The 61,382-nt window shown below is 38.8% G+C and overlaps 2 protein-coding genes across 3 annotated transcripts in view; both read left to right on the forward strand.

Annotated features, from left to right (window-relative positions):
* The first annotated feature begins 13,433 nt into the window (after positions 1 to 13,433).
* USP10 (ubiquitin specific peptidase 10) lies at positions 13,434 to 53,286 on the forward strand. Of its 2 annotated transcripts, XM_035902584.1 has the most exons (15): positions 13,434 to 13,482; positions 20,449 to 20,517; positions 23,240 to 23,373; positions 23,612 to 23,657; positions 28,438 to 29,463; positions 35,839 to 35,930; positions 37,420 to 37,529; positions 37,998 to 38,053; positions 39,592 to 39,695; positions 40,468 to 40,567; positions 41,872 to 42,052; positions 45,690 to 45,855; positions 49,297 to 49,441; positions 50,670 to 50,735; positions 52,840 to 53,286. In XM_035902584.1, the coding sequence occupies exons 3-15, from the start codon at positions 23,371 to 23,373 to the stop codon at positions 53,025 to 53,027; spliced, it is 2,283 nt and encodes a 760-aa protein (XP_035758477.1). In that variant the 5' UTR covers positions 13,434 to 13,482; positions 20,449 to 20,517; positions 23,240 to 23,370; the 3' UTR covers positions 53,028 to 53,286. The 2 variants fall into 2 exon arrangements, with proteins under 2 accessions (XP_035758477.1, XP_035758475.1); XM_035902582.1 differs by lacking the exons at positions 13,434 to 13,482; positions 23,240 to 23,373 and adding an exon at positions 16,047 to 16,091.
* Positions 53,287 to 61,138: 7,852 nt separating this feature from the next.
* Positions 61,139 to 61,382, forward strand: part of CRISPLD2 (cysteine rich secretory protein LCCL domain containing 2) — a 31,827-nt gene continuing 31,583 nt past the window's right edge. The window contains exon 1 of the mRNA XM_009647188.2: positions 61,139 to 61,205. The gene's annotated coding sequence lies outside the window, so the exon portion shown is untranslated. The remainder of the gene's footprint in view (positions 61,206 to 61,382) is intronic.

The following is a 61,382-nucleotide window of genomic DNA, read 5'->3' on the forward strand; positions in this document are numbered from 1 at the left end:
GGTGTTTTTTTTTTTTTTTTTTTTTTTTTTTTTTTTTTTTTTGGAGACGGGGAGAGACAGAAGCGATTCTATAACGAGAAGGGAATAAGGAGATTTGTAAACTAATCCTCCCCCGCCCAAACGCTCAATAAACCTCGGTGTATTGGGGTGCGAAGGGCTGAGTGTTGCGAGATTCCCATGCACTGGGATGCGTGTGCGGTTTCCCCGTCTCTCGCTAACTAAACCAGCCGGAAAATTTGTGCGTGGAGTGAAAAAAAAAAAAAAAAAAAAAACCCACCCAAAAACTGCAGTCGTGGTAGTTTTTCACTGGAAGTTAAAAGCTCGATTCCTGGTCTAATCTAGTGCGTGCTTAGAGCAAATGATTGAATGAATTAACTTCACTGTTTTCTTTCCTGCAAGGTTTTTCTCCCAAAAACCTTTAAAGCGAGAATGTCAGGCAACGTGTGCAGTGCACCGAGGTGTTTATTTGCAAGACTTCATAAAGCTTTGTCTTTAGCGAATAAAGTTCAGAAAACTTTGGTCGTGTTAAAGATAATTTTGTTAAGAAATCACATCTTGTGTGGTGGAAAATACCTTTTATAAAATTTAAGTACTTTAAACAAGGTGATGCTTTATTCTGAATTCTGTTTGGTTGGGTTTTTTTCTGAAGGGCAGTTAAGGTACACATGTAATAAAGTTGTGCTGTAGTGGCACTGACAGTGATTTTTTTTTCCATAAAGAAAAGTTTGTAATCGGTGAAAACTATAATGATGTTTCTTGTCCAGCTGGATTTATTTATGTTTGAGAGAAAGAGGGACATGATTTTGTTAACGTGGGTGTTCTGAGGGCAGTTGCAGTTTCTGGAGTTTGTTTAAAATTTAAAATTGTTTTAAAATTTTGTATCCTTCAACTTTTCTTTCAAAGTGGAGGAAACTCGCTTAGTTTTGCACATTTTTTTTGCTGCCCTAATGAATGAATGGCACGTAAATCAAAAGGATTCAGTGTCCAACTCAGAAGCTGTTTTACCTGCTGCTTTCCCCTTCCCTCAGTACTAGATAGCAGTGCTTCTGGTCAGTTTTTTATAAGACTGGGTTTTACATTGCAGCTTTTTTCTTGATTTAGAATTAAGGACATTTTTTCGTCTGTACTTAAGTTGCTGTACCTTGAAACAAACAAAAAAACCCAAGAGTTCAGCTGATGATTTAGTTCATTGTGAAGCACTATGTAGCTGTAATTACACCTAGACTGTGAATGCATCTTTAGTAGTAACTTGTACATAGACTATTTTAAATCAACCCCCTCTATAGGTAAAGGCAGATATTTAGGTCTTGTGAGGATTGCTGCTTAAATTTATATACAATTCAGAAGCAAATCTGTAAGGTATTTTTCAGTTAATGCTTTGTTCATGTCATTAAACACATCCTGGTTTTGTGTTTTGTTATTTTTTTTCCTAAATGTAAACAGTTTGTTTAAATGCTGCCTGGGATTTATGTGAACACGTGTTCTAGAGCAATGCAGTGCTATAATGCTGAAGTAAGGTACCAATGTTTTGGACTTTTTTGGATGGAGAACACAAAAATAAGTTCAGGGGTACAGTTTTACATGTAGGTATTTTAGGATGGTAGTGTTGCAGATCAGTAGGAAAAGTAGAGAGCTCTGATAAAAATTGTCTGTTCTGAGCACAAGACTAAATAACATTATTTAGTCATTATGTTTGTGTCATAATGTAGAGTCCTAGGCACAAGTGCTTAGTTTTTCCATGTGACTGTAATTTGAGTGTACCATAATTGAGACATTTTTGTGTGACATGGGCGGAAAAAAAAAGCCTTCAAGAAAATCATGCTCTTCTAATAGCTAAAACGCGTAGTCAGATTTCTGCCAATTAATGGATTCATGTAATAGTGGGCAGAAATATTTCATCAGTCAGTTTGCACATTCTAATAAATGAATCATGAAATATGACCATATTGTGTATTTTCAAAGGGGCCTTCATTTTGGATGGCCAGCTAGTCAGCAAGCACATGAGCATATGGTAATGCAGTTTAGATACTGCTGGTCGTTTGTACCTCTGTATTCCATGTCATTATTTCATAATCATTTAATGAGACATTTAAGTGTTGCTGTCGGTTTCCTGGGTGTGTTCTGAATATGTTCAAAATCTGTAAGGTTTTGTTTTTTTTTTTTATTGAGGTGAGCTAGAAGTAAACCTGTTGTATCGCTACAGGTTTTGTATGACACTACAGATGTTGAGCTGATTTAGCACTGGATATAGTTGAAACCATTTGTCATCAAGGTCGTCTAAAAATCATCTTTAGAAAAAAAGACGTTTTAAAAACTATTTCCTTGTTTGGAAAGAGTAATACTCTGTAGGAACTGTATAAACAGTTGTTTTAACCACTTTTCCTATTGTTTTTCATAGACAGAATTAATACAAACACATCATCTATAAATCTTGTGAAAACAAGTTAAGCAGAAGAAAGGATACCATAGCAGAATGAATCATTTATGCTTGTTTTGTTCTTTCACCATTACTGTGGTGTCAAATTAACTCAGTGCCGTTTTAAATGTACTGTATCCCCAAAAGCCAGCTGAAGTAACAACCAGTAGAGTTTGAGTTCAGAAAAAGCTGAACAAGCTCGTAAGCTGCTCATCCTCACCCAAGCCTGTGTCCGGCCTGGCAACCAGAATAACTGGAACTCGGAACATGGCATGCAATCTGACTCCCTGAAATAGTGCACTGCAAACTACCTCTTTTATGGCTGGCGTGGAGTGTTGCTCCCTGGCAGGGTGTAGTTTGATGTTCCCTTAAGCCAGCGCTGTTTCTGGAAGAAAAAAAAAAAAAAAAGCAAAGCAGTGGTCTGTAGGCATTTGTTCTGTGCTCTGTTTGCAGTGTATTGCCTGACGTTTGTGGGTGACCTTGATTAGGAAACCTGTCTGTCTCAAAAATAATCTAAAAAAATGGTTGTTATGCAGCTGGATGAGTTTCTTACGCTAGCTAGCTTGCATCCATGCAGATGTGTCTGATGTTACAGTGTCCTTACAGGCAGAAAGAAGTGTTTGGAGAGAGGGCAATGTGGATTCTGTCTGTCAGGTTCTTGAAATACCCTGAAAACTATGAGGGGCACCCTGGACACGAAATGAAAGGTGGCTCTGGGCAAGGGCTGCCAGCGGGTGGATTTGGAAAGAGGTGTTTGAGTGCATCATCATGCTGTAGCTGCTGCTTCTCCCCTGTCCTGCTCAGTTGCTCTTCTGTGTTTTAAAGGGGTGAAGAAACTGGATTTGTCTTCCCCCCCCCCCCCCTTTTTTTTTTTTCTTCAAGTCCCACTTTCATTGCTCAGAAGGGCTGGGTTGGCGCTTTTGCTGATGGAATGAGTAGTTTTTCTAGGCTTCCGTGGTCTCGGGAATTCGGGCTGCAGCTGAAGCTGTGAGTTTAGGTAGCCAGAAGATATCATTTGTCTTTCTAAAATGTGAATGGTGAATCCATGCAGAGTGCGGTGGGTGAATGTGGGTTGGTTAACTTAAAAAAAGGAAGTCTGGGAAAACTGACATAGAACTTAAATTTGGAACTATACGGCAGCATGCAAAAAATGGTGTAAACCCCACAGTTTTTGTGAATCACTGCTATTTATTCTGTGCATTCTAGTGTATAGCATTGATTCAGAGACTTTTTAGAATGGATCCAGCCATTTACCTATTAAGAAATCCAGTTTTTGCAGGCAACTGCTTAGACACACTGCTTTTTCCATTCATGTGGCTGTTAAAATACTTGTGAAGTTAAGTGGGGTTTTGTTTGTAGGTAAACTAAGCAGTCTGATTTCTGTTTAGCGATATACATGCAACATGCTGTGTCGTACAAAACAGCCAAATCTGTTGTAATAGAAGTTGCTGGCCTTGGGCCATTGGATTATAGTCATTTGTCACTCTAATGCCACTTCAGCAATGTAGATGTTCATTTCCAAAGAATTAAACATGCTAGAACTGCGGTTTTTCTTTTTGATGGAAGTGTTTTATGTGTGATCATTAAACATACAACAGGGGATTATTGAACAAAGGGTTATGCTTCATGGTGGAAAAAAGTGTGTGTGTGTATATATATACACATACGAACACTCCATAATGGAGTAGTCTGATGGGATTCTAAACCCTATTTTTACTTTATGAAATTGTAATATATGCGTTTAAGACTGCGTGTTTTAAGTATTCCCAATAATGGTGCTGTGTTGATTATTTTTAAAACACTTTAAAGGATTTTGTTAGATTAGTGCTCATGTTAATATATTCATTAACACTCTAATAGAATAAGGCTTTGAAGTACATTAGTCTTTCATTTTGTATTTGACTCTCTAATACCTAATTTAATTGCTGCTGTTCTTGATATTTTAAATACGGTATTTTTTCTCCTTGTTTGATAGCATAAGATTTATTGATCTTTGCGTGCTACAAGGTCTGTTTTTCTTCATCTGTAGTTAGGCAGCAGGTAGCTTAAATCACAGTAGCCCTAACAAAGTGTTTGTGTAAGGCTTATTTAAATCATACACTTACGGAAAAGCATGTGTTTAACAAAAAACTAAGGAAGGCCTTCTTGAGATCCTGTGATAGTCGCAAACGTTGGTGCCGTACAAACTGAAAGAAATGTGCAAGAGTGCTTTTGGGAATTTGGCTGCTTATGGTATTGTGTGTGAAATCGTACATACCATGTATGAAAGTTTTAAAAGTGGCATTGTATGTTATTTGTGTTGAAATTATAGTAGGAAAGAAAGGGCTATACATCAGCGTCCACTGAATGTAATGTTAACACAAACTGGAAAAATCACTTAAGGGTTCTGTAACTTTTTTTACTTTGTTAAAAAAGTAATCCCCCCCATTAGGGTTCAGTTTTGAGGTGGAAGAGAAAAATCCTTTATCTGCAAGAAACTGTAAAGAAGAACATATCTCTAAAGGTTGTGTGAAAAGACACATTTAAAAAAAAAAACATATAAGCAAGCAGGTTTTCTTGAAAAAATTCTGTGTATGAAAGACTTTTTTTCTCTTGCTGTTTTCTTTGAACCAAACGGAACATAATAGCAGAAATAGCAGTGCCGTATTCCCTCAGTGCAGTGGGGATGTTTTTTCATACAACATTTAGAGCCTGCTGTAGTGATTCACAGGTTTCCTGCCTCATTTTTCCCCATGAATGCTGCAGTCCAGCAATGGGTTTACCAGTGTAACTTAAAATACAGAAGTTGTATATCATTCATGCAGAGAAGTCAAGGGTTTTGTCCTGAAAATGTTTTGTCTTGTTGGAGTGGGATTCCTTTGTAGGTAGTGTAGCAACCTGTTACCCGTAGTGATTCTTACAGTGTCATGGTAATGTTTTTATTTTCATGACTGCTTAACAGCTTCACCATATGCACATACCTATCTCAGCGGGAACTTGTATATAATTTGCTCTTCAGCCTGTATTGCAGAAATACACATGCGTGTTTTAACTTGGTTGGAGGTGACCTGTTGTTAGCATAGAAAACTCCTAGAGCGTGGCTTGGGTTACCAGGTATCGGTTGACAAGAGTGACTTTAGATGTGCTGACTTCCCTTGTGTGAACGTATCGAGACTTCAAATGCTGTACGTGGCATCAAACCGCAGATATTCTCGCTCCTGGTTGTCTGGTGGAGTGGAGTTCCTGTTGCACATGGCTCTCGGGTGAACAGGCTGAGTGTAAGTTTTAAAGAGGGAAATGAAGGTGACCACCTTTGCAAAGCAGGAGCTAAAGAAATGATTCGAAAAAAGGGGAGATAGAGGCAAGATATTCATAATCTCTTTGATTCTTGCTGCAAGCGTTGGGATGGATGGAGAGGGAAATGGGAAAAGTTCAGTTGCTTACTTTAATGGTAGCAACAAGCAATTAGATGAATCGTATTCAAATAGTGGGTTTGGACCATGCTACTTAGGAGGGTATTTGGTTAAAAATGATGCTATACCGGTACGTAATATGGGATGGTCTTGTCATTTTAAATATGAATAGGTACGATAAAAGGAAAGGGAAATAAAGCAGAGAGAAAAAGTCATTGTCAGCACAGGTTACAGCTGAATTGCAAGAAGAATCAAGTTCTCTTGAGTTCCAGTCTACTCAGTCTGTCCATTAAATCATATGGTCTCTAATAATAGCTAGCTGTTACCAAAGAAGGCAAGAACATTACAGCACTATTTCTTAAAACATGGAAAACCTCACTTTCTGTTCCCCTGCCGCCTTTGGGATACAAAACCAAAGCTGCCACTGTTCAAAAATTTTGGTGGAGCACTGTAGTTAATTGATACAAAGTTGGAAAACAGTCAAAGACAACTTATTTGGGCAGTTCCCAATAGTTACTTTCTTCTTCTCAGGTAGAGGCTGTGACCATAGGCTATTGCCCCTTAACAAGAAGTTATGAGAGATATGAAGTTGTCATCCTGGCATTGCAAGCGACAGAAAATGTAGGTGCAGCAGAATCATAGAAGTGTGAAAGAGGAGTAGTCAGCTTTTAGAGCAGAAGAAATAAAGCCTTTGAGGTTGCTCATGTCAACAGGTTTGCGTCTTTTGAACTTTACCTTTGTTCAAGCACAACGCTGAATTGTGATGGTCACTCTTGTTGCTGCGAGTTACAACAACTGTAAGTACCAGATGCTGCTGGCATGTGGTGTTTCAGATGTTGCCAAAGCCTCGGTTTCCTGAACTGGGGAGGATAAAGGCAGTGGAACTGTATTACACTTAGTACTAATGATTGCCACATAAAGGCCATTATGATTTTCTGCTTTGGTGTAATTGCATCCTTAAAATAGAGCTTTCCTTGACTTCTCATCCGTGTTCACCCCTTGAACAATGCATTTGAGCAGTTGTGCACATTTTTTTTTCCTTTGGTTTGTGCTGCTGCTAGTTATGGTGGGTACCACGATCAGAAGGTGCAGTGGACTACAGGGATCCGTCATGCCTAGAAGCAGTGCTGAATTGTGTGCTGAGCTACATCCACGTCCAATATTTTCATGGTCGTATGACTTTATAGTTAGACTGAATTCTTCACAGTTTTTTCTAGCCAAAAAATCTTAGGCCTTAGCTAAACGCTATGGTACTTTATAGCCATTTGGTTTATATACCAAATTTTGTATAAGTGTTTGTGCTTCAAACTTGTTTATTTTATGACAGCTTAAAAAAAAAGTGCTCCTAATTAGTGAACAACTGCTTAGTTTATTGTGTTGGACGTTTGTACTTAGAGCTGACCTTCAAAGACATCGGGTGTGTTTATTGAGTAGCCAGAGGTCGATGTATTTGGTAATGTCAGATATCGCTAATTTGAAACTTAGTTCAGTTTGTATTTTCTGTCTTATTTGCAAAACAGCCATTTTGAACAATAGTGTGAGTGACTGTGTTTACCAAATGTTTTTACGATTTGCAAGATTTTTTTCTATTGGATTTGGGACCAAAGGAGGCGATGTACAGCCCCATGAGAAGCATGTTCTTTCAAAAGCTGCCTAAATTGGTGTTGTGGAAAGTATTATAAATTTACAATATGCAGGCTGAGATATGAGGGTGTGGTTTTATCGCTGTTGCTTAACCATGTCAACATTGCGGATTAGGTGGCAATTTGCTAGTATTTACGTGGGGTCCCCTAAAACGCTCTGGTTGCTTTGTACTGTAGGTGGATGAGGGTGAGGATGGGAGGTGCTGGTGCTGCTGGAGGTGAGGGGTGTGAGCAGGGACCTTGCGTTGTGTTTGTCTCCTCTGCCGTGTATCAGTATTCCCGTTTGTGGATGGCTGGATGTGCAGGCCAAGGAGACGGTGGCTCCAGCTCTGGCCTGGATGGAGCGCGGTACGTGAGCTATCGGTCGTGTACTCCGCTCTCGGAGTGTTGTGGGCTTTGTCAGTACTAGCGTGTCAGAGTATACTCTGGTTTAGTCCCTTCTCCCCCTCAGAAAGCAAGAGAATGTCAATATCTTCAATATTTTAAATGTGTTCGGAAATAGCTCGAGTGCTCTGGTTTGCATTCTGTGCATTCATATGTGCAAAAGAGATCTGAATGCTAACAGAAAATCTTGTCTAAGGAAAGACATGGAGTATCATCACTACCAGTGTTACTCTTTTGAAATGAGCTACCTAAAAAGTCTTAAAATTGACAGTGTTGTCATCATACACTGAACCTACTGCCATATTCATACCCAGTTTTTAATGCTGCCATTTAATAATATGGGTGTTTATTATGCTTACTCTGTGTTTTAGTTGCAGCAGTGTATTAATCTCTGCATTCTTTTTAATAGCTATTATCTTGCATGTACATAAAATTGTGTTGCAGATACTTAAGCTCTAAAACTATCTCAGGAGGAGGTGGCATGTATGGTGTCCCAGTTTTCATTTTCACTTGCATACTGCTTCAAAATACAAAGTTGCTGTCATGGACAGTGCCAGATCCTCTGTGGTTTCCACCTGCCACTTACCCCACATCGGGCTGGTTAGAGGAGCTGGACAGCTGCGTACAGACTGAGAATCAAAGCAATGGTGTCCTGCATTTCTGTCTGCTGGGGGCCGTACTGCATACACACATGTCGTGTGGTGAAGCAGTGGAAGGGGCTTGAGTTCCTGCAGAGAGAAAATAGAGTAAGAACCTCTGTAGAATTACTCTCAAACTTCAGCGGTTACAGAGCTTAAGATATAGGAGACTTCATTCTGTGGTGGTAGTTGTGTTTCGTTTCTGTGATCCCCTTGAGTCATTTACCAACCGTTGTATTTTTTGCAAGTTCTCTGGTTTATTTTTGGCTGTTTCTCTCTGAGATGATAACCCATTTTTGGCAGGTCACAACTTGCAAAGGGGAAAGTCTCATTTTTGCTCCTGGTCGCTTGCATCTTTTGCTTTACGCTGGTTCCTCACCTCCTCTTAACCCTCCTTTTCCCAGTGCAAAAAAAAAAAAAATAAATAAAATGACCCGGATGATTTTCTCTCTTGCTGATCAGCTCAGTGTGTGCCAGCACTGGCACAGGAGAAGAGGTGGGATTGTGAATCCAGCAAGAGGAAAAGGTGAGTAAAAACTGTGTGGCCTTGGTGAATGGAGGAGGTGGTGCTTGTTTTTAATGATCCACCAGTGTTTTCTCTTACTGTCACATGCATGGTGCCTTGTCGGGGTGGTTGCCCCTGTACAAGCTCTGGGTATCGTCAGCTTTTGCATAGTCTTTTAATTCTTGGTGGCCGATGTGGTTTTGATAGGACTGAGCACCACATTTAGATTAATACTAAACTTTTTAGGTTAAATCTCATTCAGCTGTCTTTCTAAGCATTCAGCACTTCCAAAATTTAGGGTTGAGATGGGAAGTTAGGCCTTCAGAAGAGGGGTTATCAGTCCTGGGTAGCTGCACTCAACTGCCCTCTGAAGGTGCTAATCTGTATTCCTTGTCAGGATGGAGTCCAGATAGCTAATTTTCACCTCACCTAATTTTAGCCATCTTAAATCCTGCCCTAAGTAACTGCTTGTGGAAAGCACTGTGTGCGTGACTTGCCCAGCCACGGTGCTGTTAGGGGTAGATTTTAGTTTTCCACAGCATTTAGCAGAGTTATTCAGAGGCTATGCATTCTTTTCCTACTTCATCTTCCAGTGTATTTTTCAGCTTGCTCGACAAAGTGGAACAGCAGTCTCCTTACTTCCCAGGATAGAATTTTCCCCTGCGATGGGTCTGTATTGATCCTGTGAAGATGTGAGTTGTGGAAATAAGCAAAGAACTTATTGAATGTACATAAGCTAGTGAGAATCAAATGAAGATACAAGCAGTCTTAATTTTTGTGCAGCTTTGCTTTTGATTACTTGATTTTAGAAGCATAATTTTTAGTGGAATTTCCTCATCTTAAATATTAGGGCACCATCCTGAATCTCACATGCTGTATCTGCAAGCTTAGCACCTTATGTACCTGGAAAGGGCGTCTGCTATTCAAGCAGAGAGGGAGTATTATTAAATGAGCTGAGATACGTACTACTGTAAATGAATTAAAGAGCCTTCTGACTACCAGTAGAAGGATTATGCGATTCCAGAATTTTGGTTGATAATTCAGTTTTTGGGGAGGAGAGTGGTCTGGCAGGCCCAGACCAGTTCTTTCCGTTTCTTTTTTTTTCCCTGTGCTGTCTCTGCCAATAACTTCAGATCCTCTGTCGTTTCTTCATCTAACTCCTGTTCCTCATCTTTGGCCTCATCAAGCCAATTGTAACCTTCTTGAACCACTTAAAAATGTGCTTATAGTCAAACTTGTTTAATTTCTTAAAACTCAGGGTCTTACTGCACTTTTTCTTCCCAAAGCTCTACCTCTCTCTCTTTTTTTTTTTTTTTTTTTTTTTTTTAATTCTTAGTGACCTCATACAAGTCTAGATGTATTGGTTTTCCTTTTTAAAATCATGGAGTTGGTGGATAAAAGTTGCCTATGAGGTAAATGCAGGTATAGTATGCACAGAAGAAGGAAGGCTTTCCTCTGCCAGGGCACTGCCAAGCACCTCTGAAGCTTGCTAGCTGGAAGCCATTACAGGGAAAGTCTGTCTTTGTTCTGGTAGCCCAGAGCATCCTGCCTTGCCGGGGTAGGAATGTACTGGCTCCTCGATACTACAGACTATGTGGATGGTAGAAAAGGTAGTGCATGTGCTGGTTTTCCACCTGGAGGAATTGAGAGAAGCTTGTTGAAAACAATCCTTCAAAATCTTAGTTGCTAAAATACATGCTAAATACAGGTATTTGTATACCTCGGAAAAATGCTGATTTAGACAGCATGTCTGGAATTTGCTATTTAATACAGCCAAAGCACTGTTTTCCAGATGCAAAACTGATTTGACTACTGTGTTCTTAGAAGTTTGTTCTGCTGTAGGTATCTAGCACAAAAGGTTGCAGCCCTAATGATTTTAGTCTGGCAGAGAAAAAAAAATGGATAACACCAAGGTTTTTCTGCTGGGAAGTATTAGATAAAATTAGTAAGAGATTGTTTTGCCTGCCCCGCCTGTAATAAAATAGTAGTTAAACTGGCTGTGTTCTTGAGTAACTTCATGTTCCAACTCTCTCTCCTCAGCGCTTATCATGCCGTAGTAAATCAGAATGATTCAGGTCTTAATTATTTTTGTTCTTCATTATAGGAAAAGTTTACAATTAGCGCATTAGACTTAATAAGTAGTGCAGTGCAAGCAGAGCTTGCAGTAAATGTGTTTGCTCAATTATGAGCAACCAGCTTGAAGCTGGTGTTCTCAAACGCTTCAGGGGTGCGAAGATAGAGGCTTAGCAATGAGTGTTTTACCAACCACTGTTCTTGAATTCAAAACTGATGAAGGACTTATCTACCCATTTTGGAAATATTTATTTTTCTTTTAATATTTGCAAGGACTGCCTGCTTGGAGAATTTAATAGGAAAGTATTTTTGTTTGGCTTTTATTTTGATTTAACATCGCAAGAAAATAGATTGGAAAATGTTACTTCTCTGGCTCACTGGTAGATGTTCTGTGGGCTTGTAGTGGTGGAGCTGCTGGTATAAAAGGTGTCAGAAATTCCATCGTTTGCTCTCCAAAGAGCTAAGATTTGATGCAATGAGCTCTGACAGTTCATTTGTTATCTCCCCTCTTGCTTGCTGTCCAGAGTGCACTTTCCAGGTATTCCTGCCATAGTCCCAAAGGGACTGCTTTTCACTGCAGCTCTTGTTTGTATACTGTGTGAACGTGTGTGAGTTCCAGTGGAAGGTAGAAGGAAGATACTTTCTCAGCAAGAATACCTGATGCGCTCTCATAGGATGCAAATTAAAAGGTATATAAAATCTAGATACAGCCCTCCTGTCACTGGACCGTTGCTTCATGATCACGATAAGTGATAGACCTGCATTGCCCTCTTTATACTGTTATTATTTACAAAATAAAATTGTGGCTGGTTTGGGGCGTGCTTTTTTGTTTTGTTTTGTGGAACAGAAGAAAAATATCAACTGGGGAAAGCTTTAAATGTGAAACAGCAGGTGTTTGTTGCTGAGGCAGTCCTGCTTTGGAGACCAGGAGGTAAGAGAGTCTTTCCTTAGTTGGGGAAGGTACACCTCACTCGTGAATGCAGTGGTGTCTGTGTAAGACGGTGGGTTGGTTTTTATTCTTCCATTCCGTTTTCTCCCCCCTACTGACTACAGTTAGCACTTTATAGACAGATTCCTTGGGCTGGTTGCACTTTGTGGCAGCTGCTGTTTGTTTGAAATGGAAGCACGCCAACAAGCACCTCATTTTTGGTAATAGAATGAAGGGAGTACATAAACAGAATTTGTTTGGGTGTAAGAAATTGGCTGGTGTTTTGGCAGTTTTTTGTATGGTGGTTGTTTGGTGTGTTGCTCTTATTTGAAATGTGTTATGTAATTGATGAAAACTAAATAATAACGAAAGAGCACAACCTGCTCAGCTTTTGTGAATATTTGAATTACAGTCTTCAGGATAAACTGTTCTGATCCATGTTGTGCCCCTGTGATAGTGTCAGGCTGTAGGGGCCATGCGTTCATTAAACCTGTCCTTTCAATTAACGCTGTGGCTGCAGCTGAGATTTCACCGACTTGTGCTTTCATACTAGCCAGTGATGTGGTTTTTCCTCTGATCAAAAAAATGAGCTTTTAAGAATGATCATTCTTTTTTTTTTCCATAGTGGAATAAATTCCCCTCGGATTAATTCATGTAAAATGTGTGGAAAATGCCTGATTTCTTCAGCTGTAAGAATACTGTAATAACATTCAAGAAACCCTGAATTGGGGGGAAAAAAAAAGGAAGGTACAGTCATGCACTATATTTTTGATCCTTTCATTGCTTAAATAGTAGGCAGGCAGAGTTGCACTGACTCTTGGGCTTAGTTGACCTACATTTACCTAGCTCTGATCTTTCTCCAGGCACTATGTAGATTTGTTAATGTTCTAGTTTTAAGCTGCAGGCTAGTGATAAAGGACTGTAAGCTGTACTAAGAGTTGGCTCATGATTTGTTGCATTTTCAACTGTTAAAAGCTTTACTATGCAACTGCTCCGCCTTAAAGTACAACTTCATTTCCATACATTTTTATTTATAAAGCTGGACTTTATTTTTTTCTGTAAAAGAGGATATATCAACATATGTGGGTGGTGGTTTGTTTTTTGGTTTTTTTTTTTTGAGAAACTGGTTTGCCTAAAATACTACTATTTAAGCTGTGATAGAGCTGTAAATATATGGCTAGTGGTCTTCATAGCTCCTGGTTATGGGTTGTTGCTTGCAAATTCAGAATCTAAACAAACCAACCCCCCTGATTTTCAGTCTCACAATTTTGTCTGTGTTTTTATAAGCATTTTAGCAATATGTTGTGTGGTTTTGGTTTTTTTTTTTTTTTTTTTTGATTTGGAAGTTCAGAAAATTTTGTATCAAATTAGATAATCACCCATGTCCTAAGACTTGATGGACTTCAGTCTCAAAAGGAAGGAGAACCTGAGGGAAGATTGACTTTCCCTAACTACCCTTTCCAGAAAAAGAAGTTGACAAACCTTGACAGAGAGAAGTAAAGGGTAAGGGAGAAATACCTTATATTTGCTGCTTGGATGACTCATGTAAGAGTGCTTTCTCTGCTAGTAAAACCCAAGTGCAGTCATATGCATGTGCACTTTTTTTCTTGCCAGAAAGCGAGACTTCTGTCTGAATGGTTCATTTTCTTCCTCTACTCCAGCCTATCCTGATAGCTTTAAGAATAGGTACACTCTGGAGAAGTAGCTCGGTGACCAGGGTTGTGTAGTTTATGGTATACATAAACTATTTCATCATTTCAGTTTATATGTGAACTAGTTTTGACTTGTTAGGCCTTCTGCTTAGATACAGTTGAATTATTCCTTGCCGCCATTAAGTAAAAGCTGTATTTTTAACTCGTTTGTGGAAAAGTAGATGAAGTGGGAGTATTTGCAGCTTGAACTGATTTGACTGGAAGATCTGAAGCTGTTGGTTATTAGATGAAAGCCATGTTAATGCTTCTTGAAAGCAGAAGTTGACACTTCATTTTCCTAGCTTTCCTGTAGCACAGGTGATGCCAAGATGATGATGCATCAGCAGTGCTATTTCTACCCATTTTTCTAGGACAAGCAGCTGTGTAACACGTACTCCTCCTCCTCCTTGTATTCCTCCAGGAGAATGCTCGCGTTGCTAGACTGGAATACCAGCGGAGATTTCATTACAGGCAGTGGGGTAACATCAGCATTCATTTTTTAAGTGGTTAAGGAGACCACAGCAAAAGACAGTTGGCAGGGGGTGAGCTTGCAGGTCGGGCATTTTAATCCTTCGGGGTCTTTGGAGAACCTTTTTTCCCCCCCTTCTTGCAATAAGTTCTGTTGCTGCTGCTTTTGTCTGTGTAGTTAAGATGCCACTTGGTCAGTTACGGTGATCAGTTATTGTACAAATATAAAAGTACTCTTTATTTTCATTCCTGTGTGGTAAAAAACAAATTTTCTTGTGTAGATTTATTTTGTTAATTGGTTTTATGTAATTTGTGTTATAATCTAGATGTAATTTGTGTTATAATCTAGATGCTGTTAGTATGATGTAAAGGTGATGTCATTGATTAAATGTTTTGTTCAAAGTGATGTCAAATCTGGAGTGCAAATGTGTGTTTTACTGTTGTAATCATGTTATAGAGATTAACGTGGAAACTGATTCTACTTCTGTAGTGACTGACAATCAGGAGGCTTTGGGATGTTGATCTAAGAGAGTTATTTAACATGACTATGTTTTTTTAAAGAACTAATTTGGGAGGCAGGTACTCAACCCAGGGAAGTTTGATCCCTTGCAGCATGTCAGGCTGAACACTAAAGTTGGTGACACCAGCTCACGAGCAAGTTTTGGAAACGCAGGGTCAAAGTCCTTTCTGCTGTGCCAGCTTCAATAGTCTCATTCATTCAATATTCTTGTATTAGAGAAAAAACATATCGCAAATGTGATTACTTTGAAAATGAATTCTCATTGGCAGAGTACTTGTAGAATTCTAGTCTCACAGTTTGAAGTTCCTCAAGAAGAAGGCAAGGATACAGGTCTTCTGATGTCCTCTCTTCAGTCACACAGGAATGAGTTCAGACCTACAGTTGCATCTGGTTCTGTCAAATGTTTTCAGGAATTTAGTTGTACTTTGTCTTTCCTTTTTTTTTTTTTTTTTTTTTTTTTTTTTTTTTTGTTACTCTCCGAAGCTGTATGAGAATGTTTGAATTCAGTCCCTGAACTTTAATTGTAAAATCTTGATAGGTAGAAATAAGGCAAATAAATCTGAAGTACTGGTAATGCAAGAAAGTATAATTGAAAACTGGAGCACCCATGCCACCAGCAGCTTCATGTGAAGAGAGAGACCATTTTAGATTTGCACAACAGATATTTAATTTTGCATTTTTTTTATTACTTATGTGCTACTTGTTAGTGTCAGTAGCGGAAAGGAGAGATTTTGTGTACGTCACGTACCATCCTGTCTAACGCTATCTCATTTTTAAGGTTTATTCAAGTATTGTTTACTTTTATTTTCATCCTTGGTCTCATGGGAGAATCTGCAAGAGGCATTCACGTTTGAAAACTCCCAGAAGTTCAGAACTTGTGTATCTTGAAGCTGTCATTTTAAAAAGGGAAAGCAACCCTTGTGAATGACTTTTTTTTTTTTTTTTTTGAAGTGACTGCTTGTTAAACCTCAGTATGAAAGATGCTAGATGGAAAAAATATCAAATGTCTGACCATGCAGTGTAAGAAGGGCATTTTATGTTGGTATATGTTGACTCACTTTAGTTACAATCGTTAATTTTAATAGGGTTAATAACATACTGTACATGTCTGGCAAATGGTCAAATTCGCTTATAGTCGTGAATTGCAAAATGGAATAGATCCATCATTAAGTTTTAGGTTTACTATTTTGTTTTTCCATTCCAAAGGAGAGGTTTGGAAACACTGACAAGAAAGTGGAAAGGTAGTAGAGGCAGATGTCCCCTCCCAAGAATTCCACAAAGCCTTGTCCTCTCCACACCCCCATGCCCCTGCCTCCACCCAGAGAAGGCTGTTGTTTTCCATCTGTTTTTCTTCTACAGCTGCAAGTGGAAGATCATTGAAATTTATATGATACTGTTTTGACATGGCAGAAATCAAGCTCACCAGACTTGAGGTATCTTAAGGGATCTTTGATTACACTTAATGCAAGGTTAACGATTGCTCTGCAGAGCTAATTAATCTGGGGAGTAGCGGGAGAAATGCAGTGTGAAATATGTGCTCCCAAATTCCTTCCCAGCAGCCAGAACAGAAAGCTTCTATGTAGCTTGCGGAGATGGTTTGAGAAGGAGAGGGAGATCAGATTTGGCTCTGAATTAAGCCTCTTAGGGATTATGTACCTTTAAAAGTAAGTCTTGGGGTAACATTGCAGTTGGAAATTTTCAAAACTTCCCCCCAATATTCTCTTCTTTTTCTTTCAACTCCAGTGTCGGTGTAAGACTGGAGACTCTTTTTTTTTTAAATATCGTGCCTGCTCTACCTTGTGAGTTACCAATTAGAACATTGACTACTATTCAGCATGCTTTTCAAGCAGATGCTTTTTTGTCTGAGGATATAAATCAAAGTTAATTTTTGAAATATGTAATCGAATGCTAAACAGTATTTTAGCTTGGAGAAAGCTTGATTTTTTTTTTTTTTTTTTGCCTTAAATTTGTTTAGACCTCTGAGTAATTAAGCTTCAACTTTTCATTGGTAATATTTTTTTAATGTTTTGGATTTGTATGTCGCCATACATCTTTCGTTTGTGTGCTATCGATGGTAATAGGCATGAATTTTGTTAACTGGGCCAGTTCAGCTGTTTGTGTGCATTGTCATGGCAGTTTTGCTCGTCCTTTGCTCAGGTGACTGTACAGTTGTTACTGTAAAGTAAAAGGCTTTTGATGCACTGACACGTCGGTAATGGTCGCTCTGACAAGCGGCTTATACCTCCGAGCAAATCACAATCTCTTGCCTGCGTTGGGGCTGACCGTAAGCAGCCCATACCTGAAACCTACTTTTTCCTTGGAGCTTGTGTGGTGAAGTCCCAATCTGTTACCTGTGACTGGGACTTTGAAGTGCTGTAAGGTACACACAGGTTTAGAGGTTGGTACAGCATAGGGCAGATTTGAGTTCGGCATTTAAAGGAATCCCTTTGATACGGTCCTAATGGGTATGTCTGTTTCTTATGCAAATGCACACCTGAAAATATTAAAATTGGAATTGAAATAGCCTGAAATGGCTTTGGCAAAGTTGTAACACATGCTAGTGTATCTCTGCTCTGTGTTTTCAATGTTGTTTGCGTAGTGTGGGGTAAGCCAATGCTGATTGTGAGTAGCTTGTGTAAATAATTTAGTTAAACTTCTGTTTGGCTGTTCCAAGTATTTGACTGTGTCAGTTTGAAAAAAAGCTAACCACGGCTTTTGCAGTTATGTGGAATAATATAGAGTGTACAAGCTAGGTCCCCAAAAGCTCAGATTATGAGATTATTTCTTGCAAGGGTGTATTGCTTTTATAAAATCCTAGTGCTCTCTTGCTTAAAAATGCTCGCTACTTAGGCATTTCAGTTGCAGAAAAACCTTTTATATTTGAATTAATGGTTCTGAGTAAGTACTAAAGTGATGTCTTTCTGAAGCTGTTTTACAGCTGAAACAAGTATGTCCTTACACAGAGATGATTTGTGTAGCGCCAGGCACAGTGATTCATTGGGATGCAGGATGGATGGACGGCAGGCCGGGAGCTAGCACTGTATTTCAAGTTGCTTAAAATGCAGTGGCTTTCCCCTCCTCCGCAGCCTTTTTTTGTAGAGATTAGTATACTTGCCAAGTGATGTGATATCTCTGTTCCTTTTCGTGTCAGCACGTAGTGTTGCCTTAAAAAGGGTAGAAAATTTTGCCGTGCTACCAGAGGGTGCCGTGTGCGCAGCTTGCAGAAATTGATTTTTTGAGAGATGAGGCTGACTTGAGAAGCAGAGGACAGGAAGGTTGGTTAGGTTGGGTAGGAGTCATATGGCCTAGTAAGTTTATTTTGAAACACTATTTTCCTCAGGTTTTTATGCAGGGATCTTTTAACTGGTTTACTTTGTGTTTGCAGATATAAAGTATTGTTAAATAAAGCCTCATAAAATCAAATAAAATTCTGGTTTCTTCAGGCCCAAATGGGATGGGGATTTTTGTGCTACAGTCCGACTAGGATCAGTTTTCGGGTTAGATGCTGGTAAATGGTGGTGGGATGGCAGGGTTAGGTTAACGATTGGTTTTTGATGATCTTGAAGGTCTTTTCCAACCTAAATGATTCTGATTCTAAATTTTTAATGTCCTGTTTTAAATTATGGAGGAACAGTTGCATAGACACAACATTTCCCTATGTGAATACATCATTATATAGTAACACAGTCCCATTAAGATAGTATTAATGATGGCTTTGTTTAGCTTTTGTCTTGTGTTCTGTAATTAAAAAGTCGCACTTTTTTTTTGCTCAGAAAGAAGTACTAGGACACTTGATACCTCAGTTAAAAATGTTGGTAAATGAAAAGACTGTTTTATTATATGGAGGAATTAGGGTTGGATTTATATAACTTTTAATAGTCTATAGCTGAAATTATTGTTTTATTGTGTGACTTCATCAAAAGTATCTCCTAAAACCACAACTTGGTTATGCTCCAACAAGTGTTTTTCATAGGCATTTTTTTGGAATATGATAAATTCTGGCTGGTGTGTTACTGAATAAAAATGACTTGGTTATATTGAGAGCATAAGCCAAGTTTAAGTCCTGTGCCAAGAACTGTGAAGCCGTTCACTCAAGTACAGTTTAGGGATCCTGTTCTGTTTAGGTGTTGTACTGTCTCAGCTGGTAGTTAGCAGTTGGTTATGTGACGGTTAGTTACAGCATTAACTGTTCCACTGTGCTTCAGACGTTTCTATCACAGATGTTCCAGTTTGTTTTCACTGTTGGAATTGTGTAAACCAGGTTATATTACTATTTATTTAAAAACACCGAAGGGCATTAAAATGGTTAAACTCTTTCCACACATAAGTGATACATATGTAAGTCACTTTTTGTGTAAGAAAACTACATTTTGTAATTGCTGTGGAATTTAGCTTATGCTTAAGCTTTGAAATTTATGAATGTAGATGGCTGTGAGTCATGCCAACAGCAAGCACATGAGTTTTATTGGAATAAACCACCTAAAGTCTAAAAAAAAAAACCCCAAACCTGTGATTGAATTGCTGTATCTACAGTTTATGGTACAGCCTGCACTTCACTGGAGAGGATTTTTCAGATTTTGAGAACTATATTTTTATGGTTCAACTCCCAATTTAGTTAGTTGTATCTTGATGCAGCCAAGCTAAGGATTTACCATGAGCAGGACTTGACACTGATGAAAAAGCTGATGTCTGCCCCAGTTTTCTGATGGAAGGGTGGAAGACAGCAAAGAATTGTCTTAAATGGCCATCAGAGTACACTGAAGATGAACGAGGGTGGTGGGCTGTCAGGTGCTGGACCAAATTGACCTGCTTTGATCCATAGCTGTAATATTTGAGACTAGTGACTGTTAATGTGGATATCCTTCCGCATGCCAAGAATGTGGTTTTAGTGGTGTTTTCCAGTCCTGTTGTCTATTTTGTCAGTTTATTTAACTCCTTGTTCCGCTTCTTTCTGTCCCAATATCTCTCTGCTGTCCTGATTAGCTATTCAGCTAATTACAGCTGGTGGTGGAAGTTCATAGAAACTTCCAGGGGCTACGAAATGCCAGTAAGTCAGGCCTTTTTATTGGGAATGTTTCATTTTCTGTGAACTAAATATAAACTCTCATTTTAGTGTGGTATTTTTGCGGTCTTGTTAGGTACTTTTTTTTTTTTTTTCCATGGAAATACAGATGCAAAATATCTAAAGGGTGCAGGAAGATGATGTTTGGAAAAAGACATTTCATCTTAGGTTTGTTACGCACAGTTACACACAGGGGTAACCAAATTCCTAAGAGCAGCTGTATCAAAATTGATGGTATTTAGTGTATTTTTCTGCATCTAGGCATCTTGTGCACTCAGGTAGTGGTACCATTAGTTTTTCATAACTATTAGTTTAGCAGAACTCTGGAAAAGCAGTTCTTGCTGTTTCTGTTGTGAAGGGTAGGTATCTGTTGTTTTAGAAAGTAAACCAGCTTGTGTCTAGGGCTTGAACAAACTGATGCAACTTCTCACCCGACGTGTTGGTTTAAAACTGGTCATGGGATGAGCTGCAGTTTGTGCTGTGATTACCTCTCTTGGGAATTTGAAGGAAAATGCATTGTATACAGTTTTAGAGCCTAAAGTACTTTGCTAAAAGACTTGGGAAAGAATCAAGATGAGAGTTGGGATGCAAACAGGTGAATTTCTGGCTCCCAACACACAGGTCTTTTTGAATCCTAGTGTCTTAATAAATTTTACCATGAATTTATTAATTGTATTGAATCTAAATGCTTCCTTCTTTAACAAAGATTCTTCTCTTTTTTTTCCTAGTATATTTTTGGGGAGTTCAGCCCTGATGAATTTAATCAGTTCTTTGTGACTCCACGATGCTCTGTTGAGGTAAGATCTACTTTGAATGTCTTTAAGAAATAACGTTTTAAAGCTACATCTCTCTGTGTCTATTTGAAATATAACAATACAATGATTTTTTTTATCATTCTCTTAGCTTGCTAATTTACAAACTGAAGATATTGAACAGGAGTCTTCTTTCCATGTATGTGGATGTTAAGTCAGTTTTTAGAAGTAAGAAATTAATGATTCCACCTTCTGCTTGTCATCTTTCAGAGCTGGAATAGCTGACATTATAGTGGTAGGATGTTAAAAGTGAGTTACCCAGGCCTGTTAGCTTAGCTTTGATTTTTTTATTTTCTAGAGGTGGATGTAGAGAAGAATTTTTAACAGTGTTCTTGGTTGTAAGTAAAGTAGGCTTCTAAATCTTGTGAGCCTTTTGAAGGCTCAAGGATTCTTACTATTTTTTGGCAGGTGGAGCACTGCTAACCATCAAAACTGTGCTTACAAGGAGGGCTGTGTGCAAGGTCTGAGGAATGAGGAATGGATCAATAATGAACTAAACGTGGCAATGAGAGCCACAGAGCAGAAACAGTTGTCTGTGTGTGTTTGAGTTTGTAACATACTACAGATAGTATTGTAGGCTTATTCCCTGTAGTTCTTGGTGTAGAGAGTGAAGAAACCATTTTCCTTTGTAGGGAAGACTATTACGCCATTGTCCTCATCTCCAGACTTGAAAAATAATTTTCCTCTAGGTTGATTTCCATGTTTTTCCTCCAAACATTTCTATTCAAACATTTCAATCATACTTCCGTCCTCCCCCCTCACCATGAAGGAAACGAACACTTCAGCTGTACATGGGGAAATCCTTTTGTCACATTTTACAAATCTGATGACCATTGTTAATGCGACAGTTTCCTGTAACTTAATTTTCCAAGTATAATTAGTATAGTATACTGCTAAACAATAAAAGTGCATGAAGAGAATGGGGTGAGGAGTAGGGCAAGTTGAGAACGAACAAGATAGCTTCTACTTGCCTCTAGGGATAGCTTTGTATCTTCTCTGGTAGGGGGGAAGTAATGCAGACTAGATCTTTAGGTAGCACGTGCTGCTTCTGATTATATTGCTGTTTTCCCCCCATTAAATACAGTAGCAGCAGTATGACGTTTGCATCCTATGTAGTGTCACGTGATGTGTCCTACATCAGCTATTCTAACACACTGTGGACGATGAACATGTCATATCTTGACTTTTATAAAGCTCTTCTCATAAAGTACATTGAGGAAACGTGAACCGACAGCATTCAAGTCAGTCTTCATTTTATAACTGTCTCAAGTGTACCACTTACTGGTTAGTTATCAAAATAAAAAACTGTGTTGAACGATGTTCCTTAAGTTTGTCCTTGATCTGGTTCAGTTCAATGTTTTAATTATCTGGATGATGAAATAAAAATTATGCTTATTAGTTTTACACTGTGCAGATATTTTGGAAAATAGCATCTGAAAAAAAATAGGGTGAAATTCAAGAAGGGCAAGGCTGAGATTATCATACTGCAGTGGTGTTTGACATACATTCTGTTGGGGGCAGTGCCCCTTTTGGGAGTCCCAGCATCCATTGATGTGGGTGTCCTGAAGTCCCTTACCTGTAGGCTGAAGGGTGGGTTGAGGCAAGGAACTAGGTAAAGCTAAAGGTCTAGAATGTCACTTTTTACATGGCATTTTTAATACATGTTCTATCAGATACTTCTTGACTGAAGTGATTCAGATGAGCCAGTTGTATGAAACAGGTCAACTCAGAAATCTGCTTTGCAAAGGTGCTGTTGATGAACCAGATATGTAGGGGACCAATAGGTGGACTACGCTTTCTTTTTTTTTTCTTTTTTACTTTGTATTTTTTTAAGCCCTTTGAGTCGGAGAAAAGCAAGAATTACAAGATTATGATAAAACTGTAGACTTTTAGAGTAACTATTTAGATCTAACTATAAAATTACATTGAACCTGTGTCTAATATTAATACAGATAATAGGTTCTTAACAGCTTGGAGCCTCTTTATGACCCATTGATTCTCATTTTTGACCTGGAAAGTTGATGTATTAAGATGTATTATGGTTTATAAATGGGTCTTACAGTATGTGTTCTTTTTAAGCACTTTTTAAATAATGGAATTTTAGGAATATTTTTCTTGCCAGTTCTGATGCGCTGGTGTCTACAGTACTTTAAGAAGGCAATATGAAAGTATCTGTAGCTTTAGAGAATTCAAGGCTTCAGTGGAAAAGTCTTTGATATTTGTTACACCATTATAGTTAATATTTAGACTAGCATTACAAGACTGCGTTATACTCTCAAAGTTTTATCTCCCACTACAGAAACAGGTCAGCTGTTCTCCAGGGAGCTGCTGGACTGCAGTGTAGCAATAGCTGCCAGTTCGTGCAGGCACAGGAGAAGGCTTTCAGCTGCTGGGGGAGTTTGGGGGCAGGTCGGTGGAGGATTAGAAATTGCCCACTTGTGGTTACACAACAGCAGGGGTTCTATCAACCACTCAGTCCATAAAATGATGCCAGTGTTTCATACTAGACATTTACAATCCAGATAGGACCTGAATGCTGTGGTTACATCATGCTTAGGCTGATGGTAAAAACTTTTTTTTGTTAAATGTGATTAAGAATACACCTTTGAAACGTTTCAAGGGCAACAGTATAGCTGAACCAGGTTGAAAGTCAAAAGGTTTAGGTGTGACTATTGTCAGTGCAAAACTTTGTTTCATCCTTTCACAGGTATTTTGGTCTCTCTTCAGCTTTTGTCTAGAAAGAGGATACGTTCCTCATTTTAAAATTGTGGTGAGTTACTGTTGATGAAGGAAGATCCTGATGCTCTGAGGTGAATTGCTTGAGAAGTTGATGAGCCTATGGTGTGTAACCAAGATAATCTTTATCTTTCAGTAATTGTGGTAATCTGCAAGGACACTTGAAGCTACAGTGTGGGATTTGATAAATATAGAAGCACGAGTTCAAGACATACTCTCAGAAAATCAAACCTTAATGTTGATGTTATTTTTAAAGGATTCAGATGTTTCAAATGAAACTGATATACAATGTTTAATAGAGTTGCTTTTGTCTTTAAATAAGTTTCATTTCTTTTTTGTACAGCTCCCCCCATACAATGAAACAGTTTCATGTGGTATTAAGTCCACAGGTAAGTTTCATGATGGTAAGAAATTAACATCCTTTTTTTTTAAACTTACAAGATTGTGATGCTTTCCTTAGATTTACTAGAACCTCTCTTTAAATTTAATCTTCAGAACTTGTTCAGCAGGTATATATGCATACATTTGGCAGGTTGGTTTTTTTTAAATACCTTTATTGAATGAGAGCTATGAGAGTATTTGAAAATACTACATTGAACTTTAGCTAATTAGTGTGGACATGCTTACTCCTCCTTGATTGTGCTACCACACAATGGTAATGTCATGCTGAATATTGTAGGATGTAGCTTGTAAAAAGTGGGGGAGGGGGTGGGGGCTGCAGCTTGCTAGAGAACTTGTACTGGAGAAACAAGTAACTAGTGTGGCATTCAGCTGGCCCTCCTGTACGAGCTATGGTATGAGTATTTTCTGGCAGTTGCAACCTGAAGACAGCTCTGCAAGCAGCACTGTTCAGTGTTCCCTTTGACTCTTTGTTTCTGTCTGGCTCAGATATTTTTCTGGAAATTTTTTTTTTTTTTTTTCCCCCCCCTTTTGGTGAAGGTATGACTCGAGGTAAAAATGCATTACAGCGTTCCCACTTTAAAGCTGTAACAGTCACATGTCTGCTCTGTCTCAACCTGTACACCTTACAACCTGGCCTTACTTCATGGTTACATAAAGTTGACAGTTAAATGGGAGTTGCCATGTGATCGTCTCTCTATATAGTTTAAACTGAACATTCTCAGTATTCTAAGCGGCAGGTAAATTAGTATTTGGTTTTTTCCCTGAACCAGGGGAGAGCAAGGAAGCTGAGACTTAACCAGATGTATATGAGAATGATACAAATGACATCCAGATCTCCTTCAGAATAATACAAATGTCTGACTGGACATTTCTCAGAAGTACTTAAGAGGACCAAAATGCACATACTAATGTTTAAGAAGTCCATTATGCGTAGCGACTTTGGCCTTGCATTTAAAGGTAAATAAGATAGTCAGTCATAAAGAAGGACAACAGGTCCCATTTGAAAGCAGAAATGCAATATTTCTGAAAATTCAGGAGTTTTATTTAGTACAAGACCAGTTTTAGGACCCTGCGTAGTTTTAAGTAGGAGTTTGAAATGTTCATTAAAAGGACCATATGGTACGAGCTGTCTGCTGCTGATGACAGGGGTGTCCAGTCATATATTGCTTTGTCTAACTATGGATTTAAGTTCTGTTCTTTAAGTCTGAGATTTTAATGTTCACAAGCCATACAGAAAGTTGGTTTGTACAAATGTTTTTCAGATCATTCCTAGACCCTGAGAGAACCCCTCCCAGCCCTGAGATTAGGTAATGACAGCAAATTAGGTTTTGCCTGAAAAATGCCTTTAACAAGCTTGCACTGTACTGTGCATGCCTATTATCACTGTGATGGCTGCATAAGGAGCTGTGGAAACTAAATGGAATGCTATGCTTATGCAGAATATTTATAATGAGATGACACACACTGACCATGTCGTCACCCCCCCATAGTCTAATTTTTTTCCTATACTTATATTCAGTATTTAACTTTATTACAGAATTAGAAGATCTGTTCATACTTACTAGGAATAATCAAATCACGGCTGAAGCTCTAATGTGCAGCACTCTGTTCAGACTAATTAGCACTATGTATTCACAGCTCTTGTTATTGTACATAGACTTTGTCCGTGGAGCATCTGTTGATACTTGTTTCAATATGCGTGTCATGTTGTTCATGACAGATCTCTATTTCAGTCCATTCAGAAATAGCACTGTGAACTAGATGGAAACAAAGATGCCCAGAAGCAAAGTGGAAAGTCAAAACAAATAGAAAAAATTACCTCTCATTTTTTTCAAAGGAACTTAACACAATCTTACGGCAAATGAGCTTCTGCCAGTCATCCCATAGACTAACTATACAGTAGCTACTGGTATTTATTATTCTAATCCTGCTGTAAGGTGTAAAGTTTAATTCCTGAGCTGTAACTTCCTAATTTGTATGTCAAATGAATATCAGTTATGCTCTTGGCAAGATTTTAGCCTACGATGTTCGTGTTGCACCTTCAGCTCCATTACCATTGTGCCATGATTGTAAGGGATATGTTTTGTTTTCTGCTCCCGCTTGCCCTGAGTTGGCTCTTGTGATCATCTGGTGTACAGTAAGCTGATAAGTTCATCAAAACAGAAGGAAAAATACTGGCTTAGATTATTTTTTTGCTTAGCTTTCAGTAGCATAAGTGCTGGAAGCTTGCTGGAGTAGAGGAGCAGAACAGGAGTGCAGACCCGAGAGCTCTCACTTTTGGCTGTGGTAGACTTAACTCACCCACGAAGGGGAGCCACATTCTTTGTTTCAAAGCAATTATTTTTTTTTTTAACTGGGATTTTGGAAAAGAAACAGAAGTCCCAGATTATTTTGAATTGGTAGAGATTTGAAATGTGCCCAGTAATTAATTCATATTGTGGTTGGAGGAATATTAGGTGTTACCAGTTGTTGCTTGTGCTTTTTACTGTTACAGACAGTAATGAGCTAGCCCTTGGTTTATGCTTGAACTAACAAGTTGCTCCATAAGTAAATGAACTAATGAGGAATAGGTTTGTTGCGGATTTCTGTCCCGTATCCCTTAAAAGCCATGCCCTGCATTTGCAAGCAAATGAAGCCGTGGCTGGTTTGGAGCTCTGTGTGTCCTGACAGGCCAGCGGGTGTGTAGCACTGGTAGCCAGTTAGGGCTGCTGCTGAGCAGTTAGGTGATGCCTGAGATCTGGCAGCCCTTCCCTCTTAAGTGGATATCAGGCAGCAGCTTTTCACCCCCCTGCCTCTAGGCTGCTGATGTTTTTAAAAGAAACTTAAGCCCTCCTTCCTGGTTGGTGAGAGCTAGTCAGTGATTGCAGAAGTAGTTGGTGAATGGTATAGAAGTAGTTGATGAGTGGTGGATTGACAGGCATGGTGTTATAAAATGCTTTCTCATGGGTGTAGGGGAGAGGTGAGGAAAATCTGAAATTCAGGCTCTTGTTTACATAATTTAAAGAAATCAGATGTGTATGGAGAGTTTTTCCTGTTTGTTTTTTTTTTTTTTTTTTTTAAAGTTTCCTTTAGTCTGACTGCCAGCAAGATTGAAATTGATAAATGAAACGTGTTTACATTTAGTTAGGTCAATAGATCAAAGCAGAAAAGCTATTAACATCTGTATTATATCTTTGTTCATTAATTCATAATATGTTGGTATTGCACGTGTAACTCAGACCTCAACAACATTGAATGTTTGTTACTCTTCATTTGCTATTAAAAAATATGTACCCTGTAGATTCTTGTTTCTTTCACGTTTTTCGTAAAGCTAAAATTTTTGTCAGCAGATTTTTCTTCTGTCCTCCCATAGGATCATTTCCTTAGGTGTGCAAATAACTTTTTTTCCTTAGGAACTGTTGCTTGTTTTTTGTTGTGTTTAAAAAACCAAAAAGACCCCACCACACCTCATTTTTAATGAGTGCCTGTGGTATACTTGAAAATATGCATTTGTTCACATGTCATATATAATGTAAGTTGCACAAAATCTTTTAAGTTTAGTGGTGTACCCGCTTACATTCCTTTGGAAATAGAAATCTAGAGTTGTTTGATTCTCTAGTAACAGTCTTAAAAATCTGAAATGTGTTTTTTAGCCCTCCATCTTTGAGGAAACAAAATGCTAAAATCAATGTCTTTGGAACAGTACCATACATGTCATAGACCTACAAAACTTTAAGTACTAAAATGTGAGCTCACCTTTAACATTCTTGAGACTCAGTTTCATTAATATTATGTATTTGATAGTATGGAAATAGTTGTAACTGAAGTATTCGGTGTTACTCATTAGCATGCATGTGTTCTAAAACTAATTAAGTTCCATGAAATTGCAATACTTTGTGGCTGACAATATTTTGTGATACTGTAGCCTGCCATGAGAATATTTCTTAGCATTTCTGTAAAGAGCATGTCAAAGTTGCAGTGTAAAGAAATAAATAAACCCCAATAAAACCCCACCCAAAACAAACAAAAAAACCCCCCAAACCAATCTTTTTCACAAATTTTTCAGTACTGCTTGTATGTACAAATTGAACACTTGACTTATGTTGAGGTATATCTGTTGTATTTCTTGTCATAAAATCATATATCATATTCTCATATAGTAATAAATTGTGATAAATGGAAATAAGATCTTGATCAGGCTAGAGTTTCAAAAGCTCTAATTGCAATGTTTCCATACTATTAAGAAAATATTTTTCACTTATTAAGGATTATGATAGATCTTTATACACCGGGAAAACCAAAGCAAACCACCGAAACCAGACTCCACATGTGAAAATTATTATTAAAAGCTAAACAAGTAAAGGTTTGGATTTTGTGATTGTCAGTGGAAAAGACTGGCTTTGGAAGAAGTGTGGAGTTAAATATTGCAGCATATTTTATATGCAATTATCCAGCAATTAACTTAATATAGAATATTGCTAAAGTCATTGGGCCTTAATAGTTTTTCTTAATAGGCGAATTTACTAGGTGTTACTTGCAGGAACCGTGCTGTGATTTGCAAAATTAAATACTCTGTTTAAGAACACCTGAATCATACTCTGTTGTCTTTAAGAAAATGATGTTTTGAAATGGCCTTCAGGTTTGAGATAGAGAATAAGAATTATTTTAGTTGGAGGGAACGTAGTTTGTTTTCTGAGTTGCAGGAAAATATGGGGGGGAGGTTCTTGGGTTCTGTAGCTTTTTGATTAGATGTTATTCACTAACTCAGATTTGCTTTCTCTTGTCCAGGGGAAGAGTATCAGAGAATTGAATTTGGTGTTAATGAAGTTATTGAGACACAGTCATCTGTACTAAATAACACCGACTACAGTATTTCAAGTACTCTGAATCCTCAGGCTCCAGAATTCATTCTCAGTTGTGCACCTGCTCAGAAAGCCCCTGATGATAGTCTCAGTGAAACAAACTACAACTCCATTGACTGCCAGTTCAGCGATCCAACCCTCGCTTTGGACAGCGGTTCTAACGCTGAGAACGATGGCTTGTCTGGAGGCCTTGGACAAAGGGAGCGTAAAAAGAAGAAAAAAAGACCACCTGGATACTATAGTTACTTGGAAGATGTCAGTGACGGCATTGCTCCCACAGAAGCTCTTGTAAATGGCCATGCAAATTCATCGGGACTAAACAGTATAAGCACGGAGGATACGGAACTGACGGGAGACATGCCCTCCCTGGCCACACCAAGGACTTGCAACAGCCCGGACAATTCTGTGGACTTCATTAATGAAGCTGTCTCTGATGATTCTGTTTCTAGCGCACTAGACAATACCAGGACTGCAGGGCAGCCTGAGGTATGCCGTGTTACTAATTCTGAACAGTTTTGCATCCCCTCAGAGACTGGCAGAGATAGCCCTTTAAGGACAGCTGTTGTACAGTCTTATGCTGGTACTGATACTACTGAAAACCTTGGCGTTACTAATGGACAAACACTTGAATCCTCTGGTGAGGATACAGCTGCCAATGGGGTAGAATTGCACACTGTGGAAAGCACTGACTCAGACCAAGCTAAGCCTGAGGAAGCTTCACCTACTACTGAGGCAACAGTCCCGCTTGCAGGATCAGTCCCTGTTAATCAGCCTGCAAAATCGTGGGCTAGTCTTTTTCACAATTCCAAGCCCTCTGCTTCCACATCTGTGGTCTATGTTGAGACTAAGTATACCCCTCCTGCCACATCTACTCTGGTCCCTGAAAAACAGGTTGAAGTCAAGGAGGGACCTGTTCCAGTTTCAGAGGATCCTGTAGCCATAAAGATTGCAGGTATAGTTAATACACACGAGTGGATGTTACACTGGAAGGGTATTAACTCTGCTTGTAAAGAGGAGCGTGCAATATTGATAGAGAAGATTCCTCTGTTCGTGTTCTTAATAAGATGACTGTTCAAACACTGCTATGAAAGATGTAATTTAAATAAGCTAGTTTAGTATCCCCCTGAGTAAACATTCCAGTGTGGCACTACCATGTCATTATCGTAGATGCGGTAAAACTATTGCTACTTGTCAAACAATATGTTGAAGTGATCTGTGATGTTTAAATAGGCTGGCTGGATTCAGCTGTGTGCTACTGCAGCAGGGAGAACACATGAGAAAAGTTGATTCTGGAAATGGTGTGTTATGTAATCCAATGTTAATAATCTTGTAATGCATTCCATTACAAGAAGAGAAGAGTATTAATGTATTTATGCCAAAGTAGCTGAAATTCCTGGACACTTACGGTAGCTTAAGTGTAATGTCAAAGTAGATCCTGCTTCAGAAATTCTGATTCAGGAAATAGTTTTTATGTTCATTGATCTGCTGTTTGAGATGTCTGCCTTCCAAATTTTGAAGAATTATCCTTAACCATTATAAACACAATATTATTTTATTCAGAAACAACGCTAGCTATTGTCTCTTCAAAAGTAACCATAAGAAACTGTCCAGAGGTACATCGGGAAAGGCGATGTGCGCTATAAAGGCTTTGACCGTTGGTCCTGTCCTATTTGTGGTTCTAATGAGAAATGCTAGAATGTGCATGAGATTGTTTTTGCAGATTCAGTCAGAAAATACGAAGAAAAATACCCAGTTGGTTGCATTTTGTGTCGCAGACTTATGAGTGTTGGAACAAACCCAATTACTTTAAATCTGTGAAGTAGTCTGTATGTAAAAAGCCTTGTGCAACGTCCTGCTATTTATGCTACAAGCTAATTTACAAGTACAGTGGCGTTTCATGCATGACAGCTTCAAGTCAAAGTTTTCTGCACTGACCAGAAGCTGACCTGGAGCTTTCTATTCAAAATACCCAGAAGCATAGGCCTGCCTCTCATCCCCTCCTTAACAACTGTTTCATTACTTAAAATTGTCTGTTGAGAAGAAAGCTGTCAGAATAATTGATATTTCTGTGTATTTTTCACTTAGGTGTCACAAATGCAGGTGACGTGTTAAAAAAATGTGTATAAGCAGGTGATTATGGTTTGTATGAACCCGTAAACGTGGAGTATGTTGTACTCTGAAAATCTTAGGCTATCATTTGGTCATGAAGTTTAACTATTTTAGCTATTTTGTGACAACTGTAAAGCTAGAACTGCTTGCCATAGATGAAAAAGGTTTTTTGTCTTGTCCAAGTTGCTTCAGCTTTAATTTAACTTTCTGGACTTCTGTTTGTCTACTATTTTTTGCCACCAGGTGGGAGCAGAGCTTTTCATTTTGTCTTTAATGTATTAAAATAGCCATATCATTTTTACAGAGTTTTCTTCTGTACCTTCACTATTAGCTAGCTGTTTTTGCAGAGGAATGATCCTCATATAGAGCCTTTCCCAGTGAAAAGGAATTCATCTTACTGCAGCTGATTTAGTTAGGAGTTATATTGCTGCAATTCCTGTAATTCAGATGCTACTGATTTCAGTATGAAACGTTTACTTGAAGATCTGAATGTCATGATCTCAGTGCTTTGTTCTGTGGAAAAAGGCAACTTTCTTCATTACCTGTTCTTTTTTTAATGTTCTTGGTCCTGTTTGGGAAATAGGTGCATTAGTGCTTTGTCCGTACCCCCACACTCAAAAATAGGTGACGTAAGTTTCAATTCATGATTTCCAGACAGATCATTTGCTCTGTTCCATACATATTTCATTTCAAGTGTTCTGCCTATGTTAACGTCCTTGTATAAGGCTATATAGCAATCCTGTACTTTTTTTGTAGTTTGCTGCTGATTGTGTTCCTTGTTTTCTTTATGGCTGAGTTGAGATTCCCATTGTTTGACTTGCTGGGAATTCACCAGTTTCAACTTGTGCCAATGGGAATGAATTTTTCACCACAAGTGCCATAGGGTGCTAAACACAGGTAAAATCTAGACCTAAAGTGTCTCGAGTTTAGCAAGGAAAATTAGCAAATCTTCTGACTTAATGCTGGAGCTCTGAGGGCCTTCTGTACAGTTTTTATTTAGAACACGTGCTCAGGATGCAGGAAGGTAAGTTACTTTTCTGGGCACAAATTGCTGCTTTGTGCCTTAACTTCACCAATTACTGCAGGGAGGCTAATGACTCACAGGCACCTTGAAGATAGTTTAACGCTACTCGATTCAGCCTGCAAAGGTTTGTGGTTTCTTAGACCTCAAATGTAAATGAAAGCTTCAAAAGATAAGGAGATGAAGATCAGGACTAGAAAGTAAATAAAACAGCCAAACCAATTTCATGTTAACCTTGGTGAGAAAAAAATACTGAAGAGTTAATGTTAGCAAATGGCTCAGGTGTGTGGTGAGAAGCTTTACGGGCAATGCTAATGAACAAGTTAAAGGAACTAATGAAGCAGACTGTGAACTGTTGATGTTTACTTGGCAAAACCCCAGGCAGATAACAGAATGGTAGAGAAGTACAGCTATGGCACTTGCATTTTAGAAAGGGACAACTTAGCCTAATCAATTTGAGATGCCAGGACAAACATTTTAATAATTTGTTTCTAAGGGATAGTAAGGTTATAAATGGTTCAGATTTGTAAAAAATACCATTCTCTGTGAGGCTTCACTTTCTGCGTTTCACAGTTAGAACCTTCTGATGCACAACCTGATGGCAGTTAATACTGCCTTGTGTCATGTTTTAAGTAAGCTAGGGAAATAAGTGATTAGAAAAGTAGCTATTCTCTGAGTAGTGTTTTAACTTTACTTCAGGAAGAATTTCAATGGGAGAATCTAAAAAGATTTTTCTGAATCATGTTTTTTTTGCAGTGTTTTCATTGTGGATGGCGGAGTGAACAGTGCATGTAAAATTTGTTTACAGCAGGCAGAATTTCAGATGAATTGAAGAACACAAACATTTAAGATTTGACTAAATCTGGAGTGATTTTAAATTAGAAGGAGGGGAATCCAATAAATGCAAGTATGGAAGGATACACCAGAACAGAAATCAAATGCAGGCATGCAGTACGAAGGATAAATGGTTGGTAATAGTATTAGAGAATAAAAGGATCTAGAAGTTCTAGGGAGTTGATAAGTGTTCTTAGTAATGCTGAAGAAGACCAAGTTTTATTTCCAGTGTGTGTTAATGTCGATTTACATGGAAAAGATGGAAGATAACTATGATTCTGTTGTTGCTCTTGAGGACTGGATGAAAATGCCAGCCTTTGGGCATTACCTCTCAAGGGAGATATAATGTAATAGTGCAGCAGCGAAAACAGAAGTAAGATTTGAAAACCATGCTGTTCCACAAACATGGAAAATTTGGATTTACTTTGTCTCAGATGAGATTGTTGGGGTGATGGTAACTTCAAATACGTGAAACAAATTCATAAAGAAGATTGCGATTCACTGCTCTCCCTAGACTGTACTGAACAAGACAAGAATTACTTGGTTCAATTTGCAACAGAAGTTCTTCAGTGTTACATAGTAGAGTACTCGCAAAGCTCGGTAAGCACTAGAGCAACTAGCTGTGGAGTGGACACAAATTTTGGGGGTTTTTATCAACAACTTCAGAAATTTAGCCTGTTGTACTATAAAACTGCTTTCTTGCAGAAGCCGACTTTGTGCGGGGTTATCCAGCAGTGTTGTCCTGGCACTTTTTTATCATTGTCCAGGTTTGAAGAAAGATCTAAATGTCATGGGTAATATTTGCCATGTATAATATTTGCTAAACAGTGGCCTCGAGCAAGCGTTAATTGCTGCCTTGTGATGTGTGTATCTTTTCAGAGTGGAGACCATATCCACGTGGTTTCTTTTTCACTAAGCTTTGGATTTGCATGAATTAAGGAATTACAGAGTTTTTAAAAATTCGACAGGAATTTCTAATAACACCACCTAGTGAATGAACTTTATCAAAATGCTTTCCGTTTACCAACAGAAATTTCTAAACGTGATAATATTGTTCTAGATATGTTTTCAAACAAAGGCCACGTTTCACAATTCATTATCCACCAAAGGGAATGTGAATTCTTTCTGGTTAGTGACATGTGCTTTATAACAGGTTTTGAAATTTTCGGAAAGTTTTCTCATGGTTGTAAGCGTATTTTTTCTTGTGATACTCTTGTAAAAGTTCTTTTAGTTGTTGTGTAAATGTTGGATGTGAGATGAAAATGTGGTACTGAATGTAATTGCTGCACACAAAAATAATTCTTTATGTCAAAAGAAACAAAACTCGCTGTTAATTGCTCTAGGCATTGTTTACAAAGCAGTTTTATGACCACAAGAGGATGCTAAAGGGCCTGATAATATTTTTATTTAGTATGATGCAAAAATGGGGAAAAACACAGTTAACGTAGAAAGTTACTGATAGACACAAAAAAGAAATACTTACTTTGTTATTTTTAGCCTGATTTTCAACAGTGCTTAGTTATATTAACAGAAAGATTGTATGGGTGCACAACACGCTTCAAACTTTGCTGCATTATATTCTGAAATACTTGAGCATTAATAATTTAATAACAAATATATTTCAACACTTGCAGAAGGATTTTTCATCTGCATCTGTGCTAGGCACTAACATCTTCACTTCTACATCTTTTTGCTATCAGTCTGTGATGGTTTGACAGAAAATGAGATGGGAAAGAAAAAAAACTCGTGGGTCAAGACAAAGGCAGTTTAATAAAAAGCAAAGGCCGCATGCAGTAGCAAAAGGAAAACAACATTTTTATTCTCCACTTCTCATTAGCAGGCGATGTCCAGCTGCTTCCCAGGAAGTGGGGCTTCAGTATGCATTTGCTCAGGAAGGCAAAACATCGTAAAAAAAAAAAAAAAAAAAAATGCCCTGCCCCTTCCTCCTTCTTTCCCTTAGCTTTTATATCTGAGCCAACATCATATGATATGGAATAACCCTTTGGTCAGTGGCTATGACCCCTCCCAAGATTTTGCCCCCTCTCAGCCCACTGGTGGTGGTGGGGGAATGTGGGAGGCACAGCCTTGATGCTGTGTGAGCACTGCTCAGCAGTAGCCAAAACACCGGTGTGTTACCAGCACCTTTCTACATACCGATAGAAAGCACAGCACCAAGAGGGCCGCTCTGGGCAAAATAACTTCATCTCCACCTGACCTAATACACAGGCCTTTTGGCTGCCAGGTTCTTTATGTAATAGAGGACTGATTTCACAGAATCACAGATTTAAATCTTTTCTATTTTTTTGGCATGTTCTTTCTGCTTAGAACTGTTTGGAAGCAGAAGGACATGGATTTTGTTTGCGATTCTGCCACCTCCTCTGCTCAGTTATGGCTTTGTGCCTCTGCTTCTCCACCTGTGTCGTGCTGCCCTGCCTGTTTAGATAGTCCTCCTAGTGAATAGCTCAAACTCTTCAGGTTTGTTGTGCAGTGTAGCATATAAGGGCTTTAGAGGCCCTCTCATTTATTATAAAAATAAATAACCCCCTTGGTAGACAATTGCTATGTTTTGTTTATTTGCATTATTTTATTCTTTTATACCTCTTGTCCTAATTTTGCAAATTTAAAATACACCAGATGCAATATTTTCCTTAAAGAGTTTTTATTTAGGTACCTAAATAAGAGGTCAGACTTCCTGGAAAAACTCCCCTTGTTGCTCTCCGTTTCATAACTGAAACATTTATGTGCAGTGGTTTCTAATTTTTAAACTTGGGCCATTGCTGAAGTTCTTGAAAGCAGGAAAAGAGTAGGTATTATATTAGGTCAGCCTGTTATCTTGTAGATTTTGGAAGTCTTAAAGCAGTGAATAAAACATGCTGTTCAGAAGACTGTGTTAACATCTGTCTGTCCTGTTGCACTAAGGTGGTGGTGTTGTAAGGTGGCATATGTTGAAACTAGTGAACTGAGATGGCTCTGTCAGCTTCATCTCTCTTCAGAGCAAAAGAATTTGGGAACTACTTTGTAAAATTGGTGGCAAAGGATTAGAGCTAATGGGAATGTATGACTATGTATGTATCTGTTTAAATAAAAGTAACCAATTTTAGTAAAACAAACAAACAAAAAACAAATAGATGGTCTTAGTTTTGAAATTACAATGGTTAGTTTTTGTACCAGCATCCTCCTGACCCAAATTCCAGGATGGTTGAAATACGAGCAGTGTTTTAATGGAACGAAAATTATTTACTGAAGTTTCCGGGAATCTTGTTAATTGATCTGAATAATTTTGTCATGCGTCAGAGGATACTTGTTTTGATGGCTAGCATGTGCATTTTGTTGATGCTCAATTTACTGTTTCTCATTCTGCAGAAATACTGGAAAATGTAAGGCTAATACATAAACCAGTGTCTTTGCAACCACGAGGGCTGATCAACAAAGGAAACTGGTGCTACATCAATGCTGTATCCTTACCTTGGAAAAAATTAATACACTTAAGTTAAAATTTTTATATTATATCAGTTTTTCTGGATTATTCTGGTAAGTATTATATAGAAGTATTTGTCTTCCCATATTCTGCTACTTTGGTTAAAATGTTTAAGAGTACAATCTAGGAATCCAGGGGTATTTTGGATCATTGAACCTTGTGCTTAGGGTTCCCCTGCAGCTGGTTGCACAATCCTGTTTGCAATTTGTCTTCTGTTACCTCTGTCAAAATAGTTCAGAACTGTAACTTTCACATGACTGAAAACCTTGTAATTCCTAGTTATGTTTACTCTTGACTCTGTGCATCAACTTAAGTGGTTATTTCTGTACTTGCAGTAGCTATTCTGACTCTTAGGCTTTGTTTTGGCAGTTTGGTAAGTGGGTCATTTAGTTTTCTGTTGAGCATGTTGTCGCTATCATAAGTGTAAATGCAGTGCAGTGTTTAATCCTTTTATAACAGGATGGAACATCAGCTTGCTCTTAATGTAGTGGAATTGTATTCCACTGCAAAAAAGCCCCTTTTACCTTGGGTAACAGAAATCTTCCTCTTCAATGCTGTATTATGATAGTTTTATTAATAGTATTAACTCTGGTACTGCTAGTGAAACATATTGAGACTAATTTCAAGACTGATCATTGCAGAACCGAATAACCTGTTTCCAGACCAGCGATTCTGCTTTAAGCATCAGCTCTTACCTTACATAATCAGTTCTGCATTCGTCTGATTGTATGTATTAGCTCCCATTTTTTCAGTTTTAAAATATTATGTGGGAATTTGTTACTCAGTTTTTGCACACTATAGGGATCAGGTTAATATATCTCTCTAGCTGCTGAGATCGCTGCCTTTTTCATTTCCCTGCCCCTCCGGTCTTTTAATACATTTCCTCTGTTCATTGTTCTCGCTGGGTAGCGTGGATTTTGATGTTTTTAAAATACTTTCACCCAACATACACTGTAGTTTTACTGGTTACTCCAAACTCCTCTTTACACTGCGGAATGTTTCGCATCACAGCGGGTTTGTTTGGTTTGGTTTGCTTATGGGGGTGAATCATCACCTTTAACTTGAAGTCTGTCAGCTGGCATCTTCCATTCTTTTCAGAAAACATGTTACAGGTTATCACTTGCCAATTTTCAAATTGTTAACTTAAAAAAGTCTTCCCTCTGAAAGTTCTTTTCATCTCCTGCTCCTTGACTAAATGTTTCCTTTCCCTTTAATTAAAGTTTTTGACATTATTAAAATGTCAGTGAAATCACTGCGTGTTAACAAGAAGCCTGGCTTTTTTAGTATAACTTCTGTACATTGTTAGTTAATGTTGTGATAAATATCCCTCTGTCCCAATTTAGTTATTGGATTGGTCTACATAATGAAGAGTTAGATTTGTTTTGCATATAATTTTAAATATAATTGAATATTTGGTTAATATGCAGATTACATTTTCTGAATGTTTCCTTAATGTCACTGCATAGACCCTGCAAGCCTTGGTTGCTTGCCCTCCAATGTATCATTTAATGAAGTCCATTCCAATGTATTCAAAATCACAGCGGCCGTGTACCTCAACACCAATGATAGACAGTTTGTAAGTAGCTTGTTTAAAAATAAATAAATAAATATATCTGTGATCTGACTAAGCTCACTCAGAATTATCTAACAAATGATTGTTTACTCCAATTGTTGAAAGTTGATACGTATCCAGAAGTCGTCTTTGTGTGGTTTTTTTGGTGAGATATGGTTTTTATAATGAATTTGGTATTTTGAATTGCTTGACTAGTCAAGGAAGATACTTCCTGTTGCCTGAGGAATATCAGTTTTAAATAGTGTTTAATATGCAAAAATGAACCGTGAGAGCTGCAAGAGCTAACCTGACACCTTGGTTTCATTAGCAATGATCAGGTTAATTTTTATGTTTGAACTTTACTCAGACTTCATTATGATGTTCTTTCATTGGTGGGGGCAGTCAGTAATGACAGTGATCTAATTTTATTATTTGTCCTTCTAAGTCTTAACTTGCTGCTCATGTCTAGTTGTTCCTTCCATTCTGTTTCAGTGTTCGTTTAATGAATGAGTTCACTAATATGCCTGTACCTCCTAAAGCAAAACAAGGTGAGTAGGAATAGGGGGAGAAAAGCCTTAAAATCATGGTAAGAAGGCTTTGGGGTAAGGATCTGCATTGGGTCATGTACTTAAAGCCTTTAAGTACTGGTGCTTGATCCCCTTCATGGCTCTTTGGACTTCTGGGTTTTCTTGATATCTTAAAGTCTGCTGTTGCTTTTCTGTCAGTGTTATGCTTTTTCTTATTGGTCATTCAAGTCAAGAAGTCATAGGTGTTGCACCTCATGTTTTTTCTTCTATTTTATAGACCAAATGTACAAGTGCAGTAAGAATTGTTTTTGTTGAAGGTTAGCTTAATTGTTAGGATGTCTTCTGAGAACATGCCCTTTCTAACAAAATCATTTGATGTTCACTGTATTTTACTCTGCTTCTTTCCTTACATGTTTCCAGCTGTTTGGTTTATCAGCTTGCTCAGTTATAGAATCATAGAACCATTTAAATTGGAAAAGACCTTTAAGATCGTCAAGTCCAACCGTCAGCCTAAAACTGCCGTTCCACCACTAAACCACGTCCCTAAGCACCTTGTCTAGCCATCTTCTAAATTTTTAATTCTATCATTCTTCCTTAAATATTAAACTCGCATTCATTTGGAACAAAACAGGGCCACAATAGGTCTCTAGCAGTTGCAGGTTGCCTGCAGGCGTGTTATCATGGCTTTTAATTCCTCCCCATCCTATGCACTTATTTCACTGTGAAAACTCTAGAAGTGTATGATTCTTGCTAGTACATGTTTAGGATCAGTGATGACTATGTAGTGAGGAAGAGAACATTTTTATAATGCAAATAAATTATCTTGTAGGTTTCATTTTTTTTTTAATCTCTAAACCAAATCTCTTGTATTACAAACTTATAGAAATAAAAAACAGTTTCAGGAATGTGTTTATGTAACATTATAAGAAAAATACCACGAGGAGCTGGTTGTTCCAGTGATTTCCAAACAGTTCAGACATTTCTGTGGTTTGCTGCTTAAGTTTTGTTTCTGTAAAACAAATCTTACTGTCTTATGCAACTTATTATACTTCTAGGTCATTTTATTGTATTGTAGTTTCAGAGGCCTTGTATTGCCACTAGGTTGAACAATCTGTCAGACTTCATTTTGTTTGTGTTTTGTTTTTTTCTACAGTGAGGAAAAATGATCTCTTAGCATTACAAATTTAGAAAAGATTTAAGGAAGTGTTCTTTGAATACAAAAGTAATATAAAAATTTAAATAGAACCAGAATGATTCTTTTATGATGGCTGTGGATATTCTTGTTAATCTTCAGTGTGTTGACTATGAAGGGAGTACTAACTTTCCCAGACCATCCGTAAGTCTATGTAAGGTGATGTAAGATGTTTTTAAAAAAACGTTTACAGGTAAGAGTTGTATCTTACAAATTCTGAGCTTGAGTCACTGAAATTGTAATAAAACTATTAATAAAAAAAAGAATTTTGGATTTCAAAATCTAGTGATGCCTGAAGAGAATGTTAAGGTATAATGGAGAAAAACGTCTGTATATTGTTATTTATGTACTTCTCTTTGCCTTGCAGCTTTAGGTGATAAAATTGTGAGAGACATCCGACCAGGAGCTGCTTTTGAACCTACATACATTTATAGACTTTTGACAGTTATAAAGTCAAGTCTGTCAGAAAAGGTGTGACTTAGAAATCTTTGACTTTTGTCATTGCATTGCAAGGCAGTCACTGTCCTTAAAAGAATGTAAAGCCGTATGTCAGGTTCTGTGCCTAAATATTATTAAAATCAACTAGTGGATAGTTCATTGTAATGAAGCTAGACTGCCTTAGGACTTAAATTATAGGAAGATGTTAATTCTAAGTTTGGCAGTTTGATATGTCAGAATAATAAACAAATTATGATTGGAATGGAACATCTCTTTTTATAAAGAAGATGCCTGTTCATTTATATTTAAGAAGTGAGCAGTTGTTCATTTCTGCTTGGGATTCAGCTTGGAATGGTTGAAGGTCCACAGAGACTGCAAAATACTATTTCAGGTTTCATTTCAATTTAAAGAAAAGATAAAGGTTCAAACCATCTTTTGATTTGGCCTTGGTTTGACAGCGACTTTTAATACTACTTTGAAAAGAAATAGCAAGAAAAGATAATTACCAACTCGCATGTTAGATCGAATTTGTTTTGAGAAGGATAGAGAAATTCTTGTATCCAGGTCCGTACTTGCTGTTTATGGCAGGTTACCAATTCATGTGTAGGTTCTTTTTGAATTGGTTAAAAATGAGGGGTGGTTGTAGTAAAATTGAAACCATTTGACTTTACAACTTAGACTGAGTAGTTGGTAAATTAGCTAAATTAAGAGGAGAAAGCTAGATGCTTAATGTCATGAACCTTTTGTTAAAATGAAAACATGAAGATGCCATGTAATAACTGGAAAAAAACCCCATTTTATTCAGGGCAGGCAAGAGGATGCCGAAGAATACTTGGGATTTATCCTCAATGGACTACATGAAGAAATGCTGACCCTAAAGAAACTTCTCTCTCCACATAATGAAAGTTAGTAGTTTGGTTTTGGTTTTTTTGGTTTTGGTTTGGTTTTTTTGTAGCAAACTTTAATTTCTTTCAAATATTCTCCCTTTTTCAGTGGAGATTCTGTAATACAGAGAAATGTTTGGAGATGTTGAGATAAGCATAGAATGCCATGTTTTAGGGGACTTGAAGACATTAACAAATAATCTTTTGTTAAAATCTGTCCAAAGGATAAAATAGTCCATTCCATCCAATTTACAAATGATCTGAAGTGTTACTGAGTATTTGAAAAAGCATTATCATTCTGTAAATACTCTGAATGACAATAATAATGGTATGTACCCAGTCTTCCTAAACAACAAATTTCTGTATGACAAATTTTTACTGAGCTCAACGGCACATTATTTGAGGCTAACTCAAGTTGACAAATATTTGTCTTAAGAATAGATATGTTTGTCTGCCATTCATAATAACTGCAATGTCAGTTATTTACTGGGGTTTTGGCTCTCTCCGTGGTCATTCAAAAATATATCCGTGTGTTTTTTCACTGATCTTTAAACCACTGTTGATCAAGATCTTTTTTTGAAGTGGAAACTTCTAGACTAATGGCTAATATATATCTAATACAGAACAGAACATAGTAAATTATTTTAAAACTCTTATTGACAAAGTTGGAGAAAAATTTTCTTTGGAAGAAATGTTAGAATTTGTATGCAGACTAAAATGCCATTTTATTTTACAGTGGCTTTATGTTTGGGTCCCCTATGAAAAATGAAACAAAACACTGTTAGTCTTAGCCAAGTATGGAATTAAGATCACTAGTTATCCAATTTCTCTTTAGTAGGGTAATTTTTTTTATGATATAAAATGATCATTCCATATTTTGTTCTTTAGCTATGTGCAGTTTATAGCCTTCTGACTTTGGCACTTGCAAAGAAAATATTTGCTAAGCCTTGGGTTCCCTGTAAAATATCTGTGCAGAAAAGGAGTTGTATTTAATAATGGCGTAATTATGTTTCCAGAATAACACTTGACTTTCTAATTTTTTTACCCCATACATTTACTACTAAAAATATATCAAACTTTGCTAGAAAACAACATGTTTACATACAGTCATCAGTGAGCTGCATTCTGTTAATACATGGATGTGTCCAGCTATGAGTGAGCCTGGAATGCACTTGTTCTCATTTGCTTTCTCAGGCCTGTGTTCTATGAAAACATTTTATTCTCTGAAGATTATTTATGTTTTGTCCTTTCAAATTCTTTATCAGTATACATGCTTTATTTGTAAAAAAAAAAAATCAATGCTGTTTTTTTTCCTTCACTTTAAGAACTCTCAGTGTCCAACGGCCCTGAGGCTCAGACTGTTCATGAAGAAGAGGAGCAAGATGAACAAGGGGAAGGCAGTGAGGATGAATGGGAGCAAGTGGGGCCTCGCAACAAATCATCAGTCACTCGACAAGCTGACTTTGTTCAGACTCCAATTACTGATATTTTTGGTGGTCATATAAGGTATAGTACTTTTTCGTAACAGTTGTGGAGATTGTAGGCTGCTTTGCCTTTATAGGTAATGTCTTCCTCTGCTTTGCTTTCTGTATTTTTCACCATTATTGAATAGTTGCATTGAAGAGGCTGTTCCACAGTTTGTTCAGGCCAGGAGAGGTGAATGTTCTACGATGAAGCATTTGTTATGCAAGAGAGGGTTCAGAAAGTGGACTAGAATTGTGAAAAGATGGATCAATGATCAAATGACTCTATGACTTATTGTAGAGTCTGAATATTTTTAAGTGTCTTAAAAGAACAGACTGTGTAGAGAACAAAAGCCCTGAATTGCAAATAGGGGAGTTTGAAATATGTATGCTTTGTATATTAAATCTAAGAATTCCAAAGAACTTTAGAGCTACCTAATTTTTGTGACCTTTGAGGAGTCTTGACTCAATTTGTAAATAAGGATACTAAGGGACAGTGAGATTTTCTAAGAGTTAAATCTGGTCAGTAAACTAAGAATGAAATAATAGAATAAAAAATTGTACACTTCTGGTTGTTTAGACACTTGGCTTCCCAGAGGTAGGAAAGTTAGTGTAATAGTTAATAAATAAAATGTTAAAGGTGAAAGAAGTTTGGAAAAACATAAATTACTACAAGATGTTACAGGAATGAAAAGAATGTGGGACATTACTTATATGCAGGTCTGATACCAGATGAAGGCGGAAAGTAGATACTGAAAGGATATTTTTTGGAAAGGAAGCCTCATGACTTGTTTGGAGAAATGTATAATTTTAAATTATACAAGGTAAACACTTGCTAAAAACATATTCCAAAACAAAAATGCTAGACTTGAAGAATTATTTTTAAATTGGAGACAGACACTTAATTGCTAGTGTTTGACTCCCTGTGTTGCCAGGTTTTCAGTCGAGAGGTGTGAATAATGTGGGCTAGTGCCTTCTGCCTGTGAAACGCACTGAAATTATTCTTCTGGGATTTGAGTCAGACAGCTGGCAAATAAAATGATACTTTCCATAGAAATTGGCAGACAGATGTTTGTACGTATTGATGAAATTCCACATTGATGGTATGTTCACATACCCAAGGTATTGTTAATACCCTTAGTACATTTATCATGGTCTGAATTGTTTAGATTGCTATGTAATTGCATTAGTTTTTAAAATAAGAATACCAAGAGAACGCTGTCTTCTGTAGAAGTCCACAGAAAATTACGTAAAGCAAAGGTAATACTGAAAAAAGGCAAAAACTTGCACTGAGCAGCAGAACCACAGGGTCCAATCCGACATCTGTTGTCTGCTTTCACCACACCCATTTTATTTAGCCTCCAAACCGGGTCACACAATTTACCGCGGAAACAGTATCCCACGTTGTGATGTTGGAAAGCTTCATCTTCTGAGGCTGAGGGTGGAGATAGGAAGGATTGAGTACAGAATTGCCAGTAGAATTCCACTAAATGAAATCAAATGGAAAAAGCAGCTAGGAAAACATGGTTTAAATTGGCATCTTTTGGCTTGGGGAACTTTAGGCTGTCTTCTCGAGGCTTTAATTGTCTATTAAATGCCTATTTAGGCATAATTCCTAAAAAAAAAAAAAGTCTTCCTTAAGCAATGTGAGACTCAAGTGTGTAAGCACAAAGATACACAGTTCTGTCAGGATCTAATTTGCTCATATGTAGGAGTCCCTTTTGATTTGTAAGAATTTGCAAATATTTGTTGTGCAAGCTAGCTCACGGGCCAGTTAGAAGGCTGCTAAATGTTTCCATAAGTAGTACCAACTTTTCCCTTCAAATGCACTGTTATTTTAAAAGAAAATACATCCATTTCATTGTTGTAGTTTAAGCAGGGTAGTGATGGGCAGGGCCTGTTTTCCTGAAAAATTTTTACTGTAGAGTTCTTACAGTACCCAAGAGTAATTAGCCATTGAAAAGGATGCATTTTCCCTTCATCATTTAGAAGTTGTAATTATTCTAATAAGTGATATTGTTATAGAAAATCATAGTCCAGCAAAGATTTTGCCATCAAATCAATTTTCTGCATATCTTTTGGGGGAAAAAAAAAAAAGGTTTGAAGAAATGTCACAACTTAATTTCTAATATTTTTTTTTAAAAATTCCATAATGTTATCTTTTCAGACTGTTATCCATATTATCCATTAAATCTTTAATACTTGGACTTGAAAACAGTTGGAGCTGTTAGCATTTTTCTGTTGTTTATTGCACTAAATAATGATTAGCTTAAAAAGGGTTTGGGAAGTGCATCCAAAAGCAGCAAGACTTACACAGTGAAGGGTTTGTTTGTTGAAACACTGTGCTTGCCATGTGTTGAAGGTTTTGTCCTTAAATATAGCCACGGAGGAAGTGTTAAACTGAAATAAAGATGGTACTGTTTTTCATACGCTCCCTTTCCTCTAAAGGGTATATATTTGCCAATATAAAGATGCATTGGCTTTCTGTTGGTGCTTGAGGGCTTTGCCTGAGTCAAAGGGACCCTTTTGATAGGAGTTTGCAGTACAGGGATTAAACCAGTATGTTAACATTTCGTACATGACTTGGAGAGATTTCAGCTTGGCTACATGGATTAGAGCTACGTTAATTATCTTACTACTTTCAACCTTTGTAAGGCACTGTAACAAGCGTAACAATATAATAAATGGATGGTTTCTTTGGCTGTATAAAACCACGTTTGTGTAGCAGCTGGGGCTTTTTAATGTAAGTACTGTTTTCAAAATTTAAAAAAAAAAAAAAAAAAAAAAAAAAATCCTGAGCCAGTTTGATGGGTTTTACGTTTTCAGCAAAATTTAAGAAAAATACAAATCAGGAAGAGTCTACTTAGTGGAGTGACGTTGTGGCTGAAGAGTGTACTGTCTCCTTGCACAAAACAGTGATCACCAAGCCAGGCTACTTAAAGGCTGCAACTGAATACATTTCAAACAAAAATAAAAACCAAAAAAACAGGAAACGTTCTCATGGCCTAGGTCGTTGCTCCTGCCAGTTTTCCAAAAGACTCCAATTTATGTACAAAGGAGTACACGGACAAAGTCTGGACACGGAAAGTGATGGGAGGAAAAGGAAATGCCAGTCCTTGATGGAGCATAGTTTATATTTCCTATGGCAAGATTTAAGCAAACAATTTGAAATCACTGTGAAATTGGTCTTAGTGCAGTGACCAAAAAATTTATGTATTTTTATTGGAGAATCTGGAATCGGTTGTAATTTTTACAGTAAAACATACAATTAGATAAGCACTGGTAATTTTGCACTTCAGAAGATCTGTTGGAAAACATAATTTCAAAGCTCTAATATGAAAACAGTCCAGAGGTAAATCTTTTTAAATGCATTATCAAAAATTTCAGTATTTTATCTTTAAACTTTTGATGCTTATCCAATAATTGTTTTAATCCTTGCATAAATAAAACAGTTCAAATATAATCCCATTCAGAATGCTCCAAGTGGATGTGAAAATCATTTAAATTGCAGTAAAGTGGATTCACGTTGTTCAAACTTACGCATAAACTTTGTGTCTTGTGTTTTGTATTAACTATAGGTTGAGTTACTAAAGCAGATTTCAGTCTGTTCTTACCTGAAGGTTCTATATTGTTGAAAATTAACTCTGCTTTATTACATTTTAACTTTTTTGTTTCCATAGATCTGTTGTTTACCAGCAGAGTTCTAAGGAGTCTGCTACACTGCAACCTTTCTTCACCCTGCAACTGGATATCCAGTCAGACAAGATACGCACCGTTCAGGATGCGTTGGAAAGTTTGGTGGCAAGAGAGTCTGTCCAGGGTTACACCACAAAAACCAAGCAAGAGGTGTGTTCTGTTGGCCCCTTTTTACAGTCAAATACTAAACTTTTGAAAAGGGTCTTTATACTGCTCTTGCTTTACAAATAGTTACTTGAACACTATTACTTATGTTAACAAAAGAGGTACTAACCTTTTCAAAGTGTCCTGCACCAGTAAAACATATTACACTTGAACACTGAAGGGAAGAGAACTATCTCCTAAACTAAACCCATGCCTATAAATAGGTGTGTTTTTTGAGTTGCTGTAGTAATTGGTTGGAGATTTTACTGCAGTGTGTATTAAATTAACAGGGTGAACTGTGGTAATAATGCATACTATTATGAGTAAAATAGCTTTTAGCTGTTCTTAACATATTAATTCCTGGAGATTGCCAGATGTTCATAGTGAAGGAGCAGCTCTTCAGAGTATCGTTTGAGAGCATGCTCTAGCTTTAAGAAGAAAACTCCTGTAGTAGAACACTTGTGTGGTTGTCTGTGCAGCTATCCTTGATGGGTTCTGATTTACACTTTTCACTTACAAATCAAAAATGAAAATATTTGGTGGTGGTAGGCCTAGTAGAAGTCCATCTAGAACCTCACTAAAACATCTGATGATCACTATCTTTCTCTCTGGATTAATAATCTGAGATCTTTCAATAGTAACACCTCCATTCAGTGTCCTTGGCACTGTACAGTTGACTGGTTTGCTATACAGAGCCCTAAAAAACCCCAACTTGTCAGTAATACAATTCAGTTTTAGATTGTCAGCTCCAGAAAAACAGAGAATACCTGGAAAAGATCAATCAAAATGAATGACAGTATAAAAGTTATGATATAAAAGGAACGAATAAGGGAGAGGAGCTGTTCGGCATCAAGAAGAAAAAATATGGAAGTAGAGAGATGGAACCAGATGTAAAATTTAAAATCATAGAATCACTTTGGTTGGAAAAGACCTTTGAGATCATAGAGTCCAACCTTTAACCTAACCCTGCCGTCCCATCGCTAAACCATGTCCCTTAAATGGGGCTGCTCTGAAAAGGAAAAAGACTGATTTTTCTCAGTGATACTCAACCAATAAATAGGAATAGGACCTAGGCTAGGTGTTACCTGTGGCATTTGTAGAGTTGTCCTTGCTGCTTTAAGGGAAGATTAAGATTGGAGAAACACCAGTCAGGATTTACACAAATCGTTATAATTGATTCAGAGCGGAGGACCTTTTGACATCTCCAAGCCCAGTGATTCTCTGTCACTTTGAGTACCAGGACATTTTATTTGGTATTCTCATGCAGCCCTGCAAATTTTTGTACCTTACTTTTCAAATGATACAGAACATAATAGTAATCATTGCAAAAGAAAAATACTTCATTGGAAGAAAAGCATGCTTTTGTCATTGCAGTTTGAGAACTTGATATAGGGTAGTAAATTAAACTTCTTCCCCACTAAAGTATTGCCTTGCTTCTTATCGTGTGCATTAGTAAAGAACATTACCTCTGGTGTCCATGGATTGCTCAGATGGGAATTTTGCGTACACTGTTCATAACTTCTTTCAGTAGGCCAGGATGGAAAGAGGCTCTTGAGTTGTAGATGTTCTTTCTGACATTCATTTCTCTATCTGTAAGTTTTCTAAATACTCCAAATGAGAATATGGTTAAATAAAGAAGGGATGGACCAATTTCTTTGAAAAGCTAAAGATGGATAGCTGAAATTTCTCTGCCTTGTACACTCACTAGGAGTGTTAGAGAACATTTATTTCTCCAGTTGTCTTCCATATGAAAGAAACATTTGCAATGCAAGCTCATCATGATTTACCACATAGATTTTGTTTTGCTAGTCATTCATTTTTTGGTTTTTACTGCAGATGGTTTTAACTTCTTTAGTGACAACCCAGTGTTCAATTACGGGGTTTGGAAGAAATGGGTGTTTAAATTAGGTGCTGGAGGTTTGGTCTGGCTTATATTTCAGAGTCTGAATGGAAATGCAAGCATTCACAATGTCTTTTAGATCTTTTTTCAAAAGAAATTCACGAACAGCTATTTCAACTTGAATTAAGTTTGTAGTGAAAATGCTGAACACATTGACTGTAGAACAAGCATAGGACTTTGCACATAGGAATTTTCAAAATGTATTGCGAGGAAGTATTTCATCTCCATTTCACAGAAGGGGGGCTCAGGACTACTGCTAAAGCTAAAAATCATATCACTAAAAGTTATTGTCTTCTGATGATTTTAATCTGTATGGTAGTCTTTACAGTTGTGGGCATAAATGAAAGATATGAAAAAAAAATCTTCCAAATATATGTGAACGATTTCTCTGAAAGTTTGATTTTTTTTTTAGTCGCTTTAAGCTGTTTTGAATTTTATGTGTGTATTGATATAAACAGGAAATCAGTCAGATTTTCATGCGGTGTTTAAAATAATGAGGTGTTTTAAATGAAAATAGGTGTTTAAAATGGAGCTGCATTCTCTTGCTTTTCTGACTCCATTTCATTTGCTCACCAGCATTTGAAGAAAGTTTTGTTTGTTTGTTTTTGGTTTTTGTTTCTTCTGGTCTTGCAGATCAGTTTGTTAAATCTTGCATATTTCAACAGTTAATGTGTTTTTTTGAAAGGAATTTTTATCCTCACTGAAGTCTCTTACTCCTGTTTGCAGACTGCTTGTGTTTTCTAACAGAAGTGAAGACTCTTGAGTAACAAATTAGCCTTACCTCCTTTACTTTTCCAGGCTACCTTCCACATGCTCCTTAGAAGGAGTCTTCACATCCCCTGGAGTTCTCAAACTGCTCCTTGAGGACCTCACAAGTATTTTCTTGAGACTCTGACTCATGTTCACTAAAATATTTATGGCACTTTTAGCTGGTAATGTTGCTGCCAGAAACTGGGGCCCCTTGATGCAGTCAGGACAGCAGAACACGTGTCTCTTCCTCAGCTGCTACTCTTCAGTCTGGCACCATAACACAAAACTGCTTTGATCTGTGCTTTCAGCTTTCAGCTGAGCTGCAGGCATCTGTTCCCACGTGCCAGCTCGGTTACTGAGGATGGAGGATGGCAACTGCTTAAACCACTGCAGTGATTCTGAATTCAGCAGCATATTCCAAGTGATTGACCTTTGATTAGAGTATAATACCTTGCTAAGAATTTATTAATCACTAAGCTTTCATGAGGAGTTTCTCCTGGGGTGAAAGGTGCTTTTAGTACTGCAGTACCTAAATACCTGTGCTCATTCTAACATGTTACATTCTGCTCAAAGGTATTCGGGTTCTCCTTTAAGACAGCACTTCGGTTGAAGATCCAATGTGCTTTAAGTCATGAACTGCAGTGTCTTATCATAAATGAATATTAATTTTTTTTAAATTGTGGTTTTTCTGCTGGTGTATTTAAAATTAGTTATTTATTCCTCTTTTAAAGGAGCAATTTTGAGCAGTTAACAAAAAATTACAGTTTTTCTTCATCTTTGTTCTACATATGTGTTAGGTGGAGATCAGCCGAAGAGTGACACTAGAAGAACTGCCCCCTGTTCTTGTTTTACACCTCAAGCGGTTTGTATATGAGAAAACTGGTGGATGCCAGAAGCTTATCAAGAATATTGAGTATCCTGTTGATCTGGAAATTAGTAAAGGTAAGGATTTTAACAGAATTTTCCCTTCTTTAGGGAAAAGATAATGTTGTGTTTCCTAGGGGTATCTCTTTGTGTTTCGGTTTTCTTTGCTCCCCGCTTCATGCACAAGATTTCTTCTCCATTGTTGTTTGGAAACTTAGTAATTTGGATGGGTATCTTGTATGTGGCTTCCCCTTCCTTCATAAAAAGAATATATTGGGGTTCTGCGTTTAGTCTTGCCAAAGCTGATACTGCCTGTGTATGAGTCTGGGCATCCATTTTGCAGAGAACATTATGGTGAAAGATCTTTGCCATGTCTTAGACATTGGGTTGGCCAAATAAGAGCTTCCTGCAGATTTGAGGAGTAAGGTTACATACTGCTGAGGACAAATATTGGAAGTGGTCCTGTTGAATGAGGGGTATGTCCCTATACAAAGCTGTTGCCAAGTAATAGTAGATAGTTTTATCTCAGATTTTGTTCATAAAAGTGGCAAATTATTGTAATAAACAGTGGCTGATGAAAGGAAACCGGGCATTTTATAAAAAATGCAGCCTGGAGGCAAACAAGTAAGCCATAGTCCAGAGGTTAAACAACAGAAGTTCTCTCTTTTAAGAAGTATCTTAAGAGATACCAGTTTTACAAAGTGTGAGAGCTTGCATATAATCGAGCATCTGAAGCTTGCCAAATTATATGCATTTTTTTTTTTATTTGACAGATTGGCCAGCCAGTAGATCAAATAGGAAATAAATAAATAAATTAATGATCAGTCATCTCTCAAGTGAGATATACACTCTGTCAGACAGTAACCTTTTGTTTTACTTCAAGAATTTTTAAAATAAAATATTAAAGAATGGATATTTGTAGAACTAGTTCCCTTTGCCTTGACTGACAAAAATGGTTGTAGTATGACTTGGAATCTGAAATTGGTTATTGTTGTTGTCTGACAGTAGGAATGAAAGTTAAAACATAAATAGTCTGATCTTTTGCACTTTTTTATTATTCTTCAGGGGTTTTTTTGTAGTATTTTTAAGCCTTCCATAAATGTTGATGTTGAGCAAACCTCAAAATTCATTCCCTTCATTACCAGGTATCAGAACCATGACCATTCTTTAAAGGCTGAGAAGACGTTTTAATTAAACTTTCTCCTTTTTAGTAGTGTTGGTTTCTCTTAGAAATAATTGATCCCTTTAAAACTTGAATTTCTAAACTTGCTAACTATTGCCTTTGTGACTTTTTTCCCTCCTCCAGAGCTACTATCTCCTGGTGTGAAAAGTAAAATTTTTAAAGGCCAAAGAACCTACCGGCTCTTTGCAGGTATTTTATCTATATGCCTCTAGTCCCTGTATTGCAAATACAAATTCTGCATATAGAATTCTAGAAACACTGCTATTTCATGGATTATATAGAATATTTTCTTTTGAATTACACTGAAGTAGCTTGTGGGTGTCCAGTTACTGTATTTAGTGGGGGTTTTTTGCCTATGTGCATATACACATATATTGGTACATCTGTATTTATATGTCTCACTGATCCAGCTTTGTGCAAAAACAGAGTTCTGTAACAGATCCACCCTCAAATACACCTGTAATATAACTGTGCTTAAAATACACCTCATACCCTGAGAATAATGTTTCAAGTGTCTTTTGAAATGGGTGTTTGAATGCTGGCTTCACATTCTTTGGACCCTTAAGATGCGTGTGGCTGGCAGGGTATGAACAGCATATTGCAGGTGGAAAAGTTTAACTTGGAGGAGATGATGATTTCTGTGTGAGGAAACAATGTTTTTAAGTGTCTGCGATGTATACAAAATACCTAAATTGGTAGTTAAGATTGGAAGCCTGTGTAAGAAATCAGAAGCAGTAATGAATTTCCTGAAGTTTCAAACTCCTGCACAGTTTATGATTTGCACCTGCTTGTTTGTGTTGGCGTCAGGAGAACATAATAAACCGGAGAACCAGAGGTCTTAACTTCTGCGTCACCAAATCTGTGCCAGTACTGGTGGCCTTATGTGACTTGGTGGTTTGGATCCAGTTTTGTGATGGCTGAGGCTACAGAAGGAAATAACATACCTGTCTCTTGTGGGAATTCAGGACTCTTTCTGGTGGTGTAATTTCTATTTTATCAATAGTGGTTTTCATGGGACAAGTTTAGACAGCGTATGTGAGGTGGCTTGAAGAAAATGTGTTACTACTGTAATTTTTTCTAACTCCTTCCTGTCAATTACAGCAATTCTTTCAGCTTTCTATTTTTTTTTATTAAGTATAGGGTTAGGGCTTGCATGTTCCTAGAAAGGAGTTAAATGCAATTTCTTATATGCATCCTTAGAATTACATACATAAAAGATCTCTTCCATTTGGAGGCGGTTGCCACACCTAGCACTTAAGGCTCAGCATTAACCTTTGGGTTTGGTTTCTGCAAGGAGAGCTAAGACTTATTTTCTGCAGAACACTTCTGACAACAGAGATAATTGAGGAAAGAAGCCAGTTTGAATCTCTCTTGGAAGTAGCAGTAGTTAATCAGAGATGTTCAGTTCACAGTTTTCTTCAGGAGGTTACTGAGCACAAATAAATGTGAAACTTGTAGATTGGTACTTCAACAGAACCTGTGTTCAGAGTAAAATTATGGTTAAGACAAAGTGAAAAAAAGAGGGGGAATAACTGGCTTACATTTGTAATCAGCATTCTTTGAATTCAAAGTCTTGCCTGATTTGTGTTTTTTTTTTAGACTGCTACAGAGCCTTCCCTGATTTTTTTTTTTTAAACAAATAGTTTCAATAAAAGACTGTTGTTGTCAGCAGGCAGAGAGAATGTGTAGCTTAGAACATGTTGCTAAGCGTGGCAGTACCTGTTGGAAGCTCTGGAGGGTGTGCTGCGCTGTTGCAGATGGCCTTTGTGAGACAGATCCTTCCCAGAAAATCCCCTAGGAAGTTACCCAAAGCAATTTGATGCTTTTGATTCTTAATTTACTTAAGCCACCTTTTACAATCATGAGATTTGGTGTGCTGGAGAAACATTACTAATATTACATAGCATCAAATGTAAGCAAGCACTAAACACTTAGATTCTTGCTGAAGCCGGACCGTACCATCTGCAAAACCATGAGTATGCTATGAGGAATCATAGAATCATCATAGAATCATAGAATGTTTTGGGTTGGAAGGGACCCCTAGAGGTCATCTAGTCCAACCCCCCTGCAGGAGCAGGGATACCGCTAACTAGATCAGGTTGCTCACAGCCCCGTCCAACCTGGCCTTGAATGCTTCCAGGGATGGGGCCTCCACTACCTCTCTGGGCAACCCCTTCCAGTGTTTCACCACCCTCATTGTAAAGAATTTCTTCCTTATATCTAGTCTAAAGCAATATGTGACCTTTTTTCTTGATATATAGCGTATATGTGCATCATGAATTTCTCTTTGCAGTTGTCTATCATCATGGAAACAGCGCAACTGGTGGCCATTACACTACGGACGTCTTCCAAATTGGTCTAAATGGCTGGTTACGCATCGATGACCAGGCAGTCAAAGTGATAAACCAGTACCAGGTGGTGAAGCCGTCTGCAGAGCGCACAGCCTACCTCCTGTACTACCGCCGAGTTGACCTGCTGTGAAACTTCTCCCTTTTATGCTGTGTGTGCAAGATACCTGCTTTGTAGAACGCCAACTATCACTAACTTTTTTTTTTCCTCCTGTAAATTCTCTTTTTCTTTTTTTTTTTCCTTTTTTTTTTTTTTTTTTTTTCCCTTGCAACTATGGGATAGAGTGATAAAGGAAACTACCTTGGGTTTGTGCACAACATAGTTTGTGTTGACTTTTGACTTTGCAGAATGAAGTCACTTGGTTGAAAGACTCGAATCTCATGAATCACAAGTAAAAAAAATTTAAAAAAAAAAAATAAAAAAAATTAATCTGAGTTAATGCTGAATCCTAAGATAATAAAAGGGGATTTGCATTTGATTCCCACTTTCTAATTGCGTAGTAGAAGAAAACCCTGCACCAGCAACAGAACTTGTAGATTTCTGTGAAAATGTTTTATCTTTACTTAAGTAAAAAAATAAAAAAATAAAAAAAATAAAAAGCGCTCTCTGCTTCCCCAATAGTTTTTGATAAGTGGTAAAATATGAGACGATGTGTATGAGATGGAAATGGTCCTGTGTGCTTCAAAACATGTACAAACGTACAAAACGCGGAGTTGCTGGTTCCTAATAGGAAGACACATTTTAATAATTGTGCGATGAGAAACTGCTTAAGTACACATTGCAGAACAAATATTTGGAGTTAAGATGTTAGTCTATATAGATGGGTGATTGTAACTTTATTGCTATTAAGAAATTTCAAACTGCATTTATGCTTCTGTGTACATGAAATTAAAAAAAAATGGGCAAAATAATTAAGATTGATATTTCTTTAAGTCTGCTTTGTTTAATTTTGCTGTCTGCTCTCCTATAATGTTGAGTTCCTAATTGTACACAGTTTAGTGATATCTAGAAGTATAAAGTTGTCGCCCATCAATAAAAGTCACAAAGTTGGTTTAAGGTGTGTGTGTGGGTTTTGTTTTTCCTCCAGTGTAAATTCTACCCTTGGAAACGCAAAAAATTGCTGGGTAGCACTTTTACAAGGTATGGATGGCAATCCCCAAATGAAGCGTAGATAATTTTTTTTTTTTTCTTGTACAACTTCTTGAAACTTCAGAAATGTTCCCATTCGGCATTGAGGTGGAACTGAACTTTGAGGGGAGAGGGGATCAGCCAGCCCCGAACAGCTACAAGGTGTTTTGTTTGCTTTTGACTCAAATAGCCCCTTCTTTAGCCAGTCGACGTTTTCACTGATCAGCTGCTGCCTTCCCTGCTGCTGAGGATGAGGCAAAAAAAATAAAATTATATCTTGTTAATTCTTAATTTGATGATAGTGGTGGTAGGTGCTTGTTCCATCATTGGAGAAGTGTTTGTTGCCAGTGAAACAGGGCTCGTTTTAGCAGGGATCGTCAAGAAAAAGCTAAGCGCGTGCACTCTGACTAAACACTGATCACTTTTTCAAGGTGACGTTTAAGGCAAAAAGAGTTCTTTTCAGCAAAGCTGTGGGAGTGAAATTAGCTGCATTAATTTTACAGGTACTGTGTTCCAATGAATTCCTTTAGCACTTCTTTAAACTGCTGGTTTCATTTTGCTTGGAATGACCTGTCTGTCCGGAGATGGGTGCAGGGCTTGGGTGAAAAGCAGTGCTGGCTTTTTCAAGAGAAGCAGCGCTGTAAAATGCCTCAGGTTTTAGTGCCTGCCCACTGACCGGGGCTTCCCTCGCGTGTTTTCTGCCCACGGCAAACGGGGAACGTCGCTGGTGGCTCCTTCCTGGAGGGACTCACAGGCGGAGGTGTTCAATCATGGCTGTGGTTTGCTGGGTTTCGTTGTGTAGGGCAGTCGTGGTGGATGCGTGGAAACAAAATTCCTGCGACAGACCTGGGTGCTGGGCGAGCAGCGAGACCTGCTGAAGAAAACCCGGTCGATTTACCCTCTTGACTTTTCTACCCTCTCGTCGGATGGTGGAGATTTTGGGACTTTCCTGCCTGTGACTCGCTCCTGGTGATGCCCAAGGAATGAGCTCCAGCAGTAAGTAGGAGCATCCAGCCCCGTGGCTGGGGCAAGGCTGTTTGGCGTGGTCCTGTGTTCTCCGCCCAAAGTTGAGTGGTCTACAGATGGGTGATCTTCAGTTTCTTGGTTTATTAGGCAGTGTTAAATGTGTATCACTACTGCAGTCCTGATGCTGAGAAAGTTTTATGGTGTTTCTGTCAGTTGTTCTGGGTATCCAGATGTGTTCTCATTAATCACCAGATTTTATTAGTAATTTCTGATCTGAAAACTGACTGAGACACTGTTCTTGATTTTGGTGATGTTCCTCCAACTCTGAAACAATTTTCTGCCCAAAGCTTGTTTTGATTTTGGCCAGTTGCAGGGAAAACCTCAGCTCCTGGCTGCTCGCTGGGCATGGTGCCCCAAAGCTGGGGCTGCCGGGGCAATGTGCCAGGGGGCTGCTGAAGGGCTGGGGTCTCCCTGGTTTCCCAGCGCAGGGCCGCCTGTGGTGGGAATTACCCCAGAGCCCTGGTGAGACATCAGCTCTGCTTTGAATTTGAAATTTGTGGAAGAGGGTGGCTGTTCCAAGTAGGAAAGTAAACCCAATTTTGAAATTACTGTTCCGTACTGCTGCTTATTCACGTCCTGTTTCTGCATCCTGGTTGAAGTAATGTTCTGTACTGCTGATACCCTATTTTTTTTTTTCCCCCCCTTTGTGGCTCTGTTGATTATTTACCTGTATCTCAGAAATCTTTGGGTTTTTTTTTTTTCTTCTTTGTGGCCGTGTTGATTATTTACCTGTATCTCCAGTGGACTGTGAAAAGGCACTTTTCTGATAATGTCCCCTTACCAGAACGTTGCAGATAAAATTACAGGTGATGAGTGGCTAATGTATTACTTGATATCAGGTTCCTCGCAATTAACTTTGGGTTTGGCTGGGCAAGATGGTCGGCTGGTGAGTTTTGACCCATCTTACTCAAAAATAGCGGGTTCACGTTTGTGGGTTGGACATCAGTTATATTTAGTAGAACCAAATCGGACTCCATCTTGTTGGTCTGCTCTTGCCCTAACGGGACTCCTAATGGCAAGGGATTTCCAAGCAAAAAGCTTTTACTGTTTACAAATGTCTGAACCAAGTTGTGGGTGAGTTTGTCATGCAGGTCTATTAAAAACGCCGTATAACAGAAGAATGTTTTGGGGTTGGGGATGGTTGCTGTTTGCAAGCAGCCCTGCAAGGCTCTCCCAGGACTCGGGAATGTGCACTGAAATGAAGTTCTACTTGTTGCTGGCTGAAACGGTGCGTTTGCTCATCTTTTGGAAAGGAAACGCTGCATTAGTCGCGATCTTCTATGAAGAATGGAAGGAGTCGTCTCGGTTATGGGTGACAACCTCAGAAACGACGGCGTTCAACCTGGAGCGGGCACCTCTTTGTGATGAGCAGCTCCGAGTGGAGTCCAGCACAGCAGAAATAGCTTAAAAAAGGTAAAGTGGAGAAGAGAGGAGGAAGAAATGAAGAGTAGGATGAGGAGGAAAAAACTGGTGTACAATTTATGAGGTTTTAGTAATTCATCGAGCTGTGCTTGCACTTCTGCTGAGGTTTGCTTAGAGTTGCTGCATATGTGATGGGTTAATATTACAGTGCTTACCTTGCTGTTTAACCACCTAATACAGTTTTACCTAATACAGGCTTGCTGGTTTGATATTTTTGTCGCTCTCGGGAGGCTTTTGGTGTCACGACGTACGGTTCTGCGTTCCTTGGCAGCTGGGGAAGGCTCCAAGGGCTTTTCCTACGTCCTGTGCGTTATCCCCTCGGGTGAAAGAACAGATAATGGGTTTATATAGCAGAACTCAAGTTCTGGTGTACAGCCTCGACCTTTCCCGTTCATCAAAGACCCATATAGACCTTGTATCTTCTCCAATCCTGACAGTTTTTATTATGCTAAGAGTTGCTCCTGCTGCAACGGTGCAATTCCCTCTGAGGCTGGGTATGAGATCGACATTTTACTTGACGTGAGCAGGTTCCGAGTGTGATTTATTTTAAAGAAATGGCCATGAGTAATGGCTGGGTTAAAAAGCAAGTGTTGAAATCCTCTTGTCGGATGAAATGGAAGTTGTTCAGATGGTATTTATTAATTTTTATTTTTTTTCATGAAGGATATTACAAATGCACTTGTTGCTAAAATCTGTCTTTTTGCAGTGTATTACTCAAAGGGAAAAAAGAGTAAAAAAAGTATGTGGCAACAGTCTGATGTGAACACATAACCACAATTTTTTATTTTCTACATTAAACTCCTCCCATTGTTGCAAAACAAGGGGTTTGCAGCCTTTTGATTGTTTGCTTTGTCTGCGAGTGATTATGTAAAAGTAAAAAAACCCAACACCCAAGACAACCCCCCTCCCCAACACACCATAAATCTGGTGGTTGTTTACTGATGTTTAAACTAGGTTTTAAGAAAATTTTTTTTTTTAAATAAATGCACATTAAGACCTAAAGTTTTCAAAACATGAAACTCAGGATGGGCGAGTCCTACGGGCTGTTAGATCGCATGCCGTAAGCCAGGTCTGCGTGGGGGATGATTTGATGGGGTGGGGGAGAAAGGTTAGCAAAAGCACAAGGTATTTGGGGGAGGGGGGGAGGTCTTGTGGGTTGTTTTAATTAAGAAACTGCTGTTTTCCACAGCATCCCCCCGAGCCACCATCGCTCCTGTGGGGGGCTGCTGGCCCAGGGACGCGCTGTAGCAGAGGGCGGTGGTGGCACACACGAGTTCCCCGCTGTCCCCACTCCAGAGCCATCACTGCCCCAGCTTCGGGGAGCTCCCGGGCTGTCGGCAAGGGGGGGGTTCTCTTCAGCAATGTCCTATAAATCTCTCTTGTCCTGAATGGGAACGATGAGAGCACGCCTCTGACACGGTAGCGGATGTTCCCAAGGTGTTTGGGGATTCACGCGGCTGTGGGGTTTCTTCCAGGCTGTTCCTAATGACCCAAAGGATTTTGGAAAGAATTTGTATTGGCAAATAACTGGACATAATGACTGCGGAGCTTGTGATTGCAATTCACCTTCTCCCGTTGGGGTGAAATCTTCAAAAAATGAGTGCTGGGTTAATGCTTCTGAACTGTCATGGTCTGCAGATCTGTACCAGTTACTTTATTATTAAAAGAAGTGCGTTTCAACATCTCCCGTGGCAGATGTAACCAGGAAATGTGGGGAGCTGCAGTAACAAGATGAGGGGGTTTTGTAGTTTTTAGTTCATGTTTCGCTCGTGCTGAGAGTGGTCAGCAGTGCCCCCAAAATTCAGCAACTAATCTCTGAAGTTGCTGCTTGCATCCTTATTTCCTTGCCTTACTGACCCGATTTTTCACCTGGGCACTGACAGAAGAGCAGAAGCTTTGGGAAATTTGGGGTGGGTGGGTGTGTTTTCTTGCATATCATCAGCAGATTAAATGTTTGAGGAAATGTTCTTTAGGATGAGGAGGAGGAGAAGAAGCTGCAGATGAAGCCAAGTGGTTGCAGTCCAGGCTGCCCCAATACAGGAGAGCGTCGAGAGAGAACAAATAGGGTTCACAATGCCAAGTATTGGTTGTGGTCGGGACTGTATCTACAAAAGCCTGGGTTTTGCTCCAGTGATTCGGGATCCCTGCGCTGGAGCAGCCTCCCACGTAAGGCCAAGACGGCGTCGCGCCGTGCAGTCGAGAGACTGGGGCACCTTCACCCCATCCCCGCAGGAGGGCAGGTCGGATGCAGCAAGCGTTTCTTGGCCACCTCTTCCCCACCGCATCACCCTCCAGGAGGGGAGATGTAAGTAGATGGCACAGCTGGGGATGTGGTTCCCCCCAAGACCCGCACGGCCGTGCCGCTGCCTGCCCGGTGCCCGTCTCCAGAAGCTCACGGGCTGCGGTGGTCTTCTCCATCACACTCTTGCTGTACGTGATTACAGCTGAGTTTCTGCCTGTTTCCTATTGCCACCAGGTTTGCTTCACCCCCGTTATTCCCCTTGTATTCCCCCTGTTCTGGAGCAGGAGTCCAAACCAGTCGCAGGAGCTGGCACTACGGCTTTGAGCCGCTCGCCCCCGTGCTTCGCCCTGCCCCTGCTCGTGTTCAGCGCTCTTCCTAGCGGAGCCGCTATTCGAATAGGAAATAAAGGGGAATTTAGTTGAGCTTGAAAATCAAGACATGCTGTCTGCATGTTCAATTAGGAGGGCATAGTGAAATCTGTGGTGCTTCCTATTCATTGGCTATTACATTAAAAGCCTTCTCTCCTAATATATACTTATATATGCAGCCTGCTTTATGTGGCTTTTACCACATATGAAATGGAGACGTTATAATCAAGGCGGTAATAACGCCGAATGATTAAAAGTAATTTCTGATTGTTTTGGCTTTGGTCAAATGCATGACCTGAAACTGCTGACTCGAGACAAAATGAGGTGCATAAAAAGCTTCGTTCCGGGCTCTGCTCATCCCTAAGCACAACCGTGTGCCATGCATGACTTGTACAGTGAAACCGTACTGGTGTGTATTAAAAAAGCAAATTAAAAAAAGTTAAATATCTGTAAAACAGCGGGGTTGATGGAGAAGTCAGACAGCCCAAACCATCCTCCAGGGATTAATTTCCCATAGGAACACTTGTGGAGGTTACAAAATACCGAATTTCTCTGAGATGTGGAAATGAATTAATTCATCTTTCTGGTAATTGGAATGAACAGCACCTTCTGAGGGCCGTGACTCAGGGCTGGTGGCGCTGCGTGGTTTTGGGGTGGCAACCTGTGCCGCCATCACCACTGATGGCCCTCGTTATTCAGGGGAAATCAGGAAACTGGGGGCTGCAGCATCTCCCAGCTGATGAAATGAGCCTTCTGCAAATCCAACAAACTCATTGAGCCGGAGTGAATCAGAGGAGCAAGGAAAAAAAAAAAACCATAAAGAGGATACAGTGATTTTTAAAGTAAAGCAGTGGAGGGCCTGGTGTCCGTGCCGTTCTGTGTGGTCTTCGGGTTGCCCGTGCTGGTGGCAGCAGCTGAGCCTTTTGGGGAGCGAGGTGCCCAAATTGCACGGAATCGCTCTTAGCAGGGTGGAAGTGCCAGGCCCAAACGACGGAGCGGATGTTGTCGGTTCACATATGCAGTTTGTTTTGAAGTAAATAGAAACTCCTTGTAAATACAGCTGTGGGGGGATGTGGCCAGTGGGGAAGAGCAGCCAGAAAGGGTGCCGTGGTCGTACCAGGCTACAGGACTGGGACTGGCTGGTGAGGACTGGCTCCCCCACATCCCAGCAGTGAGTTTAAAAGCTTGAAGTTTAAAAGACTTTAAAAGTTTAAAAGACGCAGACCAGAAACGGTGCTGAAGATAGAGCTCGAGTGATGAGAATCTGCTAATTCTTGAACAGTTCTCAGGAAAATGGTGTAAGAGCTCAAACTAGCAGATAGATCTTGGCGTTGACTCCAGAGGGCTTGTTTTCCTTGCTCGCTGGAGTTTCTCTATCAGCTGCCAGTATTTGCTGCTTTGCTCATGCACTGTTGGACAAATTTGATAAATGTCATTCTGCTTTTTGAGCACTGCTGGGGTTTAAACAAGCTGCTCAGGGGCTGAATATCTTGTAAACTCCCCTCTTGTAAACAGTAAATAACCAGGGTTGGTGTTTTGCTCAAAGACATAAATATTGACTGTTTAGAGGAATGGAAGGACTTTGTTCCTCCAGAACTTTGGAGAGAGGGCTAAGCAGTGGATTTGGAAAAATCCAAGCTGTTTTGCTTGGATGCACCAAAGCCAGGAGATGGGTGCTTGCCTGCTTCCATGCTGGGCCGTCGCTGGTGCCCGCTCTGCATGGGAACACCCCGGAGTTGGGGCTGGGTCACCCTGGGTACGTGCCAGGGGGTGTGCCGACCCCGCAGTGCTGCCAGATGGGGACCCAAGGGACTCCCATGGGTGGTGGCCATGCCTGGACCTGCTCACTCCAGGCACTGAGTCCCGCTGCGGGCTGGCAGCTGCTGCGGCAGAGGTGCTGTAATGCACTCACCTTGTTACTCATGACATGGGTTTATTTTTTCCTGTTTTGTTTACCAAAAAAAAAAAAAAAAGGAACTTTCAGCTTGTTTTTTGCTCAATCGTTTCCTTTCACAGCGAGTAAAATCACGTTTCAACAGCGCGTGTAGAGTTGCAAACGCGGGCCGCAAAAGGATGCGAAAGCAGTGCTGGGGCTTTACAGGCATCAGTGGAGCAGCGGAGGAGGTGAGCCTTCCCCAGGGGTTTCACCAACTTTGTATTTTCCTTATTTCTCTGTAATTCCCACTGTCGCGCTGGAGCAGTGGGGCTGGACTGGAATGACAGCGCTGGGCGAGCTTGGGGACAAACCACGGAGGGTGAATTTCCCATTTCCCAGCCAAATGCCCAGCCATGGGGGGGGGT

Source organism: Egretta garzetta, unplaced genomic scaffold (genome assembly GCF_000687185.1).
Source record: "Egretta garzetta isolate BGI_Z169 unplaced genomic scaffold, ASM68718v1 scaffold39, whole genome shotgun sequence".
In the NCBI taxonomy this organism is placed as follows: Eukaryota; Metazoa; Chordata; class Aves; order Pelecaniformes; family Ardeidae; genus Egretta; species Egretta garzetta.

Bases quoted from the DNA above. Each gene is read 5' to 3' on its own strand.
- USP10 (XM_035902582.1), top strand. From the start codon at position 16,062: ATGGCAGAAATCAAGCTCACCAGACTTGAG. The intron at 40,568-41,871 runs GTTAGTAGTTTG...CTTCACTTTAAG, and splicing joins TCTCTCTCCACATAATGAAA to AACTCTCAGTGTCCAACGGC. The intron at 42,053-45,689 runs GTATAGTACTTT...TTGTTTCCATAG, and splicing joins ATTTTTGGTGGTCATATAAG to ATCTGTTGTTTACCAGCAGA.